Source organism: Pelodiscus sinensis, chromosome 29 (genome assembly GCF_049634645.1).
Source record: "Pelodiscus sinensis isolate JC-2024 chromosome 29, ASM4963464v1, whole genome shotgun sequence".
Lineage (NCBI taxonomy): Eukaryota > Metazoa > Chordata > Testudines > Trionychidae > Pelodiscus > Pelodiscus sinensis.
In genome coordinates this window covers 14,802,741-14,868,876 of record NC_134739.1, presented here as the reverse complement: position 1 = coordinate 14,868,876, position 66,136 = coordinate 14,802,741, and the positions used below count along the sequence as shown (strand labels likewise).

Genomic DNA, 66,136 nt, shown 5'->3' with positions numbered 1-66,136 from the left:
TCAATGTTGACATCTCTATTTGGTGCTCGCTAAGCTGTCTAATTATTCTACGGAAGTTTTATTGTTTACTGAAAGGTTAAAACCACAAAGCTTTCAACCCTGTTGGGACAGCGTGAACAACTGTTCTGGGAGTCTCCCTGGCCCAGCCTTTCCTAGGGATGCAGACATGCCTACCAGAAGGCAAATGGGTCTTGGCGTCACTTGTCCCGCCCCTTCTTTGGGGAGGTACTTACTGGAAAGCAAAGCCATATTTGGCAGCCTCTTTCCCAGCGGGAGGGAGCTATACCTGCAGGAAAGTAATCAGTTCTGGGACTTGTCCCTCCCAGCCTTTCCTGTAGGGCCAGAGATGTCTCCAGGGCATACTCAGTGTCATGAAAGTTCCCTGAACTCAGAGGCGTGAAGGAGGCTACTTGTTCATGTTGTTCCAGTTGATTTAAACTTTGTCAACTTCACTTTTTTTTTTTAGTTTGTTTTTTTTCATTGTAAATGATACAGCTGAAGCCATCTGGTTATAACAACATCAGAGCTGGAGCATACTGTTCATAAACCTCCCACCGGCATCCTCCCCTCCCCAGATCTGCAATGTAATTGGAGTTACCTCACAGCCTGTGGCATGTGGTGTTACTGCAGAGATGTCGGTGCCAATGGAACAGTTGGAGATTTGAATTCCACAAGGGAAAGCATTTTTATCCAAACCGTATTTCAGAGGGATGTTTTTTACAGAATCATCTCAGCTACAGTGTAGCTATGCTGAGATTGGAATTAAATATTTGGTCTGGGCCCTGCGGCCCTAATTTTTTTTTCTGCCTCCCCCAACTTTCCACCTTAATACAATATTACAAGGATATACCCAAGTTTTGCGTATAGTCACACCTCTGCCTCTATCTGCGTGTTATCTCTCTTCTCACACCTCTCCATTTGCTTCCTCATTGAGCTAAAGGAGTTACTTCTCATCCCCCCCCGGAGAAAGAAGTATCTGCATGAACTTATTAGCTTCTTCAGGCAGCAGTAGGATATACATCAGCCAAAGCCCAGAAGCAGTGTCTGCTTTTTCTGAGCATCCAAGCACCAAATGATCCATTGCTGGCCAAAGAGATCTCTCTCCGACTGCCCCGGGGGCTTTCTGTTTATTATAGAGTCAGTCTGCTGAGGTATTTTTCTCCTTATTGTGTAAGTTTTTCCAGATGAAAGGAAACAGCTTGTCTGCAAAAAAACAACTGAGCTGGGAGAACTGCTGTGCTTTGAAACAGTCTCTTGCTTTGTTCTGGCTCTGTTATGGACAACATACTATCTTCTGGGATATATCAGTTATTGCTCCTTCCACTTTCCTTTGTTTCAGAAGAGTTCTCAAGTTCAGGGCAATGTTTTTTGCGAAGACTTTGCGGAAATAATTCTCTTGTTTTAATCAGTTAGGGCCAGGAAGATCTCCTTTCTCTCATGACTTCCTTCAAATTTGTGATTCACAATTACTTAACATATTTATTTCTAATGACTTTTCATTTAATTTAATATGAAAATATTTACTTATACAAGGTGTATTTCTCTGCTTCCCTCCATCCCCCAGCCTTCTGCCACTTGGAGTTTTGCCTTTGATTTCAGACACTTGCCGCAGCAAATTCTGACTTGTCAATTCTTGCTTGTGTTATCACAAAACTAATCTTAAAAGCAACATCACTGGGGCTGCTTTAGTGTGCGCAGGAATGGGTGGTTTAAACAGATTAGTGCCAAGTTTGACCAGACAATAAACTGGATCAAAGAAACCTAAACAGGGCTACTATGAGGTGAGTGCATAACTGTTAGATATCTGTTCCAGAGAGTGGTTATTCATGCTTTAGACATATTGAAAGGGCATAAGAAATGGGGTTCGCAGGGATCATTTCTGGCTCTGGTTCTGTTCAAAATCTTCGTAGGTGATTTAGATAATGGCATGGGGTATGTCTACACAGCAAAGCTATTTTGAAATAACAGCCCTTATTTCTAAATAACTTTCCTAGCATCTGCTTATTTCGAATTTGGTAAACCTCATTCTACAAGGAATAATGCCAAATTCGAAATACAGCCTCTCCCCGAGCTACGAACAAGTTACGGACCAAACACTTGGCCATAACTCGATCCGTTCGTAACTCAGACCCCATTGAGTTATGTGCAACCGCGCCGTTTGTAAGCGCGGGTTGCGTTTGTAACTCGGGGACCACTTTTACGACCACTTCATGGGAGCTTTGGTTGTAAGTGTGAACGGTCATAATTTGACCATTCGCAACTTGGGGAGCAGCTGTAGCTACTTTGAAATAAGTGCTGTGTAGACACTTATTTTGAAATAGGGGGCCTCCGGCCTTCCCAGGGTGCCCTGGTGGCCACTCCAGCCTCAACCAAGAACACTTCTCTCCCTCCCCCCCACTCTCCGGAGCCCTTAGAGGGGTAGACTCTGGCCACAGTGCCTGTGCCAGCTCCAAGCCTGCCAGCCCAGAGCCAGCAGTCACTGTCCCTGACCCAATGACCCCAAAACATGAGCCAGCAAGCCACTGGCAGCCAGCCCTCCACCACTCCCCAGGAACAGTCTGCCAGCTTCCAGGAGCCTGCCAGGGCCGGGAGAAGGCGGTCGCCTTCCTGGTCCAGAGTGGAGAGCATGAACCTTATTCAGGTTTAGGGGGGATGCCCGCAACTTCCATGATCTCCGCACTAGACGGAGGAACGCGGCCGTCTATGGCAGGAGAGCTGCCAGCCTGGCCACCAAAGGCCATATATGAACCCAGGAGCAGGTTTGCATAACAATCAAGTTGGTCCAGCAAGACCCCCCCCAGCCCTGAGCTTCCCCTACTTCCCTCTTCCAGCTCCCTCCTCCTTGGTTTTCCCCCTCCCCTTTCCTACCCTCTTTTCTCCCCTCTCCCACCTCCTTTTCCCCAGTCTCACCAGAGTTTCATTCCCTCCCCCCCCCCATTTTGTTAAATAAAGAGTTTGTGTTCATGAAAATACGTGTATTTTATTTGACATCAGGAAGGGGTAAGTGGAAGGATGTGAGGGAAGAATGAGGCACAAGCCCCCGGTGGGGCAGACCAGGGAGGCTCTTAGTGCTCCTCAGGGTGGAAGCTCTCCCGCAGGGCCTCCTGAATACTGACAGCCTCCCGATGGACCTCCCAGATGGCAGCCTGTAGAAAGTGCAGCCAGGCTCACAGCAACGCGTCCAAGAGAAGCACTAGAGTGCCCAAGGGCAGCTCTGGCTCCATGTGTGGTGTCCCAAGTAAGGGCAATAAGAACACGCAGACACAAAATGCTTTGCTGTCCCTCTTCGAGGTAGACAAGCAAGCAGGGAAACCTGAGAACTGACTGTGCGGGGGGAGGGGGTCGGGAAGTCCCTTTAAGCATAGATCTCAGATAGCCTCAGGCAGCAGCTCCACCCAGTAAGTCCTGACCTAGTCCCCTGCCGGAACTGGTTCCAGCCAGCCTTAAATGCGATTCAGAGTCCACTCAGTGTGGACGTGCTAATTCGAAATAGCAAAATTCTATTTTGAAATGCATTTTGTGTGTAGACGCGTTATTTTGAAATAAGCTATTTTGAAATAACACTGTAGTGTAGACATACCCATAGAGAGTATAAAGTGGTTTCCTCATGTCAAAAAAGATATCTTGGCATTGGAAAAGGTTTAGAAAAGGGCAACAAAAATGATGAGGGGTTTGGAACCCATATGAAGAGAGATTAAAAGACCTGGGATTTTTCAGCTTGGAAAAGAGGCGACTAAGGGGGGATATGATAGAGGTCTATAAAATCATGACTTATTTACTTGTTTCCATAACATAAGAACTAGGGGGACACCAAATGAAATTAATAAGCAGCAGATTTAAAAGCAAGTTTTTCTTCACACAGCGCACAGTCGGCCTGTGGAACTCCTTGCCAGAGGAGGTTGTGGAGACAAGAACTTTTAACGGAGTTCAAGAAAAAACTAGGTAAATTCATGAAGGATAGATCCATCAAAGGCTATTAGCCAGGATGGGTAGGAAGGGTGTCCTTAGCCTTTGTCAAAAGCTGAGAAGGGGTGACAGGAGAGAAATTGCTTGAAGATTCCCTGTTCTGTTCATGCCTTCTGGGGCATCTGGCATTGGCCACTGTTGGAAAATAGGACACTGGGCTTAATGGACCTTTGGTCTGACCCAGTATGGCCATTCTGATGTTCTTAAAGTTTGCAGATGATGCCAAACTAGGAGAGGTTAAGTGCTTTGGAGGATAGGGTCATAATTCAAAATGGTCTGGAGAAATGGTTCAAGGTAAGTAGGGTGAATAAAGACAAATGCAAAGTGCTCCACTTAGGAAGGAACAATCTGTTGCACACATACAAAATGGGAAATGACTGCCTATGAACAAGCTAAATATGAGTCAACAGTGTAACACTGTTGCAAAAAACCGCAAATGTCATTCTGGGACATATTAGCACGAGTGTTGTAAGAAAGAAATGAGAATTCTTCCACTCTATTCCGTGTTCAATAGGCCTCAACTGGAGTATAGTATCCAATTCTGGGACACCACATTTCAGGAAAGATGTGGACAAATTGGAAAAAGTCCAGAGAAGAGCAATAAAAATTATGACCTATAAGGGAAGATTGAAATAATTAGGTTTGTTTAGTCTGGAAAAGAGAAGACTGAGAGGGGGGGCGTGCAAACAGCTTTTAAGTACCTAACAGGTTGTTACAAGGATGAGAGAGAAGAATTATTCTTCTTGTCCTATCATCAGAAGTTAAGACACAACGGACTTAAACTGCAGCAAGGGAGGCTTAGGTTGGGCATTAGGAAAAACTTCCTGCCTGTCAGGGTGGTTAAGCACCGGAATAAATCGCCGAGGGAGGTTGTGGAATCTCCATTATTGCAGATTTTTAAGAGCAGGTTAGACAGACACCTGTCAAAGAGGGTGTAGATGCTGCTTGGTCCTGCCAGGAGTGCCGGGGACTGTACACGATGACCTCTTAAGGTTCCTTCCTGTCCTTTCCTAACCTCTATGAAACTGCAATATAGTGAGGAGATAGTGGAAAAAATCATGGAGTTGGAGAAATAACGGGGTCTTAAGAGGTTAAAAATATAGACACGCAATAAGCAAATGAGAATGACTTTTCTGATAGCAGTTGTCCCTTCAGGTCAGAGTTGAGGTTCATTTGGCAGAAAGTGGTTTGAAAAAGTTTGCTGTGTTATCTGGTACCTCGGATTTCAGTCCCCAGGACTTGGTAAGTTCACTGGAAGAACAACAGTAATAAAAGTAGTCGAATATAAAAGCATGGGAAGAGACATAGGGAATTGTCATTCAATCAAGAGTAATACAGCAGAATGAATCTGGACAGCAATAATCTAAGGCTCAGAGATTCTTTGATAAGAAGATAATTGGAAAGTAGAAAGCTAAGGGAGATGGTGAGCCGTAAATTGGATAGCTGGTTGCAATATAGTGAGGAAGCCAAAATAAAGGTAATTTTGGGTTACGTGGGCAGAGGCTATGCCCATGGTGGTCCCTCTGCACCAGCACTGATGAGATCAAAGCTAAGAATACAATATGCACCTCAACTACCATAAAAGCATTCATGTGGAAGGAATTCAGAGAATAGCTAAAATTATTGCCATTTGGCAAGGGCGTTGGGAATGTAATTGTTCAACTATTTGCTCAGAGCAAGGAGGAGATGAATCCAGTGTTCAGACAGGCAGGGTGTAAAACGAGGACTCATGGAATGAAAGTGAACAAATGAAAACCTCGTCTGACTGTGAGGAAACGTTTCCTGTTACTAAGGCTCTGGAACAGTCTCTCAGAAATGGTGAGTATCCTGTAACTTTAAAGTAATTCAAAACTGGACAGAGCATTTCAGTGTGCCATAGGAAACAGATAAAGCTGACTTGGGGATGGACATCGTGACCTTCCGAACAGTGATTTTCAGACGGTGGAGTTCACACTTTGCAGCTCAGCCTACTCCCTTACCTCCCATCTTTCCTGTGATAGCTATAGTGTGTGGTTGTCTGAAGAAGTACCAACAGGGTAGCTGTAAGAAGACAGCGTGAATATGAACTCTACTAAGAACCATGTGTCAGAGAGCTAGCCTTGTTAGTCTGTTTCAGCAAAAACAATGAGGAGTCTAAATTTGCTAGTTGTTATGGTGCCCTAGGGCTCCTCATTGTTTCTACTAAGACAATGGCATCTTCTTGGGTTTAGGATATTTCGTTTCCTTCCCCATGCCACAACCTCCCCCCCCCCCCATACACACACGCCATTTTTTACTTGTTTGTTTTTCTCCTTTCTGAATGGGACTGTGCATTTATTAGGACTGGCCCTCCTTTCATTGCCTGGAGGCCCCAGTGAATTAATCTACCAAAGCCATATTACTGGGTCCTGCCATGAGGGCAGGGGACTGGACTCGATGACCTCTCGAGGTCCCTTCCAGTTCTAATGTTCTATGATTCTATTCTCTGGTCCTACCTACTCATTCCCCCCTGCCCTTTCCCTGCTTGTCTTCTAGCCTTGATGTCATTACTAAATTTGCTCATTGTTTAATGCCAAAGAAACACATGACAGGTACAACCAGCCAAATAGGATGTCGAGTTCATTAACTTCTTTAAAAGAGTCCTGCATTGAGTTACAACTAGCAGGCTAAATCACTCATGGAAGTTAACAGATACTTCACCACTGCTACAGATGTAACATTGCAGGCACTTGGCCGTACTTCATGGGCCAGAGTTTGAAAACCATTAACTGAATCTGTATTTTCTGCCTCTAACATCTATGAAATATATTAGGCTCATGGAACTTGGCAGACTTTCCTGCCTAATTTTGCAAGATGAGTCTGAACAAAGCATGACTCTTTAAAGTGAGACCATCAGCAGTGGTTTTTGGAAATAATGTAAAGCTGTAGAGTATGAGCCATAGACAAAGATTACAAATGACCCCAGCAATGAGATGTGCACCTCTCTAGTAGCTAGTGTGTTAGCACAACTTCTAAAGTTGGCAACTTGTCTGCATTCTAAATGGCAGAGGCAACAGGAAACTGGATGTTGGGAGATCTGATTTCTATTCCCGCTTCTACTATGACTGCCTAGGAAGGAGCATTTCAGAAAAGCATCTAGGGGTTAGAGTGAACCACGAGCTAAATAGGAGTCAACAGTGTGACGCTGTTGCAAAACAAGCAAGTACAATTCTGGGCTGCATTAACAGGATTGTTGTGAGCAAGACCTGAGAAGTCATTCTTCCGCTCTACTCTGCTGATTAGCCTCAATTGGAGTCTTGTGTCCAGTTCTGGGCATCACATTTCAAGAAAGATGTGGAGAAATTGGAGAAGGTCCAGAGAAGAGCAACAAGAATGATTAAAGGTCTAGAGAACATGAGCTCTGAGGGAAGGCTGAAGGAATTGGTCTTGTTGAGTTTAAAAAAAGAGAGGACTCAGAGGGGACATGATAGTGGTTTTCAAGTACTTAAGAGTGTTACAAGGAGGAGGGGGGGAAATTGTTCTCCTTGACCTCTAATGATAGGACAAGAAGCAATGGGCTTAAATTGCAGGAAGGGAGTTTTAGGTTGGACATTAGGAAAAACTTCCTACCTGTCTAGGGGTACGTCTACACTACAGCGCTAGTTCGAACTAACTTAGTTCGAATTAGTTAATTCGAACTAAGCTAGTTCGAACTAACGCATCTAGAACTAAAAACTAGTTCGAACTAGCGTTTTGCTAGTTCGAACTAGTAAGTCCACATTGAGTGGACTCTGAACAGGGCTTAATGATGGCCGGAAGCAGTGCCGGCAGGGCATAAAAGGAGGACTTAGAGCGTGGAGATACTGTCTCAGGCTAGCCGAGGGCTGCGCTTAAAGGGTCCCGACCCCCACCCCGGACACACAATTCTAAGGGGTGCCCCGCTTGCAAAGAAGTTCTGGCTTGGAGTGCCCTGAGTGCCCACACTGGGCACATCACACCACTCGGCCATCAGCCCGGCTGCACTTGCCGCAGGCTGCCATCTGGGGAGAGGGAGTAATTGGGGGGCTGCAGGAGAGCTTCCACCCCCAGAAGCCCGCAGAGCCAGCCCAGTCCTCCCCATCGGGGGCTCGTGCCCCATTCCTCCCTCACCTTCTTCCACTTGCCCTTCCCTAGCCCCCCTTCTTATTGATGTACAAAATAAAGCTAATGTTTCTTCCAACATTGACTCTGTCTTTATTGAAAAAAACTGGGGGAGACTGGGAAAAGGAGGTGGGAGAGGGGAAGAGAAAGGCTGGGAGAGGGGAGGGCAACTAACATGATCAGGGGTTGGGAACAGGTCCCAGATGAAGAGAGGCTACAGAGACTGGGACTGTTCAGCTTAGAAAAGAGGAGACGGAGGGGGGACAGGATAGAGGTCTCTAAAAGCAGGGGTTGGGTGGAGAGGGTGCATTCAGAAAAGTTCTTCATGAGTTCCCATAAAGAAGGACTAGAGGACACCAAAGGAAAGGAATGGGTAGCAGGCTTGAAACTAGTAAGAGAAAGTTGTTCTTCTTCCCAAAGCAAATAGTTAACCTGTGGAACTCCTTGCTGCAGGAGGCTGTGAAGGCTAGAACTAGAACAGAGTTTAAAGGGAAGTGAGATCAAGTGATGGAGGTTGGGTCCATGGAGTCCTATTAGCCAGAGGGTAGGAGTGGTGTCCCTGCCCAAAGTTTGTGGAAGGCTGGAGAGGGATGGCACGAGACAAATGGCTTGGTCATTGTCTTCGGTCCATCCCCTCCAGGGTCCCTAGGGTTGGCCGCTGTTGGCAGAGAGGCTACTGGGCTAGATGGACCTTTGGTCTGACCCAGGACGGCCATTGTAAGCTCAGGGCTCAGTGTCGGGGGTCTCAGTGGACCCCCTTGATTTTCATGCACACCTGCTCCTGGGTGGCCAGGCTGGCAGCTCTCCTGCCCTAGACGGCCACTTTCCTGTGCCTAGTGCGGAGATCGTGGACGAGGTCCACGATGTCCGCACTAGCCCAGGAAGGTGCCCGCCTCTTGCGGTCCAGGGCAAGCTCCCGGGAGCCGCCAGCCTGGTCCCGGCAAGAGGGGGTGGGCTGGGAGGCATCGGGTGGGTGGCTCTGTGCCGTGCCAGGTGCAGGGTCTGCTAGCTGGGTGCTGGCAGGCTTGCACCTGGCACGGGCACCGTAGCCAGCCCGTGCCCCTTTAAGGGGTCCGGGGCCGGGAGGGGGGCATAGAGTTTCCCTGGTGTTGGCCAGAGTGGCCACCAGGGAAACCTGGGGAGGGCTAGCCTCCCACTAGTTCGAACTAAAGGGCTACACAGCCCTTAGTTCGAACTAGCTAGTTCGAACTAGGCGTTAGTCCTCGTAAAATGAGGTTTTCCTAGTTCGAACTAAGCGCTCCGCTAGTTCGATTCAAATTCGAACTAGCGGAGCGCTAGTGTAGCGCATAGGAAAGTTAGTTCGAACTAACGTCCGTTAGTTCGAACTAACTTTCTAGTGTAGACATACCCAGGGTGATTAAACACCGGAATAAGTTGCCTAGGGAGGTTGTGGAATCACCATCACTGGAGATATTTAAGAGCAGGTTAGACGGACATCTATTACAGCTTTACATTATTCCCTTCACTTAGGAAGGAACAATCAGTTTCACACATACAGAATGGGAAGTGACTGTCTAGGAAGGAGTACAGCAGAAAGGGATCTAGGGGTCATAGTGGACCACAAGCTGAATATGAGTCAGCAGTGTGATGCTGTTGCAAAAAAAGCAAACATGATTCAGGGATGTATTAACAGGTGTGTTGTGAGCACCTTCCGCTCTACTCTGCACTGGTTAGGCCTCAGTTGGAGTATTGTGTCCAGTTCTGGGCTCTGCATTTCAAGAAGGATGTGGAGACATTGGAGAGGGTCCAGAGAAGAGCAACAAGAATGATTAAAGGTCTAGAGAACATGACCTATGAGGGAAGGCTGAAAGAATTGGGTTTGTTTAGTTTAGAAAAGAGAAGACTGAGGGGGACATGAGAGCAGTTTTCAGGTATCTAAAATGGTGTCATAAGGAGGAGGGAGAAAACTTGTTCATCTTGGCCTCTGGGGATAGGACAAGAAGCAATGGGCTTAAACTGCAGCAAGGGAGGTTTAGGTTGGACATTAGGAAAAAGTTCCTAACTGTCAGGGTGGTCAAACACTGGAATAAATTGCCCAGAGAGGTTGTGGAATCTCCATCTGTGGAGATATTTAAGAGCAGGTTGGATAAATGTGTCTCAGGGTTGATCTAGACAGTGCTTAGTCCTGCCATGAGGGCAGGGGACTGGACTTGATCATTTCTCGAGGTCCCTTCCAGTCCTAGTATTTTGTGATTTTATGATCTCATTGTGTGAATTTAGGCAAATTATTTTGACACCTTGTGCTTCCTATCTCCATAAACAAAATGGGATTATTATTCTCTAAAGGCCTTAGAAATCTGCAGATGAAAAGTGCTGTAAGTATTGTTGATTATAATGAGGAGCCTTGTGACACCTTAAATGACTCAAATTTATTTGGGCATAAGCTTTCGTGGGCTGGAACCTATTTTGTCAGACGCATTAAATCTTCGTGGGAGTGGATTCCAGTCCACAAAAGCTTGTGCCCAAATAAATGTGTTAGCCTTTAAGGTGTCATGGAGCATCTCATTGTTTTTGCTGAAACAGACTAACATGACCACCCCTTCGAAGCTAACTATAGTCATTTCCATTTCTGAAGTTTATTTTTCTTCATGGTCCCCCCATCTCGTACATTGTTCTGGCTTAGGTAATGTCACTACACCTACCCTGCTGAATAAAACAAACAACACACCCACAGAGTTGGTCTCTGTGGCAGATGGTAAAATCTGAATTAGGCAGCAGCAGCTTCTTATCTAAGGCCTATAAACAAAGCTGAACGGCAAAATTTTCTTTAATGAGCTAAATGCGTTCCTAGGTGCTGAAGCCTCAAACAGTAACGCTAAAAGGGGGGCATTTAGCATGCAGCGTGTTTCTAAACCAACCTTTTTATTCCTTTCAGCACCCTCGGAAACCATTCCATCCAACTCCCTAGTTCCCATCATTTGGTGATGTCATAATTTATCACTGGTGTCCTGCTGTGTCATGGAGCCAGTCTGTTTGGAGCAAAGCTAAGTGGCATTTTTATTATATTTTTGTTTTTGAAAATGCCATATACCCTTTGGGTTCAAATTAGTTTTGCAAAACCATGCTATATAGCGAATGCCACTTACCTACAACTCAGCTCTGTTCTGCACGGGGGGGGCTAGAGTGGCCATTCAGATGATGCCGAATGACGTATTCTAGGGTGTCAGCAGAGCAGGAGTTGGCGGTGGATAACATCAAGGAGATGAAAGAGTTCTGAGAGTTAAAAAACGGCAGCTGTTCTGGCTGGCACATTTCTCTGTTTTTTCTGTAGTGTTAGGCATGGCAACTGCTACTCTGTGTAGCCCCCTCAGCTCATTGCAAACAGAAAAAGAAGCAAAAAAGATATTTGCACCATGTGATCTGTGGATAGGGGTGTGTGTTGGAGGGGGAGGTAAAATTGAGAGAGAGAGAGAGAGAGAGAGAGATGCTCAATCAGAAAGCAATAGGGGAGTAGGATAACTCAGGAGACTATGTTCTAGGTGTACTATTTTCTAGATTTGCATGTTAGTGGTATTTGATACTGTTTCAATGCCTTGTTGCCTCTTGGCATCTCAGTGGCTTACTTGAAATAATTGGGTGTTCTCTGTCCTTGATATGTCGTTGTAGCTGCTAGTCAATGATCCCTTTGCAATCTCAGTTTTGCATGAACCATGGTGACATCAGTGTTCCCTGTAAGCTGTGCACTTGGATGGCCATCCAGGGAAGAGTCAAATGCCGCCCCAGCTAATTAGCAGAGCACCAACAGCCAGCAGCATGTGTTTCTACTGGTGGTCCACGTCTCATTGCAGTGCACGTAACAAAATTTATTCCACACATGGGTAGAAAAAATAGCGGGAACACTGGGCCAGAGGCTTTCAGTGTCCCTCCAGCTTTTCCTATGCCTCATTCCTGGCATGAAATAGACATTTTAAAATAGAAGCATGGGAGAACAGCCCTGGGCCCCAGCAGTAATTCTGAGTGTAGCAGGCCCTTCACTCCCAGCACAAAACTTCAGCTAAGTCACTCTTCTTACAGGGGCCTGCAGACTGAGCACTGGGAGGAGATTCTGAACTTCTCTTTTGAGAGCAGTTCCTGTTAATCAATAGGGATCTGCCATGCCAGGCTGTGAGCAAAGCTCCAGCCAGAAAAGGCAGCTCCAATCCCAGAACCCCTTGATTTAAAAACACAGTTTGAAATGGGTACCGCTTTGATTGCTGCTTGTTCACATGGGCTTACCCCACAAATGACCCTTTACAGCCAGGCATTTTGGTCTATAGTTGGTACCCTCCTCCCCGCACTAACGACACATGGCACTTAATTAGGGCTTTTCACTTGCACGGCCCTTTGCAAACACTGATGTCATCGCTGTTGGGAAGTGGGTTCTCCTCCTCATCAGTGAAATGGTGATAAGCTGGAGCGGTTGAAATGATTTGCCCGAGTTCGATTCCTTAGCATGGCCAGGATTAGAATGTGGGCAACCTGACTAAGTCAGGTTCTTCTGCAGGCTGCATGGGATGTGTATCCTGATGGTTTCCGGTGTGTAGCAAGCAATGGAGAACAACGTAGAGAACAACTTGTATGTAACAGGAAGCAGGGCTGATGGACAGAAGTCCTGATATGTTTACTGCTTATTATTGACAAGGGTGTGGCATTGCTGATAGCTGCTCAGAGAACATCCGCTTGTGTCCAGTGTTGGTAAAGTCCTATTCGAATAGGTAGTTAAAGTACCCTAATTAAATTGATCCCATCTGTCTGAGTTCAACAAGTCCTCTAATTAAGATACCAAGTTTGCTGTAACAGAGCCTGGAAGCAGAAGGCTCCAAAGGTAGAAGCAGATAGCTTTCCTCCAAAGAGAGACGTCCAGAGGGCTGCAGAGATCCTTAAAGGAATATGCAAGGTAAGTGACACTGCCGTGTGGTGACAACTAGGAGAGCAGCTAGGCCTGCGTGGGGCATGTACACTGACATTTATTCCATGCTAGGACACGTTCGGTGAGACGCTTCCATAGTGGAGACTGATGCAGATTGCTGTCTGACAGATTTGCTGGAGATGTCATGGGAGCATCTCCACATTAGACCATTGTCTCAGTGGGCTGGAGTCTGAGACTTGAAGTGGCGAATACCAACACCTGTTTTTTCTTTTCCCTTTCTCTCTCTGGTAGCCTTTCTGAAAAACTCATAAACCGCTAGCAAACTGCTGGGCTGGTCTCCAGGTGTGACCAGCTCCCAGGCTGTTTTACCTTGTCGTCTTCACTTCTGTATTCAGTCCTCAGTCCAGCATCTATGGGCTGTATTGAACAGATTCCTTTGGGGACTTTATGCTCACTGTCTTTCAGATAAGAGCTAGAACAAAGGGCCTGATTTCCCTCTGATATCTCTCGATTCATGCCATGCCCGTCGCTGTGGTATCTGAACAAAAATATGTCCCATAGATAGGTTAATACTACCTGCCCTGGCTACATTCCAGTACAGGCAGATGTGATGTAATCATCTAACTTCCTTCCTATCATTTCAGTTGGATGCATAATTTTTTGTTTCAGATACTAAAACATTGTGTCTTGTTTCTCTAATGCTGAAGTGTTACACCTCAGAGGGAGGTGCATTGCAGTGGTGTATGAAAAATTATTCCTCAATGGGTGCAGTTTGTATAGAGATTGGTTGTTTTTTGGATGAGTCCATCTGTGCTAACGAGACATGATAAAAGGTCCACCTAAAAGAGACTGCTCCTGACTGTATGCTCATACTTAGCTCTCAAGTCCCGCAGGTCAGAAATGCAGCTTCACCCACACCGTAAAGGTGGTTTTATGGGATTTGGATTTGTTAGCCAAGGGAGGTGGTGGAATCTCCCTCTCTGGAGATATTTAAGAACAGGTTAGATAGACATCTGTCAGGGATGGTGTAGACGGAGCTTGATCCTGCCTTGAGGGCGGGGGGCTGGACTCGATGACCTCTCGAGGTCCCTTCCAGTCCTATTATTCTATGATTCTATGAGCATATCTGCTCTCTGGAGTTCTGTTCTAGCTGTGTTGGCCAGAGGCGTGAAGACGTATGATCCCTAACCGACATAGCTGTGCCCAAAACCTCTAGTGCAGACAGTTGTAATGACAAAACAGTTTTGAATGACAGAACGTGTTTCACTCCTCCGGGGGGAGGGGAAGATGGTTTTGCTCCACTGGTGCCGACCACCGCTTTGCCAGCACAGCTGTCCACAAGGGGAGTGTTTTGCCAGGATCGCATGGCAGTATTCCTCTACTGGTAAAGAGCTTCTAGTATAGCCCTGGCCAATGTGATTTGCAGTGATTTAACCCAGTGCAATTCTCATGTGCAGAGGTACTCGTGCTTTTGCCCTCTGGTCACCAGTTTGTCCCTGTTCTGAAGCAAAACTGTCAATCGTGCTGTGAGTTTTGGGAGGGAATAAGCCTTGGTAGAGAGTGGAGTCCCTCCCTTGGGGTCCCTTTGGCACCACTGCCTCAGTGCATAGTCCAAAGGAGGAACGAATGCAGATGATCTAAGATCACCCCATGGATTTCCAGGTGGCCCATAGGGAGAAGCATTGTCTGGAAGCTGCATTGGCAGTGACTGTGTGAACACACACGAGCGGTTTCACTGCTGTGCTCTGTGAGCAGCACTGCCACTGCCAGAGGAGACCCAGCCCAAGGATGGGATAGAGGAGGGTTTTTCTCTTCCCGAATGATTGGCAATGGGGAGTGGAGAAATGGAGCACCGCTGGGCTAAAGTGCATCTGACGAAGTGGGTCTTTGCCCACGAAAGCTTATGCTCCTACACTTCAGTTAGTCTATAAGCTGCCACAGGACTCTCGCCACCGGCCTAAAGGAAGATGATAAAGGAACGTGCAGAAGTTCCAAGCATATGACCTTGAAGGCACGATGCTTTGAGTAGCCTAAGTCTGGGTCTACGCTGAAGTTCAGGTTGACATATTATGGCTCTCTGGAATGTGGGAAATCCACACCCGTGTGCTCCCCGCTGTGGAGGCACAACCAGGCCGGCAGCAGAAGGCTTCTGTTGGTGTCATTCCCGTTGCTTGGGAGTGTGGTGTTCCTCGGATGCCAGGGGGAGAGAAACTGTCTGTGGCTGTCAGATGCATCTAGGCCATGGGATTATGTTGGCTGCTATGGGCCTCACTGAGCAGAGGCAAACTAAAGAGAAGAATTTTTTTTGTTATTTATGGGAATATTTCCCACTGAGAGAAACAGATAAAAGTAGGCGTTTCTCAATTGGTGACAAACCAATCTGCTGGCACAGACTCTCCCACCCCCTTTGCCTCACTGAAAAATGTTACTTCCTTAGCCAGTCTCTCATCCAAGGGCTTCAGGAGCTGGGAGAATTGCACGGCTCAAGAGCATACACGTCAAACTGAATTATTTAGCATGTTGGGTTGTTGGGGTTTTTTTTTAGTGCAAGCAGGTGCATGCTAGGAAACCGTTCTGGGCTGGTAATCCTCTGTGGAGAGGTTAGTGCCTTGTGGGATTCGAAAGATTTCATCGCTGCCTTCTTGACTCCTACTTGACAGCTTCTTCTCTTGAATTCTCCTTCCCTGTTTCCTCCCCCACATAGTCTCACACTTCTTGTATTTGCTTCTGATGCTTCTGCTGCTGAAGCGACTCTTCTGACGCTGCTGTTGGGATCTGTCGAGCACTGACAGCATTCTTGACACTTCGTACAGACCTTTGAAGACGTGGCCCTTGTCCTGGGGGGCTTTGTGATCTACTTCAGACACAGACCATGCAGTTCAGACCCAATACTGTGCACTCAGGGCTGGCTCAGCTGGAAACAGAACGGATGTCAAAAAGGTCGGCAGAAGACGCAGTAGCAAGGGTTGGTCAAAGAAGCGGTGCTCAAGGGGGGGGGGAGGGAAGAGATCATTTAGTTTGTGATGGGAGGAGGCACTTCTGAAGATGAGCTGGTTCGGAAGAAGTGGCCTTTAGCAACTGAGTGCTGGCGGGGGGAGGTTCAGGGTGTGTGGGTGTGTCTGTTGGTGTGTGTGTGTGTGTGAAGGATGTTAAGTATAGGGTAACTGACTAATCGATGGTTTTTGCATCAACTATTCCATTAGTCAATAGGGCGCCTCCGCCTTTGAAGGGTGCTACACTTCAAAGGCAAAAGCACCGCATGGAGCCCGGGCTCCGTGTGGGCTGCCGCTTCGAGATGCTGCATGCAGCCTGACACTGGGCTCCCCGCAGCATTTCAAAGCGGCAGCGTCACATGGAGCCCGGGGTCCCCAGCTGATCCTGAGCTCCACGTGGAGCTGCTGCTTCGAAACCTCGCGTGCAGCCTGGAAACACCCCAGCTGGCCCCAGGCTGCACGCGGCTTTTCAAAGTGGTGGAACCCGGGGTCTGGCCCCAGTCTTCAAGCAGCGCTGCCGTTTTGAAGTACCCCCTCTTCTTCCCTCCCCCTCCCCGCTGCCTCTTTCTGATAGAGGCGGCGAAGGGGGGGAGCGTCTAGTCAACTAGCCTGTTGAGTATCTGATAAGCATCGATCAGCTAGTCGACTAGTCCTGCGCCTCCTTCGTGTGTGTGAACACCTACAGTGCTTTCAGGCAGGCACTGGGACCCCTTGGTGAGCCTGTTTGTACTGGAGGAGGAAGAGGCTGCAGAGACCAGTTAACACTGATGCTGAGTGCAGGTCCACGGGGGGCCCATTCTGAATGGTCTTGGTCTGCCCAGCCCACATCGGATATGAAGCTCTGCTGGACAGTGTCACAATGTAGGAGCAGGCTGCTGCCTCTGAAAGGGCACAAAGAGGGGTGTGTCTGCGCCGAGAATCACAGTAGAGGTGACTTACCCCCCGTCCCTGCCAGTTTGCAGCACATTTCTATCAATACCGATGTAAGAAAACAAGGGAATCCTACGCCGCCCTCGTGCTACCAACCCCGGGCTCAAGCAGTTATTTCACCTGCCGGGCTGCTGGGGACCTAAAGGAAGAACCGGGGGGGGGGGGGGGGGGGTTCTGAGCCTCTCTTCCCCCAACCTCTTCAGACGCAAGTTATCCGGAAGAGGAGACTCCATTGGCAGATGGGATGCTCTGTGAGATCTCGGAATCCATCGCACAACGTGAATTCTTTCCTCCCAGCAGGAGGTTCCCAGCCTCATTTTGCAGAACAACATGTACGAGTTGAGCGCCCCATGGGACTAGAATGCCCCGTCCCTCCAGCGTTTGGCTGGGGGCCATCGTGCCACCAGTGCGTTAAAGAGCAAACAGGCTGTTTCCTCAACTGTCAACGCCTGTCCTCTCCGCCACGGAAACGGACTTGGCTTGCAGCGTTCCGTCTTCCAGGGCAGAGGGGGGAGGCTCTGCCTTAGGCAGGCAGCTGGACTTGATGATCTTGTGAGGTCTCTTCTAGCTCTATGAGTCTGTGAGGGGGCAGACCCTATCCAACTCTGGGCACGTGTTTTGTGCAGGAAAAAAGCCCAGCGCTGGGGTGATGGTTTTCGTCAGGCAACATTCTGTTTTCCCTCTCTGTGCGCAGTGCGCTTGGCCGCTAATTGGAGGGAGAGCGATCCGAGGCCTGCTGCTGCTGCTGGCCTCTGTTTAAAGCAAGGGAAGATGAGAGAAAGCTTGTGCATGCCTGAGCCAGCAGCTGGTGCTAAGCTGTCTGGTGGAAGCAGCTGTCCTTGGGGAGCGTGGCTCAGTAGAATTGGCAAACAAACCCAGCGCCGTTCTTCTAGCTCAAACGCTGTATTTCAATGCACAAACATGTTTAGGGTCTGACGCATGTAATAGCAGCCGCAGCGTTTTAATAATTTGTCCTTGCATCTCCCCTCCTTCCTCCGAGGATAACTTCACCACGTCCCTGGAAAGCAGTAGACTAATATCTCCATATAGGTAGGGGTGGGGGAGGTGGGCACAGAAACACACAAACAGAATGACTTGGTCCAAGCTTGCCTAGCAAGCCTGTAGCATGATGAGGAATAGGGCCCAGGAGCTGTACTGCTTGAGCTATTAGACGGCACTGACTTAGTGACGTGCTGTCCTGGTTATGCCTAAGGGTGTGTCTAGACTACAGGGTTTTGTCGACAAAAGTGGACTTTTGTTGACAAAACTATACCTGCGTCTACACTGCCGCTGAGTTCTGTTGACATAACGTTGACAGAACTCAGCAGTTTTGTCGACGGCTGTAAACCTCGTTTTACGAGGAATGGCGCCTTTTGTCGACAGAGTTATTGCATCTACAACTGTCCTTTGCGTCTACACTCTCATGTCGACAAAGCGGCTTGCTTTGTCGACAGAACTGGATGTAGTCTAGATGCTCTTTGTCGACAGAAGCTTTGTCGATAGTATCTATCGACAAAACTTCTGTCGACAAAAGCCTGTCGTCTAGACGTACCCTAAGTGTGCAGCAGATGCGGTATATGAAAAGGAAGCATATGGCCTTATTAGAGACGATGCAGAGGAGGAGAGGAAGGATGGCATTGAGTGACAGGGGAGAGTCTAAAACTTGCACCATTTTGTCACTTCACCGAAAGTAGGAAATTTCGCCCCAGAGTTAGAGGAACAGCGGGCGGCGTAGTGGCTGGAGCCTTGGACTGGAAGTCAGGTGACATGGGTTTTATTCTCAGTCCTGCCACCAACCTGCAGTGTGACGTGGGGCAAGTCATGTCCGTTTCCCCTACTACTCTTGGTCAGTTTTGTCTGTAAGTGTGTCTGGACTAGTGCCTAACCCAACGGGGCCATACTAATGACTGGGGTCGTAAAGCATTAATGTAATACATGTTGGAGCGCCCTGGTCCAGCACTCACGGCCTGACTGGTCCCGAATGACGGAGTTGGCCAGACCCAGGGAGGTCAACACCAGCCCCGTCCCCGTCCGGCTGGGCTCTTGGCTCCAGCGGGGCTGCTGTAACTTGGCCACCGCTGCTTTATGCAAAATGGGTAGAATAATTCACCAGAGAAACAACTGACACAAAATATACATTTATAGCTTTATTTTAACACAACTTAGACGTGTATGGATGACCTCAAAATTCAAGCTAACCATCTCAATGACCGCATCGAGTTATAGATTTCCTACAGCTCTCATGGACTCTAGTCCTTCAAAGCTTTTAACCATCTGATATTCTGAGAATATAAACCAGTTTGTAGTGCAGTAGCTCTTAGGAACCACATTTTGAACCAGGACTGCAATATGTCACACCCTGTACAAACAGAAAGCGAGAAACCGTTCCTGTTGCAAAGAACTTACGATGTAATAGCGGCTGTCCAGCAGCTGCCTGGTCAAAATGGAAGTGGTAGTTGTGACGGGGGAGGGGGGAAGGGAGGGGAGAGAGAGTCACAGAAGACCTCTTGGGGCTGCTCTCCAGTGTGCTGATAAAACCAGTGACACTTACCACCTTGCTCTTGGGCTTCTCGTGACCCTGTCCTGCTGGGCCATGGCAGGGGGAGACCAGGTGGTGAGTGGCAGTAGCTTTATCAGCACGGGGGAAGCAGTCCCAAAGGGTATTGTGTCCGCCCCCCATCACAAGGGCTACAACTGAGATGTTGATGTTTTCTCTCTAGCGAAATCTAATTAAGTTCATTGAGTTTACTTTTAACTTCTTAGAAATCTTTCAATATTTTAAAATGCAACTCGCAAAACTACTTGCTGAGGTTCTGCACTCTGTGTAGTTTGAAGGTGTCTCAGTATTCTGCGTTTCAGTGCATGGAAAGAAGAGCATTGAATTATGTTTTTAAAGGTGAAAAAGAGTTTTTTGTTTTTCTCCCTGTTCTGATCATTCAGCTTTACCTGAAGGATATTTCATCAAACTTTCCAAAAAACAAAACAAATCTCTTTATGACGACACAGTCTATGGAAAGTCTCAGCTGATGGGGAGTCATTTCCCCTCCCCAAATGTTACTGACCCAATTTCAGTATTGTGAATCACAAGTGTTGAAAAATCATTAGTTTCAGGCTCCCCAAAAAATGGAGGAATGTTTTAAAATGTGGGGCTTTTTTATTTGCTTTTTGGTGTTTGACCATTTAGAAGTCACGTTTTCAAGTTATCTTCTGTTTTTCAACTATCCAGGGCTAGAACCTTGAAAGCTAAGATTCTTGGGTAATAAAATAACTAGTAGCCAGGATTGTGCAAAAAACCAAAGCAAACCCCCCAAATACAGCATAACTCATGATAACGTTACAAGAATTGGCAACACACCAACTTTAGGATTATAAACAGAAGCTGTAACACATTAACTGTGTCCTTAACTTACAAATTAATAATTCCTTCTCATTAAAAATCTTGGCATCTGGCTGGAATATTTTTAGAACATTATTATTGAAGAGTCTTGATAACCTATAGGTATAATACTCTCTGGTGTTTACTCTCCATGGATGTCATGTTTTCATTAAGCTTCAGAATCTGCCATCCTTACATTGAGATGGGCCTTTGTGACCCATTGTAATCAATTAGACCAGCATTTCTCAACCTTTTTGATACTAGGGACCAGATTGCTGCCTTCCTAAACTGTGTTGGTGAGCTCTCCCGGGACTGGTAATTGAGACACTAAATTAGACCACTCAGAGCAAGGTACTAAATATGACTGAGGGTTGCAGAATCAGTCAAACATTCTGTTTCACTTATCCAAAAATAGTAATGGCAGAGCTGAGTGTGGTGACTTGAGAGGGGAAAAAAAGTCCTTGACCAAAGGGTGAGAGTTAGATCTACAAGTATGAGTGAGGTCAAATGCCCCCATAAAAGAGCTAGATTTAGGGTTTGTTTTAGGCAGGTACCTGGGATGTAATGAGATGAGAAACTATGCACAGGAGACGCTAAGGCTGAACACAAGGATGGGGAAGGGGTACTAGCTATTCAAGTGTAAAATAGCACCAAAAATGGACAGGAGAGAAGCAGAGAATTTACAGTGCACAGAAGAAGCCTTCAATGGCAGGGGAAATAGAGAAAATAGCCTGATGCTGTAGATGATCTCCATCTTAAATTCCAGTGATTCTGTGTGATACTTTTTCTCTGTGAAAAGTGTCATGCCGCTGTTCTGTAATTAAAATGTGTTTTTCAGTACTTTCTGACTTATGATCCTTCTGATCCTTGGTGCAATGACCAGCTGGCCTTTTCTGCCCTGGAATTCTGACAGCGTCAGAAGTTGAAAAAGTGATTTACATTAAGGCCGAGCAAAAGGGTGGCTGACTTTGACATGGGGATGGGGCAGTTCATTCTGGTAGGCTGGGTTTCCGAACAGGTCAAAGCAAAGGTTAGCTGGACCCATCTCTGAGGCTCATTGAAACAATTAGACTCTGTTGGCCAACTGGGGGGATTCCATACTGGAGATGGAGGAAATCGCTGTCATGTACTGTGTGGATCTACATCTGGATAAATAGTTGCTCTTTCTCCCCCCAAGACTGAGGCTACATCTGCACAACAGCCGAAAGTCGACTTAAGTTGCACAACTGCAATTACATAAATAACATAGCAGGAGTCAACGTACCTTAAGTTGAGTTACCATGGGAGTTAGCGGGAGAAACTCTCTCATGGCCTTCCTTTACGCTTCTTGTCCAGATAGAGAAACAGGGTCAATGAGAGAGCAATCTGTGGTGGATTTGGCAGGTCTTCCCTAGACCCATTAAACTCACCACCGGTGAATCAATTTCAGGCCTTGTCTCCAATTACCAGACAATAAATGCTCTGGTAATCGATCTTCCAAGGTTTGATTTAGCGGGTCTAGTAAAGACCCACTAAATCAAATGCTGAGGGTACCCCTGACAACTGTGGTACTCCTTGCTGTCACAAGCAGTAAGGGAAGTCGATGCCCTCCCGTCAACCTCCCACTGTGGGGCCACCCCCAGAAAATCGGTGCAAAGTATGTCGACTCCAGCTATGCAATTCATATAGCTGGAGCTGCATATCTTGCATTGATTTTCTTCACCATTGTAGACCTACCCTCAGAGCCTTGACCTGGGCTGTGGTATAGATGTAGCCATTGATATCAATTTCTGCTCCCATTGAGTTACTCCACATGGTAGGTATCTGTTATGCACACAGATGGACAATCTGCTGCAAAAATATTCCATAAATATTGCTATAATTATTTTAATGAACTCCCCCTTTCATGGATGCATGACACTTGCTGTTTTCCATAGTTGTTCATGGATATGACTTTTTGTTAGCATCTGCAGTAATAATACTGAATTTTAAGTGTACAAACTCATGGGGAAATAACTTAAACTTGCTTTCCCTGTGCCTTTGGAGCACAGATTCCATCATGCGTCTTAGACTCATCTAGTCTGGGAACAGGATCAATAACCAGTCTCCACTCCACAGCACAGCTAGAAGAGCAAGCCACAGAGCAAACCAAATTAATTACAAAGTAGAGCTCAGTACATTTAAGGAAACCGCGTGTTCTTGGACTCTTCCATGAACGTATGGTGAAATTGACTACATTGTTACAAAGCAACTTATTTGGATCTAGTGGGAACAGAGGGGGAGCTACATAGCTGATGGAACTGGGTGTCTAGCTTATGTGTGTGTTACCTTCTTTTGTTTGCCTTTTAGTTTAGTGAATTTCTCTTTTGATCCTCTTGTGTTGCTTGGTTAGCTGAGAGGAGATTATTCTAACCTGGAATAATGGTCAGTGCTTGTGTCCTAGTAACTACCAACTGCCTTAGTGCTTTCTAAAATACTGCATCTGGTTTTGATGCTCTGAAAGTTACAATATTCAGAAATATCTCCCAAGTGAGCAACCTTTGAGTGTTTTCTCTCTGGTGGTGATGGGAGGGGGGGAGGAAGGGGTTAACCTATTTTTCTTTGCTTCTTTTCAAAGGAAGCATGAAACCTTCTGGGAATGTACCTTAGTTTGTTCCGCGTGAGATGAAAGTAGTCCTTTCAGAATATCCAATATTATGACTGGGTTTTTTGTTGTTTTTATTTACAGCTGAGCTTTCAAGGTATTTTGTGCTCTGGTTTGTGAAGAGTAAAAATTCTCTCATTTTATTCAACTAAAGCATTTTTTGTGAGTGATGTACTCTGGCTGGCTTCTCTGAGTAGCTCTGTACGTGGAAGTTCAGATATGTATGACAGAGCCTCCCTGACTCGCATTAGTAACCGGAAGATCCATTGTGAATGAGCAACCATCAACGAAACATGATTTTAAAAGAAAATCATAAAACCTCCTTTAACACTCCTTCCATTTCAACACAGAATCTGCTTGGCCATGTACGTGGCAAGGGCTGTGCTGACGTGATCCATCCTTAGCAATGTGAGACCTTGGCATAGTGTGGAGGAGGGAGGGGACAGTGTGGAAAGCTTGCTGGGTCTGCCGTGAGAGCCACGCTGTGCGTCAGCATGGAGTTTGTGCGGTTCTAATGGCTCGGGGAAGGCAGAGAAGAAAGACTCTACATCCCCATTTAGTCACTCCGAGTTCACACCCCCACTACAGAGTATCAGCCACATCCTGGGCTTTATTTCAAATGCTAAAAGTTCTAAGTTCAAGTCCTGCCAGGCTAATAAAAATGTACCCTGTGCTCAGATCGTAGAAAAGGGAGCACAGGGCAAGAACCTGAACCGAATCAGAAATAGGGGCAGTGACTGGGGAGAGAGCATGTTAGACTGGATCATGCATTTTGCGTTTCACATTCATAACAAGATAAGTTCTCAATGAAAACACTTACTGTGCCTCCTTAGTGTGGGGGGCACTTTATTCTCCATTGCAAGGAAAAGATTCATTTTCTTGACTTCACACGCACCGCACCACACACACACACACACACACACACACACACACACACACACACACACGTGTCTTCACAAAAAATATAGAAACTACTGTACATAGTATTTAAGGCTGAGAACCTGTGGAGCGATGGATGTATACGATCTGCTGGAGGTAGACAAATGCAGGAGAGCAAGAAGAATGCAGGGTACTGACATGCCTGAGAGTGCAGAAGTGAGGTGAGTCACGGAGCTGATGAAGGGAAATTTGTGAATCGTATATTCTATGTCAGCATTTTTGACAGTTGGCCGGGGTTTTGTTATCCGTAAATCCATGGGGCTGAGATTCTGTAAAATCTCCAACTCTCAGGAGCGGCTAACAGGGTCTGAAAACCCTACGAAGAGGAGAGAAGCCACTTTGTCTTGGAAGTTGACATCCCCAATCTGACGCTGCCTGCCTGTGACAAAGGACCCCTCAAATATTTCTACTTCTGACCTTTTAGCTCAGTCTCTGGAGACACCTGCACTCCCAAAACAGAGAGTGCAGGTAAGTCCCTGGTAGTCCACTCTAGCTCATACTTTTGGTAGAACTCTAGGTAGATGGTTACCTACTGACGTCGAACAGCCACTTTCAATACACTAGTATGAGTCCCTGAACTAGATGCCTTTTAGTAACCTGGTCTTCAACTCAACCTCTTACTGCGCCAGGTCAGTTTGGTTTTAAGCACCTGTCTCTAGACTCCTTGATCCAAGCCTGGATTTCTTGGCCCTGAGACTTAAGTCCAGGCAAGTACTGTTGTGGTGAGAAACCCAAAGCCTGATGGTTTCTGTACTTCGTGTCCGGTGCCTTCTTCATAGGCCCATCTCTAAAGACCACAGCTCTGGGTCAGGGTTAGAAATGCTCAGACCCTGAGTCTAGAATTCCTTTCTTCAGTGCTTAGGCTTTCTGGAAAAATCAGTACTCCTCCCTTTTCTGTCCAGCATCAGAACTGTGGTCTCTCGAGACCCCGGCGCTCTGCTTTGGCTTACCAAACCATTTCCCCAGGACACCGGTCTCTGGGCTGTCCCTGAGACCCAAGAGGTTCCTCAGCCCGAGGGGTAATAAGGTACATCGCTGTGGTAGTTATAGTCGGGACATACCTTCTGCACTAGCCTGTAGTCTATGCTGTAGAAGGTGATGTAGATGCAAATGACTTTGAAGGGCTTGGAGCAGACCCACAAGACCTGGCTGTGGGTGTGCTCATAGGAGCAAGGTTTGGAGGGGTCGTAGGTACAGAGTGTGGTTTTCTTGGCGTGATCCACTTTCTCGTGGTCCACGCGGCAGTTGAAGATCTTGGATTCTTTGGCCTCAATGAAGATCTGCTGCTCCAGGTCAAACTCCACAGTCTTGGTGGGAGGGACGAGACTCACCGAGATGGCGCCCTGCCCGGTGGAGTTGTGCCGGAAGAAGACACTGACCGTGCCGTTCCCATGATCCACCACCTTGCCGGTGACCAGGAGGTTCAGCGACACTGTCTTGATGTTGGAATAAAAGTCCCCCCAGCCAAAAATTTTCTTGAGCTTGCCAGTGCTGGCCCCAGGCTCCCTGCGTCCCCGAGGGCGCGGGGCCTGGCCCAGCTGCTGCAGGCTGCCCAGGGCTTCCCAGAGCTCTTGTGAACCAGAGGCCAGGTCCTGGCGAGTCACATTCTGCAGCAGGGACGGCGGGGAGAGGGGCTCCCTGTTCTGCGGGAGCGGGGAGCTGGCTCGACCCTCCCCCGCATCCTCCCCTTGCTCTTGGCCGCAGATCACCTGAAGCGAAAAGCAGAGAAAATCAGAGACGCGTCTTCTCGCTGCTCTTGCGCCGAGCCCATCCCCTCTCCTCTGGGCTTCCCCGCCCCCAGTCCTGGGCAGAGCCCATCCCCTCTCCTCTGGGCTTCCCCGCCCCCAGTCCTGCGCCGAGCCCATCCCCTCTCCTCTGGGCTTCCCCGCCCCCAGTCCTGGGCCGAGCCCATCCCCTCTCTTCTGGGCTTCCCCGTTCCCAGTCCTGGGCCGAGCCCATCCCCTCTCCTCTGGGCTTCCCCGCCCCCAGTCCTGGGCCGAGCCCATCCCCCCTCCTCTGGGCTTCCCCGCCCCCAGTCCTGGGCCGAGCCCATCCCCTCTCCTCTGGGCTTCCCCGCCCCCAGTCCTGGGCCGAGCCCATCCCCTCTCTTCTGGGCTTCCCCGTCCCCAGTCCTGGGCCGAGCCCATCCCCTCTCCTCTGGGCTTCCCCGCCCCCAGTCCTGGGCCGAGCCCATCCCCTCTCCTCTGGGCTTCCCCGCCCCCAGTCCTGGGCCGTGACCCTCCTCTGGACCCCTCCCCCCCTTCTGCTCTAGCTCGCTCCCCACAAGGGCGCCAGCCCCGGCACCTTCCGCCGCTGTCCGCTGCCGGGCCGGGCGCTGGGGGGCGGGGGGGGGGGGTTGATGCTCAGTGCACGTGCGGACTGATCCCCGCTCGGTGCCACTTGCCTCAATGCTGGGCTCGTACCTTGCCCCGGTGACCCCCCCCCGCTCAGGTGACTCTAGCCCCGTCACCCCCTCCCCTCGGGGCCCCCCCCGGCTGCAGCTGCCAGGGATCGGGGCCGGTACCAAGCCGCGGCCAGTCCTCAGTAGGGCCCCGGGCTGGGGAAGGGGCGGGCGGGGGGGACGCAGGTTGGGCGGCTCAGCTGCCCCCCGGGACCATCCGGTGACCGAGGTGACTTCAGCCCCAGCTGCCTGGGACCCCGCGGGCAGGGGGTTCAGCGGGGTGAAAGCCTCCCACCCAGCCCGTGTAGTGCCCGCACTTTGGGGGGCGAGGGGAGCTGCCTCAGCCAGACCCCCCCGCGCCAGCCCTACAATCGCCACGTTTTGGGGGGAGGGAGGCTTCTTGCAGCTGCCTCGTTCAAGAGCTTCCCCCTTTCCCCAGCCGGCCCCGGGAGCTTCCCCCCCGAGAGCATCCCCCCCCCCCCGGGAGCATCCCCCCCCCCCCCCCCCCACTCGCTCACCAGCAGGGCGATGCTCCCGGGGACCAGCAGCCGCCACAACTGCATCTCCAGCCGGTGCCTGCGCTGGAAGGGCGGCGGGGAGGGGGAGCTGCTCCGCTTATAAGCCGACTCCTGGCTCCTCCGGCCGCCCCAGCCCAGCCCAGCCGCTGGGTGGCGGCTCCCGCGCCGAGCGGCCCCTCCCGCGCCACGCACCTGCCGCCCAGTGACGGTCGCTTGGCTGCAGACTTCGGGAAAGTCTCCTGCCGGCGGGTACCGGGGCGCAGCCCCGCCCTGCGCGCGCCAGGCAGGGCCTCCGGGGGTGGAAAAGACTCCGGACTAGCCCGGGGGATCCAGCCGGGCCCTGGGGCACAAGTCCCCAGTCCCGCCGCTGCAAGGGCCGCAGAGCAGCAAGTCGGGGGGACAGGGCTGGCGGGGCCCTCCAGGAACCTCTGAGCCCAGCGCTCCCCGCGAGCACCGGCCGGGGACCCCGCTGCAAATGCGGATTCCCGGCCTTGGAGCCTGCCGGGAGGGGGCTGGTCGGGGGGTGGCACTTGGGCATTTTCCTCCGGGCTTCTTGCTTAGAGTCCCCTGGCAGCAAAAGCCGGTTCCCCGCGTAGCCGCTTGGCTCATGGGGCTCGATGTGCCCTGCAGATTCTTTTGGTTCTCGGTCCATTTTCGAAGGGGGATTGTGACACTTCGCGTTTTTGCAGGGCAGGAAACTGCCCTCGGGGAGGCGAGTTGGTTAGAGGCTGCTCGGCTCAGTCCAGGGAGGTTCTCGCGGTGGCCCGAGAGGAAATGGAAACGCTGCTCAAAGAGCGAAACCCCCTTCCGCTCAAATCGCTGGTTCGTGAGTCTCCTCTGCTCTGAGCAGTGGCCGGCTCCGCTTCATTGCGGACCTGAACCTCCGTCAGTCTGATCTCGGGGGTATTTTACGCCCCTGCCCCCCATGCATAGAAGTGTAAGTGCCTGGGAGTGTAGAACGGGATGCGATTGCTCCTTGTCCGTGCACAAGGGTGGATAGAGCCGGGGAGGGAAGAGAGTGGAAAAGAGAAGCATGAAATACATTCAGCGCCGGTCAGCAGGCGGCTAGTCCATGAATGGAGCCTGCATGCTTCTGTGAGGCTAGAGAGGCAGTTCATTAGCCACTGGGCTGGGAAGCAAGAGATCTGTTCCCTGCAGTGTGTGACCTTGCGGATTTACATCTCTCTGTTTTCCCTCCCACCCTTTGTGTCTCTTATTTATAAATTCCTCAGGGCTGGTGTCTCCTGTGTATGTACAGCGCCTAGCGCAACCAGGCCTTGATTTCAGGCACTGCCAGTACTGCTAGTACGACCACCAGGGAAGAGCTTGCCCATGAAAGCCCTGCTGCTGCACTATTAAAGTCAAAGGGAGTTTTGCCATTTGTCTTCAGTGTGCGTGTAGGATCAGGTTCAAAGCAGGCATCCATTCAGCTCCTAGGCATGGGAACTAGGAGAGGGGGGTGCTACAGAACCCCTGGGCTCCTGGCCTATTGCCTGGGGTTCTGACTACTGCCCCATGCACTGCAGGCTCTGCTGTCAGCCCTGCGGCTGGAGACCCAGCTCCTGGCCCTGTCCACCAGACGGCTGTTTGGGCCCCAAGCACTGTGGGGTTGGCTGCTAGCACTGTGCCCCAGGTCCTGGCTGTGGGCCCCACATGGCAGGGCTGTGCTCCCAGCCTCAGCTGGGGGGGAGGGCAGAACCCCCACTCTTAAAAATGTTCCTGCGCCACTGAATTTCAACTTATTTAGCTTGTCAGTTGTTCATCCAGTAAGATAGCAGCTAGGAGAGCTTGGTTTGCCATGGCTTCCAGTGTCCACAAACCTTGAAAACCAGTAGTTAGCTTCCTGGTGTTTCTGTTCAGTTGGCCAGATCACTGGAGAAACCTTTGAAGCTCACAGGACTTTATTTTGAATTTCAGTTGTAACCCCTGCTGATTGCTGAGTGGCTTGGAAAACACCACATGAAAACAGCCTAGTGAATCTCCCATCCCGATGCACCATCGTAACTTTGACCCCTCCTCTTCCCATGTTTCTTGTAGTATTTTTCCCTACCTCCAGCCCCTTTTCTATAACATGGCCGACGCGTGATCATTTTAGTTCTGTCTGACCTCTTCTGCCTTCTGTGTCTGAAATTCACAACTGGCAAAAACTGAAGAAACATGACTTAATTCCCCTAAAGGCCACTTCATTTATATTATCCCAAAAGTAAACCTGCTACCCTAGGCTCTGACGCTCTTTAAAAATATAGAACTTCCCCAGTCAAATAAACAGTCCCCATCAATTGCTTCCAGCTAGAGCAAAGAGAGAGAAAAGGAGCAGCTGTTTCAATCAATAGAATGACGTGGTTTACAAAGGAGGTGACTCTGCTCAGCTGAGGAAGTGGGTTTTGGCCACAATCCTCTTTATTGGTTAATCTGTGAGGTGCTACAGGACTGCGCATTGTTTTTAAAGTTACAGACTAACACAGCTCCCCCTCTGAGACTTTTAAAGGAGGTGTCGTTATGCTCATTTCACAGATGGGGAAACTGAGGCACAGAGAAGATGGTGGGGGGGGGGGGGAGACTTGCCCAATGTCACAGCAGTGGCAGGGCGAGGAATAGAACTCAGATCTCCTGAGTCCCTCTGCAGTGTGCTAGCTCTTAGGGTTCCTTGTCTCCCACAAAAATCCCACCAGTCATCTTTCTCCTGCGCTGCATCCTCGCTAGTCTCCCTCCTTCTCAAGAACCAGGGGGAGAGATGAGGGCACCATGAAGGGAACTAACTAAGGAGCCGGAAAAGAAGCGAATTTGGAAGGTGTGTGTGTGGGGAGGTGCTCACGGAGAACGCTCGGCCTGCAGCCCTCTCTTTGTACCAGTGGGGCTCAGCTCCCGTGTGGCTGTGGGACGCAGGCAGAAAGACGGGCTCTCCCACGGTAGGGCTCAGGCCCTTGGGGACCAGGGGAGACCATACAGACAAAGATCTGGCACAACGTTTAGCAGATGCTGCTAGTTGTGCATTGAGGATGCTCTTCCTGCTGCTTATGTGGGGATATCCAATCTGTGGGGTTTTCCACCTACGGCCCCCAGGCCAGATCCAGCCCTGCCTTCATTTGGTCTAGTCTGCAGCCAGCCTCTGTGAAATGGGCCGGAAGCACCAGCCTCAGCACCCCAACAACCTGCCCTGAAAGCTCCGGGTTGCGGTGCTGAGTTTGCAGACGTGCCAGGGGTTTTCTTTTAGGCCAAGAGCTCTAAACCCAAAGGGGAGAGAGAAATTGTGTTGTATGATCCTAGCAGAAATAACCGGGCGCGGTGGGATCCAAGCCAGGATGAACCTTGAGGGAAATCTTTGTAGCCGCGGTTAAATCGCAGAATATTCACCCAAGAGAAATGCTGCAAGTGTGAGATTTAAAACCCGATTGGGCAGAGCGTTGGTGGCCCCCTGCCGTCCTGCGTGGGCGGTTTGGAGTCCTCGTGGGCTGCTTGTCTCTAGCGACAACGATTCATACAGAGAATTGCAGAGAATTTCCAAACTCAGCCACCAAGAAGGGAAGCGACTTGCCCAGGGTCACTCGGCCGATCAGTGGAAAAGCTGAAAGGAGAATGCAGCTCTCCTGAATCCCAGCCCCAGGCTCTAGCCACTGAACTGCACCACCGCCGTTAGATGCCACCCTCCCACCCTCTCACTCTTCAGATCTCTCTTCAGAATGCCACTCTGCCCATGCAGTCTCCCCGCAGCGATCTCCCTGTCCCACCCCAAACCTCTCTATCCAGCGCCCTCGGGCCCTGACGGAGGCTGGACCGCTGGAGGTCAGGATTGTCTAGCAGCATTGCCAACACTCCTGCTGCTTGCTGGGCTCTTGGAAGGCACCGAGGGGTAAATTAGAGCTAAATATTTACAGAACATTTGAACCAGGGCTGGGGCTGCAAACAGACTTTATGGGGCCGCGGGGGACTTGCCCATGCTGAGTGAGCATCTGGCTCACTGACATCACGCCGGACCACGGCTCTTGCTGGACCAGAGAGTGCCTGGCTGGGGGGTTCAGCCCTATCCCGGATGTGCGGTGTGTCTATTGGCGCTAGGCGTGAGGTTCCTTGGCCAAGAAGCTGTGGCCTCCATTCTGGGTTAATGCCAGGGCCGCTCAGGAAGAGGAGGAGGGAGAAGGCAAAAGTGGCTTTTTTCTGTCTTTGAGCTTCCTGGATTTGGGAGGAGGCTGGGGACAGGAAGGGGCATAACCTGGTGCACGGCCGAGTGGCGGTTCTAAGCCACTGCGTTGCTGCAGTTTCCTGCCGAGCCACTCAGCAGTCCAGAATAGCACAGGCCCCGTGAACTTGATTGTTCCTTTGCCGGGTCCCAATCCACCATTTGTACCCCTGGCCGTGCCCTCCTCCGGGCTCCACGCTGGGGGATGCCAGGGGAGCAGCATGGCAGCACATCTCCCTTGTGGGAGAGAGAGTTTCATGGCGGGGGGCTCGTTAAGCACTGAGGCCCATGCTGGAGGCTGGAATCTGGTTTCAGTCCATTTGGTCTCCGTGCAGCCCTGAGCAGGCAATTGGTGCTGGGTGACTAACATGCTGTGGGGTCAGCTTGGCCAGCGAGCCCCTTGGAGCGCTGGCCACTGGTCACAGAGGCAACAGAATCCCTGTAGCTGTTCCGTGTTAGCCAATCGCTCCAGCTGCTCTGTCCCCGGCGGGATTCCGGGAGGGGGGGGAGGACGTTGCGAGCGCCCCCTGCCAAGCAGGAAGACGGGTGCGATGTTCCATCCTGGAGCCCCTGGGTTTGCAGGAGGGGCCTGTCGCTTTTCACACGTTTGTCTAATCCGGCTTTGCAGAGCCATCTAGAGGGGAGTCCGGAGGCTTTCTGCTGGATTCCTCTGGTGCGGACAGTTCTGGGGGCAAGTCCCCTTCCTCATCTGGAGAAAGGGATGTGTCCAGGGGACCCCGTGGAGCCTGGACACCCCACGCCCTCCGCGGCGTCACTGCGAAGACGGGCAGGCGCGTAGAGGCTGGACATGGAAACGCTTAGGAGAGGCAGGCGGGCCAGAGGGTAGAGGGCTGGCCTGGGATTTTGAAGCTCTGCTCTTCCGCTGTCCTTCCGAGTCACCACGAGGAAGTCGCTTCCCCAGTCTGTGTTTCTGTAGCCCTCTCGGCCTTGCCTCTTTCGGCGGTTAGCTCTTTCACGCAGAGACCGGTCCCCACTCCGGACAGCACCTAGCACAAGGTGCTACTGTCAGGTTGCTAACCTATGGCTCTGAGCCAAATGTGGCTTACCCTGGCAGCAAACATGGCTCTTTCGGCCATCCCCGAGTGCTGGAGCGCGAGCCGGGCTGTGGCAGGGCAGCTCCTGGGGGCCACGCCTGCAGGAGAGCACTCGGTTGGGTGGGCTACAGGAAAACGCCCGCGTTTCCTAGTCTCTGCTGGAAATAGGTCTCTGCTCCTGAAAAGCTGCACCCTTGGGGACGGGTCGTGGGGAAGGCTCCGCGTGACGGTGCAGGTTCAGGGTAATGGAGCGTGTGTGCGACCAAGGGAAGGGTGGCAGCTGGATGACCGAGAGGTGTCCGTTGTGGAGTGGTGGATTTTTTCTTCTGTGTTGATGATTGTAAAATTGTCCAGCGATGGGTTCCCTTTTCTGGGTCTATGCTGCCCTCTCGTGGGTCTCTTTTATCTGGGGAAAGCAGCATTTTCATGGGGGAGCCGTGGTAAGACAGCAGCTTGAAAAACGAGCCGTCCTGTGGCACCTTAGACTAGAGACTCACAAGTTTATTGAGTCGTGAGCGTCCGTGGGGAAAACCCACTTCCTCAGAGGGGCTGGAGTGGAGCCCGCATTTGATGAGGTGGGTTTTACCCACGGACACTCATGACCCAACACGTGTGTTAGTCTCTGAGGTGAGGGGCCTGCTGGTGTGTTCAGCACTGCCCTGTATTTCGGGTTGGTTGTGGGAGACTGGAGTGGGGGCTTGCCAGGCGAGGGAGGAGCCTGGAAAACACGGATGCTGAACATTTCTTGGGGGAAACGTGGAGAGCAAATCAGACGCGATGCAGCAATGAACTGGGTGGTGTGTTGTCTTTCCCCTCCACACGTCAATATGAGGAAACCCTGCGGACACAGCTGGTTCCAGAGAACTTTGTGTCTAGCTAATTAACACACGTGGAAGGCCGACCTGCCTGTCTGCCCTACTGCTCTGCTCAGATTTGGTGGCTTCTGCATTGGAAGATGGGAAGGCCAAGCCAAGGGCTATTGAGAGGAAAACCACCCAGGGCCTGTGCACCGTGCAGCGGAAAAGGCCAGCAGGGGTGTGGTCGGCCGATCACGTGCAGGCGTCTGCTCACAAGTCGTCCCCTGCGATATGGGCACCTCTCGAGCCGTTGCATCTGGCCGGCGCAGGGGGACTCCCGACCAGAGACGTGAAGAGAAGCCCGGGGGAGTTCAGTGAGAGACAGAATGGCTGTGAGGTTGGAAGGGCCGGTTTATGCAAAGCTAAATAGATCAAGCTTGGTGTGGTACCCCCGATCCTGCACCCGTCCGCAGCAAGATGAGCCTCCGCCAGCCAGAGGAAAGGGAGAGTTTATTGCTTCTCCAGGATACAGGGCAGCACAGACGTGATGTGGCTACAGGAGTCAGGGCCAGGATGCCTCAGACCCCTTGGGTTAGGGGTCCCTAGCCCCTCAGCTCAGGCTCTTCCCTTCATTTTCCCAGCCAGCCACTGCCCCTTACCCCGAAACCTGGTCTTGGTCTCTGTCTCTCTCCCTTTGTCTCTCCCCCTGGGAATCCCCTGTTATCTCCTCAGGCTGAGCCCCGGGGTTTGGGTTAATCCACACGCGGGTGAGTCAGTGGGAATCGCACAGCCCAGCACAGGGGACCCTGGGTTACAGAGCAGACCCCCGCACTACGCCACACTTGGCCACGGGATTTGAAGGGCCGGACCCTGAGCCCTCAGAGCTGCGGAGGGAGAAGAACCTCTGAGGACGGTGGCTGAAAGGGACGCAGTAACGGGGCTGAACTAGCTTGTCCCAATCCCTTTCTTCCTCTGTTGATTCCTGAGGGCTCTGTCAAGCCGGTCGGCACGGCTCAGCCCCGTTTTTCACTGGGGAAGCCCTGGCAAGGGGAAGAGGGCGTCACCCAGCAGGCCAGCAACTGAGACAAGACGGCCGGTTGAATCGCTCTAGCCCCGCACTTTCTGGTCCGGCAGCCTCCGTGGTCCGGCGTCAGTTGAGTGAGCCGCGTGCTCACTTAGCATGGGGGTGGCCAAGTGCCCCGCAGTCCCATAAGGCCTAGTTCTGAGTGCTCCGTGCTGTTGTTTAGCTCTAATTTACCCTCAATGCCTTCTCTAATTTACCCTCAATACCCAAAATACAGTGAGTAGTGGAAGGGTCGGTGATGCTGCTAGACTATATCGACCTCCCCTGGTCCAGCAAATTCTCTAGTTCGGCACCGGTCAGGTCCCGAGGGTGCTGGTCTAGAGAGGTTCAACCTGTAAACCCAGATCCCTGAGTCCTGCCCACTGGGCCACACTGTCCCTGAGCAAGGCTAATGTAGTGTAATGCCAATGAGGGGAAAGACGGGAATATTCTGCTGAATCTATGGGGTAGGAAGGATCCCTCAGACTTTGAACTAGTCACCTGGCCAGTGGTGGAGGCCCAAGCGTGCACACTCTGGGGCAGGGGAGACTCCAGCCCTAGCCACTGTGGGGGGGAGGGGTTGATCAATTTCTCCCTCGCTCATGTCTGTGACTTTGTGAATGCGCTTTCTAGTCAGCCCAGTCCAGGAATCACACCGAGAGCAGAGCGCTAGAATGTCCGAGTTCTAAGCCCAGATGCAACAGCAGCCTTCTGCGTAGCCTTGGGCACATCACTTACCACCTGAGTATAATGGAGACAATTCCTGCCAGTCCCTGAAATGTGACTGACGAAATAATTAATGCCAGGAGTGCACGATGAAGACACAAACAGCCAGTAACATTCCTAGGAAATACATGAGGCTGATGGAATACAGCTGGGTTCATACCACCCCTCTGGAAATACCAAAGCCCTTTACGAAGCCGGCAGGGCCGGTATCCCGGTGGTGCTTAGTGATAGGGACACAGAGGTGAGCTGGCTCGTGCCGGGGACCCAGCAGGCAAGCGGTAAATCAGGAAGTAGGTTGCAAAGTCCCATTGGGCACCACATTCTGTGTCGTATATAAAGCCAGAGTGGGTCTCCTTGGCTGATTGTCGTGTGGGTGTGTGGAGTGTGTGTCCCCCTACGTGCACGTGTGTGTAATTTTCTAGATGCCAAGCGATCTGTGTGACAGAGGCCACGGAACTTCCCCAAATCATTCCAAGAGCAGATCCTTCAGTAAAAAAATAAATAATCTGGATTTAATCATCGCCAGGGATCCCCCTCCCCCAGCTGCGGTTGCAGGGGTCCAATGGCTAATTACCCTCCCTGTGAAAGCCTTACCCCTGACTCCCAGGTTCAATCTGTCTTGTTTCAGCTTCCAGCCGTGGGTTCGTGTCAGACCTTTGTCTGCTTGCCTGAAGAGCCCGTTTCCAAAGACGGGTTCCTCGTGGAGATCCTGATCGACTGGAATTGAGTCCCCCTTCCCCCCGACTCTCTCTGTGCTGAGCGAAAGAGGTTAGTTCCTTGAGTCTGTGACGCTCAGGGCACTTTTCTAGCCCTTCCGTCATTCCCACGGCTCCTCTCTGAATCCTCTGCCGTTTGCCCAACAGCCTTCCTGGACTGTGGCCCCAAGCTGAACCCAGCAACCGCCACAGCAGGGCCACGGACTGCGGTGAAATAACCCCTCCTGGAGAGTCCCCTGTTCACACATCCAGGGACTGCACCAGCCTTTTGGGCCACCCCGCTGCTGCTTATCCACCCTGCCCCCAACCGTTTTCAGAGTCGCTGCTTCCCAGGTGAGTCTTGCATCCAGTTGACGAGGCCACTATCGACTTAGGGGCCTGATCTGTGTGTCACCCGCCCGTGGGATCGGCATCACGTCTGGGGTTCCTAGCTTGCCACGGGCCTTCGATTCCCCCAGAGGGCACACTCAAAAAATCCTGGTCTAAGTTCCGTCACCAGGTTAAAGGGAGGTTGGGGGCTGATCGTCCTGTCCCCAATGGCGTTCAGCTCCGCCCTGGGTCCTCCCACCTGGGGCTGCTTTGTAGCCACGTGGCTCATTTAAAAACCCCAAATCTCTGAAAAGCCGTTTTGTTGCCTGTGACATGCCCAGGGCCAGGGAATTAGGTACAAAAGCAACGCCCTTGGGCGGAACATCCCAGGACGGTTTCCGCCCTCTCCCATCCCGTCAGCCTGAGGGCCGCGCTCTGTTCTCAAGGAACATTGTGGGGTACACGTGAGTGTGTAACATCAGTGAATGAAACGTACGAATTTCCACCCCCACGGCACTTCAGTTGCGTGTCTGTGCCATGCGGTTAGGCCTCCCTTCCTGGCGAAGGTTGAGAGAGCATGTTGGGATTTGAAAGGACAAAACCAGTTCATAGGTTCCTCCCTGCACCCTCTCTTGTTTTTACAGGGCACACACCCAGACGAGGGGAGGGAGGGGGAGATGCATCTGGGGAGCCCCTCACTAAAATACAGGTGACTCTTTTGGAGGGTCTAGAAAACATGAAGCTGTGAGGGAAGGCTGAAGGAATTGGGTTTGTTTAGTTTAGAAAAGAAAAGAAAAGACAGAGAGGGGACGTGAGAGCAGTTTTCAAGTATCTAAAAGGAGGAGGGAGAAAAATTATTCTTCTCGACCTCTGAGGACAGAACAAGAAGCAATGGGCTTAAACTGCAGCCAGGGAGGTTTAGGCTGGACATTAGGAGAAACTTCCTACCAGTCAGGGGGGTTAAACACTGGGATAAGTTGCCTGGGGGGTTGTGGAATCTCCATCCCTGGAGGTATTGAAGAGCAGGTTGGACAGACGCCGGTCAGGGATGGGCTAGACAGTATTTGGTCCTGCCGCGAGGGCAGGGGACGGGACTTGATGACCCCTCGAGGCCCCTTCCAGTTCTAGTGTTCTAGGATTCTGTGATAACTCTGGAGGCAAAACGTTCCCTGACCCAGATGCTCCGTGTCAGTCCCAGCGCTGACGTCGCGTTAGCGGGACGCTCCCCTGACGTTGCCGGCGTAACTCATGGCTCTCAGAAGTGCACTGCAGTGGGTACTGACTCAAGCCAGGGAGTTCGGAGGGCGATGGGCCTTCCCGGTTTGGGACTCTAGAGGGCAGCAGGCAGCCGCTGTCTGGCTGGGTGGGTGGGTGGGTGGCTTTCTCCATGGCTCTAGGAGCCGATGGAGATCCGTGAACTGTGGCTGGATTTCTTTAGGGTGAATTACTGAAAATGTGCGATGCTGCCAGGGAGGCCCCCCCTTTGTGGTGGATTTTGCCTCAGTGGCCAAAACCTGTCTCAGAAACATGGCGTTACACATGGGCTGTGTCTAGACTGGCCAGTTTTTCCAGAAAATCAGCCGCTTTTCCAGAAAAACTTGCCAGCTGTCTACACTGGCCGTCTAGATTGGCCACGGACGCTTTTCTGCAAAAAGTGCTTTTGCGGAAAAGCGTCCGTGCCAATCTATATGCTCTTCCGAAAATGCTTTTAATGGAAAACTTTTCCGTTAAAAGCATTTGCGGAAAATCATGCCAGTCTAGACGTAGCCATGGACGGTGGCTGTAGCGGAAGAGAGGAAGGAAGGAAGAGAAGGAAGGGAGGAAGGACGCTGCAGGGAGAACGATGGGGGTAGACGGGGTAGTTACCCACGTGAGAACTTGGCCGGGATCCCAATGTAAACAGGGAGTGGCTATCACGGGGGGTGGTTATGCTCTGTTACACAGGTCCCATGTTCCACTCCAGAGACAGCTGCATTGTTGTTCTGGTACCTGACAAAACGCTTTGGCCGGAGGTACATTTAAGGTATTCATCTAGTGAAGGGAATGGATTGCTGTGCTGAAGAATATTTCAGTTATTTCTCCCTTTGGGTTCCTCCACAAATTGGCTTCTCTGATACCTGCTAATCTTGGCCCCAGAAAACGCTATCACAGGGGTCTCCCATCTTTTGAAGCACGAGATCACTTTTTGAACTTAAGTGCAATCCAAAATCTACCACGAACCCAAATCCCCTCGCCCCGCCCCCTTCCTGCCCCTCCTCCGAGGCCCCGCCCCTGCTCACTCCATCCTCCCTCCCCCATCCCCACTCCCTCCCACCAGGCTGGGGCCGAGGGTTGGGTGCAGGCTCTGGTCGTGGGTGAAGGGATCTGGAGCGCGAGAGGGGCTCTGAGCTGAGCTTGGGGCAGGCCGTTGGGGTGTCAGAACGGGTTCTAGGTGCAGACTCTGGGAGGGTGTTTGGATGCCGGGAAGCTCGGGGCTAGGGCGGGGCTTGGGGGGCAGGAGGGGTTCATGACTGGGGTAGGGGTTTGGGATGTGGGCTCCAGCTGAGCCCTGCTGACCTCAGGGGGCTCCTGGGTGGGGGTGCAGGGGGGCTGAGGCAGACTCACCCCAGCCTGGCCCTGCACCACTCCCCAAAGCAGCCAGCAAACTCCCTCCCAAGCCCTGTTGTGCCCCCTCTCTGCTCTGTGGAGACAGGATGCAGGGTGGGAGGGGGGCACCCTGACATCAGCCCCCCCCTTCGCCCTCCCCTGCCCTGCACAGAGAGCAGGAGGCTCCCTGGAGTGGGGGGAGGCAGCTCCAAGGCAAAGGGCAGGAGATGAGCAGCTGGGGGGGGGGGCAGCTGAAGTCCTGGCACTTATAGCCTCTTGGCCAAACCAGTCAGGATCCCCTGTCAGAGGCTCCCAGATCGACCGGGAGATCCCGATCTCCTGGCTGGTGACCCTGCTCTATAAAGACTTCCTGCTTCTGCTCCAAGGTGCTGCGGATCCAACTTCTCATGTGTCAGGGGCAGGGACTTTAGGGAAAGCCCCGCCCCCTGCTCCCCTCCCCACCCGTTTCTGGAGGCTTCCCAGCTCCGATCTGAAGGAACTTATTTCCACCCCACACACCGAGGGGATAATGTCTCTAATTCCACCTCCCTTCCTCCGAGGCCAGGTATCGTTTCATAAGAACAACACAGAGAGCAACTAGACTCTCTGGGAAAAAATAATTATGGGAAAAACAAATCAGTGCCATGGGGCTTTCATGAAAATCCCAGGTTTGTGAGTTTGGACCACAGCCCGTCTGCCCTTTCCCTGGGCCGGCGAGGACTGCTTCACCGCCGCCAGCGTGTTTATTTCCTTTCAAGCCTCTGGCTTCCCAGCGGAAGGGAGTAGGAAAGGTTTGGGGATTTGACCCTCTTTGTGCTCAGTGTGCGTGCGTGGGGGGAATTTTATACTTTATTTTCTCAAGGCTTTTCTCTCTCTGCCCTGCCTTTTGGCTGTGCTTCCAGACTTCGTCACTTGAGCCATCTCCTGCCTCTGCTCGCCCCGTTATCCTGCTTTGAATCTCATCCGTAGGCTGCAGAATTCACTAGGCAGGCTTGCTCCATCATTTGTGTGTAAATTCCTCCGTGCCCTCTTGCAAAGCAGCGTGCGTGCAGGGTAGTAACTTTGGGTTCCGAGGCCAGCTTGGAACCCGCATACTGGCAAGGAAAGGCTCCGTGTTCTCCTAGCAATGTACCCCTCAGCGGAGTCACAGCTCTGCAAGGAGGAGCACGGATCAGAAATTTTCTGATGAAACAGTTTGGTAGGAGGATGCCGAATCATGTTTCTTAGAGCCATCGTGGATGCAGCAGGCTTCCTGCGAATGAAAGGCAGGGCTCCAGGGGGCATTTTCCTGGTTTCCAGAAAAGTTCCCTCTAAGCTTTTTCACCCACGTGCAATTTTTTCCCACTCATGTGTGGAATGAATGTTGTATGTGCGCCGAGGCATGAGCGAATGTGCACCACTAATGGAAACAAACAAACCGAGCGCTGGGCACCCTGCTAATCATCTGGGCACCCCTGGAATCTCTCCCGAGTGGCTGCACAAATTTCCCAAGCTCCCTGCCATGGAGTGGGAAGTGTGGAAGTCTGGACCTAGGATGAGTTCACATGGTCCATAGGTGCAGGATGCAGGGGTCAGCTAAGACCCACAGCAGCTGCTGAGTGAAATTGACATTCATCACTGAGACATGGTGGGTGAAGAAACCTCTTTTGCTGGACCGAGTTCTGTTGGCGGGAGCGGCCAGGCTTCCACTGTTGCGAATTCAGAACAAACCCACATGGTGGAACAACAGAATTCTCGGTGAACTGGAAATCCCACCGCTCAGCCAGCCCCAATAACGATGCAAGGGAAGCACGCACTGATACAATCCGATAGCACCAGGATGCAACATTTGCAGACACCTGCATTTTTATGTCCCCCCTCTCCGCCCCGCCCCACATGGCTCATGATGTGAATGCAGCAAATTAAGCTGGATTTGCCAGTCAAACAGGGGATGCATTTTGGGGGGTGGGGGGGTGGCGGCACGTTGGGTTCCCCCTCTTCCTGCACCCTGTATTGGCACGGACAGACTCCACCAGCCAGTAGAACAGAGGGAGTTTATTGCTCCTCCAGGATACAGCCCAGCACAGATGGAATCTGGTTACAGGGCAGGCCTAGGATGCCTCAGCCCCCCTTGAGATGCGGGAGACCGGGCCCCTAAATCCCAGCCCCTTGCCTAGGCTGCTTCCTCCATGATACCAGCCAGAAACTAAAAAACTCTCTCCCAGCCCTGCCCCCCAGCCAGGTGCTGGTCTCCACCCTCCTCCCTTTGTCTCTCCCCCTGGGAGGCTGAGCCTGGGTGTCTGGGTTAATCCACATTTGAGAATCTCCCATCCCAGCTGGGTCCTCACTGCCTCTGCTAGCCGTGCTGGCTGGGTCCGAGCTGCCTGCCCGTCGGATGACAGCGTAGACGTACGCAGAGCGTGACCGCCCTCCAACGGCGGCGCTGAGCACCATGCGGGGCTGGGCAGCAGCTGAGACGTGAGCGGCTACAGCTGCAATGAGAAATCTCACCCCGCTCCCTGCTCCTTCCCTTCCCCCTGGGGCTGGAAGCTGGCGCTGGGCTGTCAGAATGTGTCTCCAGCTCTCTCTTCCCCATACCTAGCAGGCCCTGTCAGCGTGGGCCGGGCCAGGGTTGTCGGCAAAGCGCAGCAGAAACCGTCCATCTGTCTGAATTCAACAGCCTGGACGTGCTGAGGGCGGATGCTCCCTCTCCAGCGCCCTGGCTGGGCCAGTCCAGGCGGGAGGTTGGTGTCTGACCAAGCCCATGTGGGTGGGTTTGTTTCTCTTAGTGGGAAGGTGGCCCCCAGAAAGTCAGCTTGACCCTCCCAGCTGCTCCTGAGATAAGCGGAGAAGGGGGGGGAGTTTGCTGCTCCCCCTTTTCATCAAACTCCGTCTTCCCCATCAGGCCCCTGCATTTCTCTGCCTCTTTTCACTCTCCGCTGCCAGGGGCAGGCCTGGGTGTCCCCCTCCCCCAAGCTGGCCCCAGAGTGGGCATAAGCTCCTACGTGGGTCAGAAAAGGGGTCCCCGCCCAACCCCTCTCCCCAGGTGAATTTCGACTTTTTGTTGAAAAATTAAAAATGGCAAAAGAACACGTGGCTGGACAGTGCCCAAAAAGGAAGGGTAGAAACGGGCTTGGAGATGTTTTCCCAGCCAAATTAAGAAACCAATCAGCCCATTTGTTCCCCGTCCAGGCTGCCATTGAGTTAACCCCCCAATTTTCCCCTCCCAAGAAGTTTCAATTGAAAACTTTCACCCGACCCTTCGCAAATCATCTTCCACCTGCAGATCTCCAAGGGCTGCCTCTGAGAGGTAGTTTGCTCAGTCCCATGCAGGCTTCCTTCCCACGCTCTTCCATCCCTGAGCAAATCTGTTTGTGGCTGGTTATAGCTGCGTGTTGTTCGGAGGTAGAGGCCCCAGGCTCACGTGCGAGGTGTTGCACTCGGGTAATCCCCTCTGCTTGTTTTCTCAGCCCTTTGTTCGTGGCCATTTTCATTTGACCCTGCGGGTCAGCGAAAGCATAGAAGTGAACAAGTCACCAGATTGATGTGGCTTAGTGGACGCAGCCGGCCTGAGACTCAGGAGACCTGGGCTTTAATCCTAGCTTGGACTTCAGGAAAGTCACTTCACCCCACTGCACCTCAGGTTCCTCATCTTTAAAATTAGGTAATGATTCTGACCTACTTTGTAAAGTGCCCTGAGATCTACTGGGGTGGAGAAAGTAAATAAGGAAGTGTAATTTACTCCTCATCACACACGAACTAGGAATCACCCAATGAAATGCATAGGCAGCAGGTGTAAAAAACAAAAAAAGGGAAGTAATTCATCACACAGTGCAACGTCCACCTGTGGAACTCCCTGCCATAGTATGTTGTGAAGGACAAAACCATAGAAGGGTTCAACAAAAAATTAGACACGTTCATAGAATCATAGAACTGGAAGGTTATTAAGTCTAATGCCTTGTGCTCACAGCAAGACCAGGTACTGTCTAGCTCATCCCTGACAGGTGTCTGTCTAACCTGCTCTTAAATATCTCCAGTGATGGAGATTCCACAACCCCCCTAGGCAATTTATCTCACCCTGACAGTTAGGAACTTTTTCCTAATGTCCACCTTAAACCTCCCTTGCTGTAATTTAAGCCCATTGCTTCTTGTCCTGTCCTCAGAGGCCAAGGAGAATAAATTGTCACCCTCTTCCTTGTAACACCCTTTTAGATACTTGAAAACTGTTATATCCTCTCTATCTTCTCTTTTCCAGATTAGTCTTTCACTCTTCCCTCCAGGGTCGTGTTCTCTAGGCCTTTAATCATTTTTGTTGCTCTTCACTGGACTTTTTCCAGTTTGTCCACATCTTTCCTGAAATGTGGTGGCCAGCACTGGACGCAATACTCCTACTGAGGCCTCATCAGGGCGGAGCAGAGCGGAAGAATCACTGCTCGTGTCTTGCTCACAACCGTCTTGCGAATGCATCTCGGAATCTTTGCTGTATTTGCTACAGTATTGCACTGTCCGTTCATATTTAACTTGTGGGTGACTGTGACCTCTAGATCCCTTTCTGCAATGCTCCTTCCTAGACAGTCCCTTCCTATTCTGCATGTGTATACGTTAGGGGTGGGGCAAAGGGCTCTCGGTGGACCAATCAGGGCCTGGGGACGGGGGAGCGCGAAGTCTTCTCGCCCCGCAAGAGCATGTGGTGGCTAGAGACCTTCGCCGGCTGTTTTAAAACTCCCAGCAGGTCTCCTCCCTCTAGGCGCCTAGAAGGAACCCCAGCTGTTTTAAAACAGCTGGCGTGTCTCTCTAGGGGGTGCAGTGGGGGAGGGAGGGGAAAGACTTCTCGCGCTCCCCCACCCCGGGCCAATCAGGGTGGGGGGGGGAGTACAAGAAGTCTCCTGGCCCCGCCCCTTCTGGGGTGGCCCAAGACCATTTCAAACATCTCTGAAGTGGTCCCCTTTTTAGAGCTGATTGTCCGCCCCGGTGTACCATCATGGAGGACAGGCCCATCAGTCGCTATAGCCCAGGCTGGGCACGGAGGGTGTCTCGAGTCTGTTTGCCAGAGGCTGGGAATGGGCGACGGGAGGAATCATGTGATGGTCACTCCCTCTGGGGCACCCGGTACTGGCCACCGTGGGCAGAGAGGACACCGGGGTGGATGGACCATTGGCCTGGCCCTGCCTAGCCGCTCTGACGTTCTACCTAAGAGCCAGGCATTACTCGTATTTCCTGGTGTCGCTGTCTCCCTTTCTCTCTCCATCCCTTATCTCTTGGCCTGGCCGTAGATGTGAAGCTCGCTGGGGCGGATGTTCGGAGTTTGTACAGCGCCTGGCACAGTGGGGCGCTGGTCTGAGATCGGGGCTCCTGCCCGTTACAGCAATACAAATAGTAGACGATGATACACCCAGAAAGCCTTGCTGCTCAGAGCTGGCGGGTGGGGGGCTGGATGTTGGGGGAGCATGGGGCTAGGGCAGCGAGGGATTGGAGAGGGGGCATGGCTGGGAGGTCAGACAGGGTGGGCGGTGAGACCCACACGTTGGAACTGGGTTGCACCGAACCCCATTTGAACTCCACTTCGCACGGCTGTGGATCCGCTCTGGGCGATTATTTCTGATGTGCCCGGGAGATATGGGTCAGGCCAGAGAAGAACAATCACTTCTGAGCCCAGTAAGCAATTCCTCCTGGGGCCTGAGGTTTTGCGGCGGGAGGCGAGGGGGGGTCATGAGAATAGTGCTGCAGGTGTTGTCCCTTCCCTTGTTTTTGTGTAGGGTGGAAGGAGTCACCTGGCTTTGCTCGGGTACTTCACTCAGATAAACTTTGTTTTTCTTCATTTAAATCATTGCTCTGGGCTGGGGGTCAGGGGTTGAGTACGGAGGCTGCCCTTTGGTCATATCCTGCTCTTTGCCCAACACACGCAAGCCATAGGAAGAAACACATGGGCCCATGTGTGTTACGTAACATACAAACACGCCAGGCCTAGCTACAGACACGCTGCTGCTCGGACTGGTTTCTAAAATATGTCGACGCTGCACACTTAGGGCATGTCTACATTACTCAATTTTGTCACCACAACTGACTTTTAACAAAAAAAACAGAGGGAGCGTACACACTGCCATGTGACATGTGTCAGGGAAAACACTCAGTTTTGGCAACAAAAAACTGCTACCCATACAAGACACTTTTTTTCTTTTCCCCTCCCTTTATTGTGCACAAAGAGCCAACGTGGACTTTGCAGTTTGTTTTGTTGACAGAACTGGCTTCAGCCAGTTACCCACAGTACCTGCCTCGGTTGCTCTGCTCAGTGTTTTGAGATCTCTGCTGCCCTGCAGGCATGTGCGCCTCCTCTTTCAAAGCACCAGGAAGTATCTGAGAGCTGAGTGTGTTACTCCCTTTAGGGAGCAAACAAAGAGCAAATTATTGGACTGCTCCCTCCTACGCCTCTGCACTGGGAACACAATGGCAGGCTGCTGGTTGCTGCTGGGGGAGGGGAACAGATTGCTATGCTGCTTAGACATTCCTCAGCAGGGAACGCTCACAGAGCTACTCATGATGCTGCTCCCAGCAGCTGAGGCGGCTATGGGAGAACTCAGAGGGAATCCCACGATGCAATTAGCTCAGTCTTCCTGCAACACTTCACCATAGAATACATATTCCCAGTGCATTGCTCCCACTGTCTATGATGGTGCCCCCAGTGTGGACGTAATCTGTTAACAAAAGGAGCAGGTATGAACACCCTCTGGCAAGTTTTGTTTGGTTCACTTTTCGGCGTCGACCTGTTTTGTTGACACAACCCGGTTGTGTGGCCACAGCCTCAGTCTGGGCTCTCACTCACGTTGGCTCCCACCCCACTCCCAACTCAGGCCAGGGATCACTAAGGAATCCATCCTAGGAGCCTGCTGGGGGCAGGTCAGAGCCTGGGTCCTTCGACCCAAGCCCTGTTTTGCTGTGCGGACGCGGCAGAGACCCACGCCCACGCCAGAAGGTCGGGGCAGCGCAGGGTGGAAGTGGCGGGTGCGTGGCTGCTCGAGAGGGGGCGTGGAAACCCAGAGCCCCCACGCCCACGTGGCACGGACCTGGGTTAACTGGGCAGTGTAGACGCGCCCCGAGCGAGTGGCCAAGAGGCTCACCCAAGTCACAGGGAGTCTACAGGGTTCCCTTTGCTGTGCTCCGGGAAGCGGCTGCTTCACCTCTGCTTGGCAGGGAGCCCCAGGCGGCGAGTGGGGAACTGGCAGGGAGCTACCGGGCCACTCGCAGCCGCCCCATCCACACCAGGACGCTCTCCCGGGCACGCTCCTCTCCACTTCCCTCTCCGCTGCTCCTGCAGGGGCCGGAAAACCATCCCCTTCCCCAGGCTTTTACATCCTCATAAACACCCGCTCTCGGGAGGCAGCCAGTCCATTTAGGGAGGCCCGAGTGAAAACAGAGACGGGCTCCCTTTCTCCTGGCCACTTTAGCTCAGGCGAAGGGGGGTCCCGAATTGAAACAGGGCCATTCCTAGGTTTAATGGCCGTGTTTTGCCTTGATCTGGGAGGGCAGGGGAGTGAATCATGTCACTGTGAACTCGCTGTCTTGGCAGCCAGCGGCCTCTGCCTGGCTCGTAAAGGCGGCTGTGGGGATCTGCGTTCTGTCTCCAGCCTGGGTCGCTACTTGTCTTAGAAGGAAGCCAGGGTGAAATGGACAGATGCCAGGCACCCCGCATGCCGGAGCTGCCTCTCCACCACCCTGTGCAGCAGGGACCTCGCAGGATGCTGAAGAACCAGGAGGCCTCGCACAGCCCAGCAGCCCCGGACTGGAGAAGCCCTTGGCGTGCCGGTGTTCCAGGGCACACGGCTGAACTTCGCGTGTGTGACAGCGGGATCCCCCGGGCCGGTTCGCCTGCAGCCCGCGAGTGCACTGTCAGAGACCCCCAGTGTGTGGGGCCCTACGCTGCCATGGAGCTAAACCCTGTGAGAGCAAGTCTGTTACTCTGCAACTTGACAAACAACCAGCAGCTCCCGGCCCTGCAGAGACGAACAAATATATTAGAGCCTGAACTTTTGTGGGTAAATCCCACGCTAGCAGTTAGAGGCGGGAGACGGAGGGGGGGGACCCTCGACTGTGCTTTCAAGGGCTTGGGATTATAGGAGATACAGCCAGACAATGCCCCGGCTAATGCATTTGTCTCTTTCCCAGAGCAGACAGTAGCAGATGTTTCTGAGAGAAGAATTAAACCCCTAAGCAAGGGCTTTGCCCTGTACAATCTACGGGATATCTGAGAGAGCTTGTCTGTCTGTCTGTCTGTTCAAGCACTTCTAAAGGGTGAGAGCTGGGACCACCCCATTCGGTACTCAGCTTCCTCTTCTAACGCCAAGCAAGGACGGGGCTCGGCTGTGCCAGGACACGGGGATGTGCCTGGAGTGGGATAATACAGAAAAGAGACCATCACCAGACAGGTGAAAGGGGCTGCCTGGGGGTGTCCCCCAGCTGGGACTGCCCCATCCCCAGGCCTCTCACCCCCTCAGACTCCCTTTAAGGAGGGCAGTGGGGGCTGAACCCCCCCCCAATTTGTACGGGAACATTGTCGGCTGTTCCCCTCTATCAGGGTGGGAGGGGACAGTGCCCAGCTGGCTGCATCCTCACTCTGGCTGGGCAGCGCAGGGGGCAAGCGAAACTGGACCTGCCCCAGCCAAGGACATGCACCCATCCCCCACTGTGCCCGCTGGAGCGGCAGCGTCCATGGAGAGACGCTTCTCACCTGGCCCCCAGCTGCTGCGGTGACAGAGGGCTGCGGGTGTCCTCTCTCCCCGGGGCAGCCTGCATCCCGACCCCCTCTCCCTGGACAATTTCATCTTATTTTCCAAAACCCCAGAATGAATTAAGGACCCGAGCCCGGCCGGGGGGATCTTCTAGCCCTTACTTCAGGGCTCTGGGGCTTAGCCTGTCGGGCCGTCTAGTCTGGGTCCTTGCCTCTTGCTGGTCTTGTTTCAGGAACACGTTCTGCCTGGAGGCCCTGCCTGCTCTCCCCTCGGGCCCTGAAGCCAGTGGGGGCTCAGCTGCAAGCCAGTGGCCTGGAACTCAGGTCTGCTGGCTGCTGGAGTGGCCTGGGGGGGGGGGATGGGGATGGGGGGCAGCATTTGGGCGGAAGGGGCAGGGCCAGTGGGCTGGCCTCCCCAAAGGGACGGGGATGATGTGGAGGGCAGTTCTATTTCACGGGAGCACTGTTTATTTGGGGGGGGGTCTGAGTCTCCTCCATTGCTGGTGTTTCTCTGCCCGCCCCCCTCCCCCCGCCAGGGCGCACAGAGCAGAGCCAGGGAGTGCAGGCAGAGGGCCGGCGGTGCACAAGCTCACGGAAGAAGGGAGCCCGGCTTGCTGCAGGCTAGCAAGTCCTTTCCAGCCCCCACGTCCCCGTATCAGGTTGGGCCGGTCCAGCGTGGGGGCAGCTTCGCCCTGGCCGAGCACCGGCCGTGGTTCTCGGTGGCCGGTGGGACACAGCAGTTTGCAGTTCGGTGCCGGAGGCGGGCGGCTCTGGCCAGGTGCCTGGTGCTCACACCCCAGAGGGAGCAGGATGGATTTTCCGGTTGCTGTTCCGGGCGTGTGACTTTGTTGCTGTGGCCAGGGAGAGCGGGGCCGGTAGCGGGTGCCTAGAAAAGAACTCGCCGCACGCTTGTTGAATGGGGATTAATTTCTTGGTGTGTCTGTCATTCTCTGTCTATTGATGCACCTGCAACACCTGTGAGCCTTCATCCAGATGGGCGGGGTGGCCGCGGGGTGGGCACTAGACAAATATGGAGCAGGAGGCGACAGCCAAAGGGGGGGGGGAGGGGACAATGGCACAGGGTGAGGAAATGGGGAAGTGACCAGGGAATAAAGAACTTAAAAACCAACCAATGGTCTGGTAGCACTTTATCGACTGCCAACAAAACACGGACAGGGGGTCATGAGCTTTCGTGGGCACAGCCCACTTCTTCAGATGTTGGATGTCCAGAACCAAGAATAAATAAGGGGAGCGGGGAGAGAGGAAGGAAATGGGGGGCAGGGGGAAGAGGACATTGGGAAGGAAAGGAAGAGGACTAACACCGGATGCTACACAGACATCAAGAACCGTTGGCACCTTCCTTAGTGGGCTGACAATGTGCAAGCCAACCGATAGCGCGATTTAGACCGTCTGCGTGGGACTTAAACGTGAGAATGAAGTGGAGTCCTGGTCCGAACGCCAGACTCCAGACAGCCCCCTCTGCCCCGCACGGCCAGGCAGGGTTAGATCTGACGTTTGACAGGCGCCCGGATGCTGAGCCACGTGCCGTGTCCGGGGGCCCGTGTGTTTCTTTGCGGCTGTAAGGCACGAAGCGCAGCCGGGGAGATGCCGGATTGTGGGCGTGTAGGCGCCTGGCCGCTCTGGGAGATGTTTTGAAATCCTCCGCAGGAAACGTGTCCCCTCAGGCATCGCTAGCAGAGCCCCGAGAGCTGCGCACTGACCGTGGCGCAGGCGAGGAGCCGCTGAGACCCGTGTACAACGGCACCGTGTTTCACACTGTAGCCCCTGCCACTCGGGGGTCTCCCATGTGCTTTGCAAGTGAACGAAGCCTCAAGGGCCCCTTGTGCCCAGTGGCTGCTGCCATCTCAGCCTGTGCAGATGGGGAAGGCAGGCCCAGCAAGCTAAGCGCCGCGCCCAGCCTCCCGGGGCAAGCGGCCATGCTGGGAAGAGAACTGGGGAACGCCAGGCCTCTGGGAGTCAGGGCCCTGAGCAGCCTGGCGCATGGCCGCTCCCTTCCGACGCACGCCCCCGGGGGCTGGCTGGGGAAGCAGGCGAGGCGAAGCATCAGGCTCAGGGCCGGTGTGTGCTCCCAGCAGTGAGCAGTGACGTAAGGCCACGGTGCAGACCCGGGCGAGCCCCCCGGAAATATCCCCCCACGCGCTCTGGGGGCCCGAAAGCTGCAAAGTGGCTCCGTTCTGCCCCAACCCCGGGGGGGGACTCTGACTTGGCACCGCTCCCGGGAAGGCTCCTGTGACCTGCGTAGTTCTTGCCTTTGAGCAAGACCCCCCCTTCCCTCCCAACCCGCTTGCCACCAGGGTTGGGGCTGGTCCCTCCCTGTGACGCGCAGTGGATCTGTCTGCGTAGCCCATTCCCTGACACCCGCCCTCCCCCCTCCCTGCTTTGTTTGGCCTTTCGCCCCAAAGTCCACTCAGCTCTGGGCCCCGGGGCCACAGGGGTGGGGGGCTGAAAGCAGGTTCCCCCCCCCCCCATCCCTGCGGGTGGACGTGGTGCTAAGGCAGCTCCAGTTGCTGAGAGACTCTCACCCGACCTCGGGCCTCTGGAGAGGCATGAGCGGGCAACGGGCGTGCAGCGTTCCAGACCTGCGTGTCCACGGGCTCCCAGGGGATCCTCCCTCTGGTTCCCCCCTCGGCCGGACTGAGCCTCCCTGCTGCGAGAGAAGGGGGCTGGCCAGGGCACGAGACCTGGGGGACGGCGCCTCGGCTCCGTGGGCAGAGCGCTCGGCCGGCCAGACTCCCCACGCGGAGCCGCCTCTTGGCCTTTTTTCGTGCGTCTCTCATGGCGGTGGCGCCCGCTCTGCTTGGGACCAGGCCGGGGTTTGCCGAACTGGGCCCCGGCGGATTTGGGGCCGGGCCGGTGCACTCGGCTCTGTGCTGCCCGGGGCGGTGCGGGCAAAGCCACCGGGCCTTTGGCTCAGTGGGGAATAATCCAGATGGGTCCCTCTTGGAAAGCCTGGGATGGGGGGTCCTAGATAGGCCAAGAGCCAGTTCCCTGCGGGAGGCCAAGCAGCCCAGGTCCCGCGTACCCAGCGGGTGTTGCCAGCCTGGGCCGCCTGTCCCGAGGCGAGAGCAGACAGCTAGTGACGGTCGCCCGAGGGAGTCCTGTCGCCCGACCTGCTTGTGAATCCACGGAGGTGATTTATGTTCACGCTTCAGAACCGTTGTCCTTCTGCGCCTCGACTGAAGCCCTCGCTGACGCTGACACACGCGCCGGACTGTCTTGGCCACGGTGGCTCTCCAGTGTTTGGTCAAAAGAACAGAAGGGTTTTCCGGCCACCCCTCTCCCCGTCTGAGTCGCAGAGAGACGAGCCGCGCAAGGGAACGGGAACGGGACGGTTCTTCAACCCGCCGCGGCCCGTCCAGCCCGGTTCCTTGTGGCGGCAGGCTGGTCCGCTGCCGGGCGGCGCGCAGAGCTGGACAGGGAAGAGAAGACTCAACGGGAGGCAGGGACAACTCCTTGGTGACGCCCGAGGAAGGCTCCTAAGAGACGCGCCAGAAGCTGCATTTCTGGAGCCAAAAGGCTGCGGGACAAACAGTCGCGACCGGAAACAGCGCTTCCCGGGCCTGGCAAGGAGCAGTCCGGGTAGAAGCTGCCTGTCTGGGGCGTCTGGGACTTGAGGAGAGGGTGGCAAAGCCACAAGGCCCAGCCAGGCTCTGTGTGCGGCTCGCGGGAGGCTTTGTGGCCCACGTGGCTTCCGTCCGTGTGGCGCTTTCCCTCTGCTCTCGCCCGCGTGCCACAGGGCGCCACGTGAGGGCTGTGCCGATGGCACACTGCATGGGCAGGGCCGGGCGCCCCCTCGGCAGCCAATCCCAGCGCGGCTCCGCGTCCGTCAGCCCAACCCCGCCCACGTTCCAGGCACGCGAGCGCAGGGAGCAAAGCTGCCTCTCCCGGGACAGCGGCGTGGCAACCACGCTCCTGCGGCCCCGGAGAGGAAGGAGGCGGCTCATGCGGCCCCCTCGCCAGCCCAGGTATTCGACGCGCTTCGGGCTCCCGCCCCATGGATTTCACGAAGCCTTTTTCTGCTTGATTAAAGAACCCCCGCAGGGAGCAAATTAAGGCGCCTCAAGCAGCCCCACCTACACCGAGGCCCCCTCCCAGGGCAGCCCACAGCCGCGCCAGGTCCCTGGGCAAGGGGGGAGGGGGGCCCGGCTCCACGCTCCTGGAAGGGGCAGGGGCAGGGGCAGGGGCAGGGGCAGGGGCAGGGGCAGGGGCAACCAGCCCTCAGCGCCACCTGGGCGGTGGGGGGCCCCCGGCCAGGCCTCAAAGCTGCCAGGAGGATGCGGCGCTCCAGCAGGGCTATCGCTGGGCCCTGGGGCAATTTCCCCCTTTGTCCCCCCTCGCCAGGCCCCCCCCAATCACTCGTTGCTTTGGAAAATGCAGGACACAGTTTCTGAATCCTCCATCTCCCCGTTTGTCTCTCCGAGCCCCCGGGACGGGCTAACGCCAGCTCCTGCCAGTTCCCACCTTTGACCCGAGACAGGAAAGAAACTGTTTGTAGAACTGAGCCACATTGTGGCTTCTGAGGTTTTAGAGAATTAAACCAGCAAATTGCCCATTTATATGAAACCCACACTTGGCTGGAGCTCCCCGGGGAACCTGAGCCCCCCAGTCAAATCAGAGCGCGGTGGGAGAAGAATCAATCATTTTTTTTAAGACAACCTCTATTGTTTCCCTTCTGCAAATCCTTTCTTGGCTCCGATTTGAACATTTCCTTTTCCCAGTGAGAAAGCGATGCCGACGCACAGCCGTCTTTTTTCCCACTCGGCTAAGCGCAGCGCTCAGAGACATGGAAACCAAACTCCCCCCCGAGCTGTTTTAATAGAGCCAACTGCCGTGCCGGTTGGGGAAAGACCTTTTCCAACCCAGCAAATGTTTTTGAACTTAATTGGATTTGCTCGCCATATTTCTACAGCTTTCATGCGTCTTATTTTGTTATTTATAGGGTACATCTGTCCAAGAGGGAACCTGCCCTTGCTTACAAGCCCCTCCAAGAAGTGATGCCCCTGGATTATTGCAGTTCCCACGAGATCCGGGTTTGTCTCCCACGTTCTATTGGATGAATCCCCACTGGGGAGGGAGCAGGCTTAACGCAAGCGAGGGACAGAAACACCAGTGGGGGGGGGGGGGACTGGCGCTGCAGCAGCTGGTCTAGGAGCTGGGGGGATCATTTCTGGGAGCACTTAGCATATGATGGAGCCTATGCCCTGAATTTCCCGTGGGGCACTAGATCCAAGAAGACAATTCCCACTGACTTCAGTGGAGGCCGAAATTCGCCCCAGTGGGTTTCATGTGGGTAAGGAATGGGAGCAATGCGTCGCAATCTACTTAGTTACGGTGACAATGCAGAGAAGAGGGGAAATAAAACGTCATCCGCAAGCAGCTGAAGGAAGCAGGTGCCCGTCAGCTTACTGTGTCTGCAGGCGAGGAGCGGGCTGGAGCGCCCATCGCTCGCAATGTAAAGTAGAAGCGAGAAAGCCCCAGAGAACAGAACAATCCAGCAATGGATGGGAATGCGCTATAGTAACAAACCGTGCCAATTAACCCACGTGACCCCCACTGGATCCTGGGTCTGAGGTGGTCAAAGCCGGCCCAGAGACAGAGCCACACGGTTCCCCGTGGAACACTGACTCTCCCAGCTGACTCTGAGAGCCTCTGCTGATGTCTTTGCCGACTTTCACTCCTGCAAATCCAGCGCTCAACTGTTTGGCGCCCGCGATGGCGACAACGTGCGTAGACGCTGCACCTGCCGTTTCCTCCCCAAAGAGCTTTCAGCCCTTTGCAAGTGAAGCAAATTGCACCGCTGCAAATGGGGGAAATCGGAGCCCGGGGAGGGGCCGTAACTGGCCCATGGCCCCTGCAGCAAATCTGTGATTTGAACATAGGGCTCCTGACCACAGTTGCGTGCATGCGCATCTGCCCAGGAGAGATTCCAATGCCACCCAGCTGATTAGCAGAGCACCCACAGCCAGCAGCATGGCTTTCTATAAGTGGTGCACATCTGTCCATGTTTCAGTGCACTGAACAAAATTTATTCCACACATGGATGAAAACTATTAGAGGAAAAACTGTTCCTGACTGTGCCTTAATTCCAAAATCACCCTTCCTCACTCTTCGGGCAGCTCAAGTGGGCGTTTGTTCAGGATGTGCAGGGTGCTCTACAAACACCACTTCGCCCCGCCACCAGAGACGGTGAGAGCCCAAGTTACAGAGAAGGTGGGTAACACAAGAGTATGTGTAGGAGCCACCTGCCCTTTGTGGCCCTGGCCTGTGATGGGGGAACCACTAATGAGCCAGGTCACGAAGATTTTGGGGGCGGGGCCTCTCCCATTACTAGTCGTGTATGAACCATCTGTGACGGCGCGCTGGGGTTTTCCCATCTCCTGTGCCCCCGGAATGGCACAAACAGACTCCACCAGCCAGTAGAACAGAGGGAGTTTATTGCCTCTCCAGGATACAGCACAGCACAGATGTGATCTGGTTCCAGGGCAGGCCTAGGATGCCTCAGCCCCTCTTGAGATGGGGGAGCCTGGGACCCTAAATCCCAGCCCGTTGCCTAGGCCGCTTCCTCCATGATACCAGCCAGAAACCTAACTCCCTCACTCCCAGCCCTGCCCCCAGCCAGGGCTCCACTCCCCTTCTTCCCATTGTTCCACTCCCTGGGAGATCACTGGTCAGACAGGTTCAAAGCCCCCTTGCACAATGACTCATCCCCTGCCCTGCTGGGCCGTGCTGCAGACAGCAGCCAGTGGGGGTCCCTCACATCCCAAGCCTAGCAACCAGCAAGGTACCCCCACTACGCCACACCATCTTGGCCACGAGCCGTTTTCTCACCAGCCACACACAGCACATCAGCCTTCCTCAGTGACGCGAGGCTGCTTTATCGGCGCCCAGATCCACCCAGAACCGCTTCCCCTTGGGGTGTTTAAGTCCCAGCTGGAGGGCTGGGTTGGGATTGGTCCTGCTTTGGGCAGGGGGCTGGTCTCGATTTCCCCTGAGGTCTCTGCCCGCCCCAGAGTTCTGTGATTCTCTGAACTTTGCCAGTGGCCGAGCAAAGCGGCGGTAGATTTGCTGCGCGGCTGCAGGCTGTGGTCCGGGAGGAGTGTTGAGCCAGGATGAACACAGGACGCGCGGCTGACACCCGGCGCGATCTGTGCGAGGAACGAGCGTCGGCCGCTGACAATTGACAGTGGGGCCCGCGTGCGCCAGCTCAGAAGCGTTGTAACGTGCTGGGCAAATGGTTATTAATTCTGCTGGAATGCCCAGCAATGCTGGGACTCCCGACAGGCCCGTGGGGTGTTTAATGCAGGTTCTAAGCACGATTGTGGGATTTTCCACGAGAACGCGGCATTCAGCTAAAAGGCCCGGGAACCGCAGCAACTGGTTTGGGAGAGTCTTCTCCATGTTTCCTCCTGCCGGGCCATCCTTGGGCCCGATTCCCTGCCGAGCCCCCAGAGAGAAGGGGAATGCACCGAAAGTAGAGCCAGGAAGGGCCAAAGTGCTCCTTGGTGTAACTGACAGCAGCCCCCAGTTGCTCTAGTTTATGGGAGCTGTTTCTGGGAGGCAATTCTTAGCCCGAAGGGCTTGGGGTCTTGCCCCTCCTGCACCAGTGCAGCCTCAACACCTGGGCTTGTGAGGATGGCAGCGGGGAATCTGTTCTGTCAGCCCTGGTCGCATGATGCTCCTGATGGGTCTTGCCCGCTGCGGGGCCTGTGCAGAGAAGTGGGGTCCAGAATGGGGCGCACTGAATTCTCCACGCAGGGCACCCCCCCGCCATCAGCTCCAGGGAGCTTGGAATCTGTCCCCGTCCTCCTTTGGCCGAGCCCACGGCAGCGTGCGGTTTTACGAAGGTTTTTCATTTCCTCTCTGCTCGCTCCTCGTGCTCGGAAAAGTCTTTTTTCCCCTTCCAAGAGCCACCGAACAGCTCATGGTTCAGGTTAGCTGCTCCACACCGGCCCTGCCTAATCCGGCCCTGATCCAGGCCTTCTCCTCACACCGGTTGATTCCCCCCCCCGGCAAGTGGAAGCCCCCCCATGTGTTTCTGTTTAGGGGAAGCTGGCTTGAGAGCGCTGCGGTCCCAGCCTGCCTCCTTGGTGGGAAACGCTGCTTCCAAAGCCCTGGGAATGTGTCGAGGCTGCAACCTGACTCCCTGGGCTTCCACTTCCCGGCAAAAAACGAGCTGCCGGTGCCAAAACGCAGGCCCCCCGGGGGAGGCTGGAACTATTTAGGACTCCAGCCAAGGATCAATCAAACAAAAAGCAGACCAGGGCTGCTGGGCCCGCGGGGTCCTTCAAGCAGTAAGTTCCCAGCCCCGGGGGTGCAGTGGTGGGGCAGGCCGGCTCAGAACCCCAGCGTGGCCCGGACGCCCTGGGGAATTCGGGCCCCGGGCCCTTGGGGAAGTGCCCTGCAGAAGGGGGGGCAGGATGTCAATGCCAGGTGAGTTCGTGTTCCCTCTGGACGCCCGTGGGCTGCCGTCCCACGCCCTGGCTCCTACTGGAAGGGGCGTTTGGTTCACCCCAGGCGGGGGATGGTTGTGGTGCTCTCAAGTGTTCACTCATTATTATTATTTAGCTGCATTAATGTAACGCCCCGTAGTCCCAGTCACGGGCCGGGCCCCTGCTGTGCTTGGAGCTGTACATACAGCACCGAGCGCTTACCGTCTAAGGCCACATCTATACTCACCTGTGGATCAGCCCTCTGGAGATTGATCGTCTGGCGTTTGATTTAGCAGCTCTAGTTAAGACCTGCTAAATCCAACGCTGAGGGTGTCCCCATTGGCACTGGTGCTCCTGCTTCTCAGGAGTAAGGGAAGTCGACATGAATGTTCTCCCGTTAACCTCCTGCTGTGGGTGGGGCACCAAAATACATTGACTCCAACTACTGAGTCCTAGCTCTGCCACTGACTTGCTGTGTGACCCTGGGCAAGTCCCTTCACCTCTCTGTGCCTTCCTTGCAAGAAAGCCAGAAACGTACCAGCCCTGGCTCGCTGGAGCTGGGTTTTTGATTGGACATCGGCCTTCTCTGGGTGTGCCATGGCCCCAGTGACGTCTGGATCCAGAACTTGGCTCTGTGGCTCCTTCTGAGCCGACCCGCCCCCAGGAGCTTCAGCTTAACCCGCTCAGCCAGGCGCTAAATTGGCATCTCGGCTTGGTCCCATCTCCCTGGGCGCACTTGCTGGGACGTGGCAGTCGGCACGGCTGCCCTTGCCTTGGGGCTGCATTGCCAGGGCTCCGCTGCGGGCCCAGCGCTGCGCTCCCCGCAGGAGCGGATGGAAACGCGACGGTCTCACTGGCAGATGGCAGCGCGGCCCAACTTCCTCTCTCGGGCCCAGCCCAACAAGCGCCCGCAAGCCCGGAGAGAGGAGACAGGCGCTCCCTAGGCACAGCTGCCGGGCCGTGCTCCTCCTGCAAGCAGGGCCGGACGTTCCTCCTGCATATTGATTGTAGCCCCCGGTAACCGGTTTGCCAATGGGCCCCCTTTAGGGACTGATGGCTACCCAAAATGAGGGGCCACAAGCCTCCTCCCTGCACACGCTAAGGCCCCCGGACTCTCCCTCAGCACTGGCAGCCTGCACTGACCTCTGCCCCCTTCCAAACCCACCTCCCACCCTGCTGTCTCCAGGCCCCACTCGGTCTCTTTCCCGAGGCCCCGGGGCTGAGCCGGGGTAACCCCGCTGGACGCCGGCGGGCAAGGGAAGCAAGTGGAGGGTGGGGTGGGGGGGATGATGCGTGGCAAAGGAAGGCCCCTTTGAAGCTCTTGTGGATTTGCACATTCATGTCCCGCCTGTCCCTGTGACGGATGGAGGAGGGCGGCCGAGTGATCTTTCCCCTGCGCTAGCGGCTTTCTTCTTCCTCGCGGCGCAATCTGGAGCCCCTTACGCAAAAGTGGATCCAGATGCCGGGCCTTTCATGCATTCCTCCCGTAGGATCACGGCTCCTTCTCTGTCGCCAACCTTGACCACTGTCCAACAGCCCGGCCCCACCCCGAGCTCCCCGCCTGCTGTCTGGCTGTCCTTCCCCTGCGTCTGGCTGTCTTCCACCCCCGCTAGTGACAGGTTGTGGGTCCCTGCCTGCTTGCACCAGCCCTTTGAAGAGCCTGGTTTTCTGGTTGGCCTCCCCTTCCCTTTTTGCTCCGCGGCCCCTGCCTGCCCCTGACGCGTCTCCCTCTGGCTGAACCCCAGTCTCTCTGTCTGTGTTGGCTGAAATAAGGCAAACAGCCCCCCCCGCCCCCCTGTGATTTCCTTATGAGCCAAAATGTACATGTCTGTGTACAGCTGGTCTAGTGCAATCGCTTCCTCCACGTCCAAGAGAGACCCTGGGAGCGAGGGAGAGAAATGGGCTTTTTGCCCCAACTTCCCAAAGCCTTTAGGGAAAAGGGCCCCGAACGTCTCTGGAGCCTGTAATCTGGGATTTGCGTTCCCCATCTCCCCCAGCTCCATCTGTGATTGGCGGGGGGGGGAACCTCCGTCCCTCTAGTGTTTAAGGCCCGGCTGGGCTGATTGAGTCGGGGCTGGTCCTGCTTTGGGCAGGGGGCTGGACGCGGTGACTCTGGAGGGCTCTGCCCCCCTGGGGCTCTAGGATGCTATGAACCGTTTTCTGTGCTGAGTCCTGTCTGCACTGGCCTCTTGGGGGGGGGGGGGAGATGGCTGCAGTGGAGCAAAGCCCCAGCATGAGCAGGGTTTGCACTCGGGCCTTGCCGCGGCGGCGTAAACCTGGCTCCGGGAGACGACCCGTGCTGGCTCCGTGTGACCTCGTGCGCTATAGCAGAGCCGCGACAGGCTGCCCCGGGTACGTCCCACCCCGGCCAGGCCTGTGCTGCGGGGGACTCACCCTTCCGCCGTGGCCGCCCTGCAGCTGGTGTTAGCGCCCTAGCGCACTCACAGCTGCATGGGAACGTCTCTCTGGAGCTAGAACCCGTCGGCCAGCTCCAGGGCGCACGGCCCGCGGCTTCCCCCAGGGCTAAGAGGCACCAATGCAAAGCCTCGTGCGGGAAGCTAGTGGGGGGAGGCCTCCCCGAGCTGGGAAGGACCCATCCAGCCCCCGCGAAGACACAGGTCAGTGGCTGGGACCAGAGATGGTCAGGACCTTCTCGGATCCGGCCCCGGCCAAACTCCCCGGCGATAGCAGAGGGTGAGGAGAGCGAGTAGGAGGAGAGAGAAATCTTTGGAAGAGGCGGCTGGCAGCAAAGCCCCGTTGCTCCCTTGGCCGGCTTTCCTGGCACTCGACTGCTCAGCAGCTGCCAGGCCTCTCCCCAGAGGTGGCTGCGCATCAGTGGTGGGCTGCTGAGGAGTGCCGCCTGGGGGGCCGGGGGGCCTCTCCCCAGAGGTGGCTGCCCATCAGTGGTGGGCTGCTGAGGAGTGCCGCCTGGGGGGCCGGGGGGCCTCTCCCCAGAGGTGGCTGCCCATCAGTGGTGGGCTGCTGAGGAGTGCCGCCTGGGGGGCCGGGGGGACTCTCCCCAGAGGTGGCTGCCCATCAGTGCTGGGCTGCTGAGGAGTGCCGCCTGGGGGGGCCGGGAGGACTCTCCCCAGAGGTGGCTGCGCATCAGTGCTGGGCTGCTGAGGAGTGCCGCCTGGGGGGCCGGGGGGACTCTGCCCAGAGGTGGCTGCCCATCAGTGGTGGGCTGCTGAGGAGTGCCGCCTGGGGGGCCGGGGGGCCTCTGCCCAGAGGTGGCTGCCCATCAGTGCTGGGCTGCTGAGGAGTGCCGCCTGGGGGGCCGGGGGGACTCTCCCCAGAGGTGGCTGCGCATCAGTGGTGGGCTGCTGAGGAGTGCCGCCTGGGGGGCCGGGGGGACTCTGCCCAGAGGTGGCTGCGCATCAGTGGTGGGCTGCTGAGGAGTGCCGCCTGGGGGGCGGGGGGCCTCTCCCCAGAGGTGGCTGCGCATCAGTGGTGGGCTGCTGAGGAGTGCCGCCTGGGGGGCCGGGGGGACTCTCCCCAGAGGTGGCTGCGCATCAGTGGTGGGCTGCTGAGGAGTGCCGCCTGGGGGGCGGGGGGCCTCTCCCCAGAGGTGGCTGCGCATCAGTGCTGGGCTGCTGAGGAGTGCCGCCTGGGGGGCCGGGGGGACTCTCCCCAGAGGTGGCTGCGCATCAGTGGTGGGCTGCTGAGGAGTGCCGCCTGGGGGGCCGGGGGGACTCTCCCCAGAGGTGGCTGCGCATCAGTGGTGGGCTGCTGAGGAGTGCCGCCTGGGGGGCCAGGGGGACTCTCCCCAGAGGTGGCTGCCCATCAGTGCTGGGCTGCTGAGGAGTGCCGCCTGGGGGGCCGGGGGGACTCTCTGGAGCAGGGCTACTCAGCCCGCGGCCCGTGGCCTGCTTGCTTGCGGCCGCGCTGCGTTTGGGTTTCCATGGGGCCGGCCCCCGGGTGGGCGCCCAACCGCCAAAGGAGTCCACATGCCAGTCCTCGTGGAGACGGTTTCGTAGTTCCACCCCTGGGCTGCCATGGGGGTGGGGTGGGGCCACTGGTGCATTTTGTTACCGTGGCAGAGCGGCCTTGAAGGGGGCCTGGCGCTGGGCAGCCCCGCCTTCACCTCTGCACCCATGGCCGTCGGTGGCAGAGAAGCTATTTGCATAGATTTGCATAAACATGCAACCGCACTGAGGCTGCGGCCCTGGCACGCGCTGATGCGCCTCCTGCTGCGGACTCGCCACGGGGCCCGTTCGCCCGAATCCAGCGGCACCCGCGGAGCCCGCCCGGGCGTGCAGAGGGCGGCGCGGTGCAGGGCTGGGAGCCGCGGGCGGGGGACGAGACCTGCGGCCCCGGGGGTGGCGAGGGCTGGAGCGCCGGGGCTGAGCGGCCCTGAAGCGAGTATGCCTATACACCGGCCTGGCGATGCCCCGGTTAGCCCCCCCCCCGGCACGTCCTCTGCGCCCCGCTCTCCGCAGGGCCCCCCCCCGGCACGTCCTTTGCGCCCCGCTCTCCACAGGGCCCCCCCCCCGGCACGTCCTCTGCGCCCCGCTCTCCACAGGGCCCCCCCCCGGCACGTCCTTTGCGCCCCGCTCTCCACAGGGCCCCCCCCCCCGGCACGTCCTCTGCGCCCCGCTCTCCACAGGGCCCCCCCCGGCACGTCCTCTGCGCCCCGCTCTCCACAGGGCCCCCCCCGGCACGTCCTTTGCGCCCCGCTCTCCGCAGGGCCCCCCCCGGCACGTCCTCTGCGCCCCGCTCTCCACAGGGCCCCCCCCGGCACGTCCTCTGCGCCCCGCTCTCCGCAGGGCCCCCCCCGGCACGTCCTCTGCGCCCCGCTCTCCACAGGGCCCCCCCCGGCACGTCCTCTGCGCCCCGCTCTCCGCAGGGCCCCCCCCCGGCACGTCCTTTGCGCCCCGCTCTCCGCAGGGCCCCCCCCCGGCACGTCCTCTGCGCCCCGCTCTCCACAGGGCCCCCCCCCGGCACGTCCTCTGCGCCCCGCTCTCCACAGGGCCCCCCCCGGCACGTCCTTTGCGCCCCGCTCTCCACAGGGCCCCCCCCCAGCTCTGGGCACCCTGCGGGGGGGGGGGGCAGAGGCGCCGGCAGGACACTGCAGCAGACGGGGCTCCGGCGCGGGGCGAACCCCTGCTTTGGGGGGGTCTCGGGGCTGGTTTGCGCTGGGGGCGGGGGGGGGGTTCCTGTTGCCTGTGCGGGCGCGTCGCCTGCAGGGTGGCGGCGGGAGGCCGATCGTGCAGCGGGGCAGAGCCTCTGGTGTGGGCGTCCGGTTCCGGGAAGCGGGTTAGAGGAGCCAGGCGGGGGGTTTTGGGGCCGGTGTCCGGAGGGGCGTTGAGCGTTGGCGGAGCGTCTGGGCGCAGGAGCAGCTCCCGCCCCCGCTGCCCACCCCGGCTCTGCCTCTCTGCGCTCCGCGCTGGGTTCATTCCCGGGCTCTTGGCGAGGCGCTGGGCAGCCGCGCTGCTTTGGGGGGGTGGGGGGGGGGCGTCAGCTGCTCCTTATGCTGGCCTGGATAACTCTCCCTTTCTGACATCGTAGCTGTTTCCACCGCGACGAATTGTGATGTCACACAAACAAGTGGGGGGGGGTAGTCGGGGGGCTGCTCCGCGCGAGGATCAAAGTCCAGCTGCCCCAGACGGGCGGGGGGAGGCCAACGGGGAACATGATATGGAAGAAGAATCGATTCGGTTCAAAGCTTCCTCCGTGGCCTCGGTTCCCCGAGCGCCGCCTCTTCTCCGCGCAGCGTCCCCCCTTCCCACGCTGGAGACTGTGTCCGTTCCAGGCTCCGCTTTGGGACACGCTCTCCGGCTTCCAGGACGATCACTGGGGGCTCCAATGGGCGTGGGCCGGCCGGGTGGCAAAGCCAAGGTTTGGTTTCAACAAAACCTTCCGAAGGAAAATGGCTGGTTCCCAGCCGCGAGTTTTAACATTTTCTCAGGGAAAAAACAAAATAAAACAGGCTCCAGCCCAGACCTGAACTTGGGCATTTGAAATCGTGGGGGCGGGGGGGTCTCCTCGCTCCTTCACGGCTTCGGAAATCTGCTCCCGGTGCAAAAAGGGGGGGACTATTTAAAAACACGTTTCCGAGGTTCCCCCAAGCTCTGGGACTCGCCCCGAAACAAAACAAGACAAAACAATTTTTTTACTTAGAACGTTCCAGTCAAAAATGAAAACCGGTGACATGTCAATGACACAAAACACCCCACGTGGTTTGACAATGTTTGTCAATGAACCATCCCTGCCTTTTACGGCCGCCTCCACGGCGTTAATAAGGCGTGCGCGGTAGCACCGCGGAGCGCTGAGCTCGGGCACGCGGCTCGCTCTACTGAGCCATACTAATCTGTGAACCCACCGACCGTGTTTCTGGTACCTCAGCACTTGCAGGTTTACCCGGCCGGGCTCGGGTCCTTAATTCAAGGGTTGTTTATTTTGGAAAATAAGATGAAATTGTCCAGGCTTCATGTGAATCCTTGCTGGGTGGGGGGGGGGGGGGGGGGCGGGTCAGGATGCAGGGTGCCCCAGGGAGAGAGGACTAGCCCAGCAGCTGGGGGCCAGGTGAGAAGCGTCTCGCCATGGCTGCTGCAGCTCCAGGGGGCACAGCCAAGGGGGGAACGAATGTCCCCCAGCTGGGGCAGGTCCAGGTTCCTCTGCCCCCCTCTCTCCCCAGCCAGAGCAAAGATGCAGCAAACTGGGCACTTCCCCTCATTCCCTGGTGAAGGGGAACAGCCAGCAATGTTCCCATATGAATTGGGGGGGGGGGGTGAGCTGCAGCCCCTACCAACCTCCCTAAAGGGCTCCTGGGAGGTGGGAGTTTCAGGACTGGGTCAGTGCCAGACAGTGGGGGGGGGGGGGGGGGGAAGAGCTCCAACCAGCCCCTTTCACCTGCCTAGTGAGTCAGTCTCTTCTGTAGGGCTTTGTGAGAACCAAGCCCATTGCAGGCCCATCCCATTGGCCTGGCACAACCAAGCCCTGAGCTTTGCGTTCTGGTAAGCAGAAGCTGAGCACCAGATGGTGGGCCTGGCTCTTCCCATTCAGAAGTGGTGCTGGAATAAAAAGACGGACAGGCACACGCTCTAAAATGCAGAGTAGATTATGTTTTGGAAAAGGTCACATGTACTGACCCCAAACACATTTTTGGGCGTGGGGAGATTTAGGAATCAAGATTCCAGGTCCCGCCCAGCTCCGTCCAGGAGTTCCTGGCAGTAGAACCCTACAGAGCCGCCTTCACGCAGCTGGATTGTGTTAGGTTGCTATGACTATTCAATTAAAACAATTCTAGCTACTATTCCATTTACAAATCTCCTCCCTCCCCACGTCCATATACTGGCACTCAGCCGTGGGCACCGACGCCTCTTTACCGGGGAAGAAAAAGGCTTCAGCACTCGTCCAGGGCCCAGGTTCAATTTCCAGCTCTGCAACTGTCTTCCCTTGTAACCTTGGGCAAGTCATTTAGTCTCTCTGCACGCTGAGTCGCCATCTGTAATCTGGGACCATAGATGCCAGCTCTTGGGAGGCAGGGCCGGTCTCTGGCTGTGAGTCTCTGCAATGCCTCACCCCAATGAGGCTTTCACACCCCACCAGGCCCACAGCCGTGTGTTGCTCCCTGGTTGGCAACAATCCTCACGCAGCCCGGTCTGTCATGGTGGGATGTGCACTCAACACCCATCCCTGAATCTCTGCCCCCACCCAGGCCGTCCTCTCTTCAGCGCTCCCGCATGGGTGCACACGGCCTACTTCCATTTCACCCCGGCTGGCTCAGAGCTCCCCCGCCGCGGTGTCTGGGAAAGAGGCTTTCTAGGTTCTCGTACACAGCGTTCCCCTCCCGCAGGCTGCCCTGGGCAGTTTGCAATGATTTCTTGCTTGCATCGGCTCGCCGGCTCCAGCGACTGTGAGGCCTAAATGTATCTAATGTAGCCACCTTTCACCTCCCGACGAGACGCCTATTGATCCAGCACAGAGCCCCGCAAAAGACTGTTGTGAAAACAAATCGCTCCCGGGCTGCATCCTACAGCCTCCCCTTTGGCTCCACTGGAGGGACGGGACCTGGGAAGGGAGGATTCTGGGATGGACTCGAGCTGCAGCGGACACTTGTGCCAGGCCAAATTGGAAAAACATCTAAAACATTCTCGCTGGAAAACTGCAATGAAAATGGCCAGGCTGGGTCAGACCAAAGGTCCGTCTGGCCCAGGGTCCTGTCTCTGACAGTGGCCAATGTCAGGTGCCCCAGGGGGGAGGAAACACAACAAGGAATCAAGTGGTCCCTCCCCTGTCACCCCTTCCCAGCCTCTACAAACAGAGGCTAGAGACACCCTCCCTGCCCAGCCTGGCTAATCGCCATTGATGGACTGATCCTCCATGAACCTATCCAGCTCTTTTTTGAACCCTGTTAAAGATTCGGCCTTCATAACCTCCTCTGGCGAGGAGTTCCACAGGTTGACTGAGCGTTGTGTGAAGAAAAACTTCCTTTGTTTTAAACCTGCTGCCTATTTCATTTGGTAACCCCTCGTTCTTGTGTTATGGGAAGAATAAATAACTCTTCTTTATTCACTTTCTCCACACCCGCCATGACTTTATAACTCTCTGTCATATCCCCCCTTAGGCGTCTCTTTTCCAAGCTGAAAGTCTCAGCCTTGTTAATCTCTGCTCATCTGGCAGCTGTTCCAAACCACTAATCATTTTTGTTGCCCTTTTCTGAACCTTTTCCAATGCCAAGGCATCTTCTCTGAGATGAGGCAGCTCCATATGCAGGCAGTGTTTGAGATGTGGGCGTATCATGCATTTAGACAGAGACAATAGGATATTCTTTGTCTTGTTCTCTATTCCCTTCTTTACGAGTCCCAACATGCTGTTTGCTTTGTTCACTGCTGCTGCCCATTGAGTGGATGTTTTTTGAGAATTATTCACAATGACGCTGAGATCTCGCTCCTGAGTGGGAACAGCTAATTTAGTCCCCATCATTTTATACGCATAGGTGGGATGAGGTTTTCCAATGTGCAGCACTTTGCATTTGTCAACATTAAGATTCATCTGCCATTTTGTTGCCGATCATTTAGTTTAGTGAGATCCTTTTGAAGTGCCTCACAATCTGCTCTGGACTTCCGTTGTAACCTTGGGCAAGTCATTTCATCGCTCTGTGCATTGGGTTTTGTATCTGTGACGGCGCGTTGGGGTTTTCCCATCTCCTGCACCCCCGTAATGGCACGAACAGACTCCACCAGCCAGTAGAATGGAGGGAGTTTAATGCCTCTCCAGGATACAGCACAGCACAGATGTCATCTGGTTACAGGGCAGGCCTAGGATGCCTCAGCCCCCCTTGAGATGGGGGAGCCTGGGACCCTAACTCCCAGCCCGTTGCCTAGGCTGCTTCCTCCATGAAACCAGCCAGAAAACTAACTCACTCCCTTCCAGCCCTGCCCCCAGCCAGGGCTCCACTCCCCTTCTTCCCATTGTTCCACTCCCTGGGAGATAACTCGTCAGACAGGTTCAAAGCCCCCTTGGATAATGACTCATCCCCTGCCCTGCTGGGCCATGCTGCAGCCAGCAGCCAGTGGAGGTCACCCACAACCCAAGCCTAGCAACCAGCAAGGTACCCGGACTACATCACAGTATCATCTGCAAATTTTGCCTCCTCACTGTTTACCTCTTTCTCCAGGTCATGTATGACTATGCTGACTAGGATTGGTCCCTGTCCAATCCCTGCAGGACACCACTAGTTACTGCTCTCCATTCTGAAAACTGACCATTTATTCCTACTCTTTGTGTCCTGTCTTTTAACCAGTTATCAACCCATGAGAGGACCGTCCCTCTTATCTCACGACAGCTGACTTTGCTTAAGAGCCTTTGGTGAGGGACCTAGTCAAAGGCTTTCTGGAAATCTAAGTACTATATCTACTGGATCCCCCTTGTCCACGTACTTGTTAACCCCCTCAAAGAACTCTAGTAGACTTGTGAGGCAGGATTTCCCATTACAGAAACCATGGTGACTTATCCTCCCCAACAAATTATGTTCATCTCTGTGTTGGACAATTCTTTAGCATCAGAGGGGGAGCTAAGTTAGTCTGTAACTAGAAACACTTAAAAACAACAAATAGTCCAGTAGCACCTTAAAGCCTGACCAAGCACATAGATGGTATCATGAGCTTTCATGGGCACAACCCACTTCCGACAATTCTGTTCTTTGTTGAATCTCTGTCTTTGTTGACGTTTCAACCAGTTTGCCTAGCACTGAAGTTAAACTTATGGGCCTCTAATTGCCAGGATCCCCTCTGGAGCCCCTTCAAAAAATTGGTGACACATTAGCATTGCTCCAGCCATTTTGTACAGACGCTGGTTTAAAGGACACGTGTAGCGGTTCTGCAATTTCATGTTTGGGTTCCTTCAGAGTTGGGTGAATTCTGTCTGGCCATGGTGACTTATTACTGTTTCCAAAACCTCCTCTAATGACACCACAATTGGGAAGTTCCTCAGATTTGTCTCCTAAAAGGAATGTCTCAGGTTTGGGAAAAACAAGGAGTCCTGGGGCACCAGAGACAACAGTTTTATTAGGGCATTGGATTTACTAGGGCATAAGCTTTGATGGGTAAAACCCATCAAAGCCCGCAAAAGCGTATGCCTCAATAACACGTTGTTTTTACAGATACAGGCGAACACAGCTACCCCTCTGAGACTCAGGTTTGGGAATCTCCCTCATATTTCCAGCTGTGCAGACTGATGCAAAGAATTCATTTAGTTTCTCTCAATGGCCTTATCACCCTTGAGGGCTCCTTGGGCATCTCGCTCGTCCTGGGGCCCCACTGGGTGTTTAGCACTTCCTGCGGCTGATGTCCATGCACATTCTTTGCTATTACTTTTTGAATTTGTGGCTAGCTGGTC

The 66,136-nt window shown here is 54.4% G+C and overlaps 1 protein-coding gene and 2 long non-coding RNA genes across 6 annotated transcripts in view; 2 read left to right on the top strand and 1 right to left on the bottom strand.

Moving 5' to 3' along the window:
* Positions 1-19,030: 19,030 nt before the first annotated feature.
* Positions 19,031-26,836, bottom strand: NXPH3 (neurexophilin 3). Its single transcript, XM_075911284.1, has 2 exons — positions 26,715-26,836; positions 19,031-25,504 (listed from the first exon to the last, which is right to left on the bottom strand). The coding sequence occupies exons 1-2, from the start codon at positions 26,757-26,759 to the stop codon at positions 24,803-24,805; spliced, it is 747 nt and encodes a 248-aa protein (XP_075767399.1). The 5' UTR covers positions 26,760-26,836; the 3' UTR covers positions 19,031-24,802.
* A 1-nt stretch (position 26,837) lies between these two features.
* LOC142820970 (uncharacterized) lies at positions 26,838-51,967 on the top strand. 3 transcript variants are annotated; one of them, XR_012898012.1, is made up of 4 exons: positions 26,838-26,963; positions 35,161-35,300; positions 35,396-35,581; positions 45,687-47,096. It is a non-coding gene; the product is annotated as an uncharacterized LOC142820970 (long non-coding RNA). The 3 variants fall into 3 exon arrangements; XR_012898011.1 differs by lacking the exons at positions 26,838-26,963; positions 45,687-47,096 and adding an exon at positions 51,805-51,967 and having other exon boundaries at positions 27,062-35,300; XR_012898010.1 differs by lacking the exon at positions 26,838-26,963 and having other exon boundaries at positions 27,062-35,300.
* Positions 51,968-57,375: 5,408 nt separating this feature from the next.
* The window catches only part of LOC142820998 (uncharacterized), a 16,293-nt gene continuing 7,532 nt past the window's right edge, over positions 57,376-66,136 (top strand). Inside the window, exon 1 of one of the 2 annotated variants that reach the window (XR_012898047.1) lies at positions 57,376-57,646. This is a non-coding gene — a long non-coding RNA (uncharacterized LOC142820998). Of the gene's footprint in view, positions 57,647-58,717; positions 59,689-66,136 lie in introns of those variants that run through there. The other variant, XR_012898046.1, reaches the window with a different exon arrangement.

What these genes read in the sequence shown, in the direction of transcription:
- NXPH3 (XM_075911284.1), bottom strand. Translation starts at nt 26,759, where the DNA reads ATGCAGTTGTGGCGGCTGCTGGTCCCCGGGAGCATCGCCCTGCTG. An exon ending in CCGGGAGCATCGCCCTGCTG is followed by an intron (nt 25,505 to 26,714) that starts GTGAGCGAGTGG and finishes TTTTCGCTTCAG; the next exon opens with GTGATCTGCGGCCAAGAGCA.